Raw genomic sequence first — 60,254 nt, forward strand, 5'->3', positions numbered from 1 at the left:
TTATATAATATTAGATCTAAATATATATCTTATTTATCTTATTTAATTATTATCTAAACGAACAGATCTTTCTCTCTCGAAAAAAATTTAAAAAACACAATAATCATTGTTCCTTTGTTAAATAAATCGTAAGATACGTGGATGGATGAAATAAGTAAGTAAGTATATAGGGGAATTGATGAAATAATTATCAATAAGTAAGATGATTTTCTTAGAAAACATGTAGCCGTGTACAAAGTCCACCACCAACATGAAATGTCACGTGCTGTGCATTCAATCGACGAGATATCGATATTATCGAGTAAGAAAACGTCGTAATAGGCCAACAGCAACGCCGATCATGCATGTTTTATTTGCATATATATGTTGTTTTATTACTGTTAATTCTTTATCGTTTAATTACCGCATTCTCCCCCGTAAGTTCTGTCGCAAGAGGTCGTACGATATCCATGGAGCTTGAACGCGGATAAAATGAAAAGAAAATAATAAATATGCATATATATAGAATCATCATTTCTTTCTTTTCTTCTTTCTCTTCCTCTTTCTTTTCTATTTACTATTATCCGACGTAATTTATATTTTATTATATATATACATTTATTATTTATATTTATTATTATATATTTATTTATTTTATTACATTTATATTATTATTATATATTTATTTATTTATATATAGATTTAAATCTGTGTTATATAAAAAAAAATTAGAAAAAAATAAAAAAGAACAAATAGACGATACATAGTTTCGATATAATTTTTCCTCGTCTTACATTTAACAATATAGTTCTACACAATTATTTTCTTTTTTGTATATACTCTTAATATTTTATTAATTATATGAAAAGAAGACAAAATTATTTCCAAAAGAAAATACCAATAATTAATACGAATGCACAATGATAATTATAATAATAATAATTCCTAATAATATAGAGAGGAGACAAAAAATAATAAGATAATTGATATAAAAAAGTATAAACATAAAATACGAACAAATGACAAGAATTTGTTAAATTCGAGCCAGCTGTAATAACAGTGTATTAAAAAATGAATCCATCGAATAAATCGTTTTTTTTGAATAATAATGATTACCGAAACTCGATGGGTTGTCCCTTTTTTTTTTTTTTTCTTTTTTTCTTTTCTCTTTTAAAACTCAATGTGTAATCTTTTAGATCGAGTAATAATATTTGGGCCGTGGTTAAGAATTATTGAACAGTACGAGGTTGGGGTTGGTTGGTTGGTTGGTTGGTTGGTTGGGTCGATCGTTAAATGCATTAAAAGAGTTTCGACTTGCCTTCAGGTTATCGTCGTGCTAATAAAGCTGGCGTTACGAACACGGCACATCGATAAGAAGCTCGTTTTGCCTCTCCTCCTGGGGTTCTCCTCCTTGAATTCTCCTCCCGGTTTCTCCTCCTGGTTCTCCCGATCTTCATCGTAAACGTGCGTAACACGCGAGCGTATCGGTAGATCGAGATAAAAGGTGCGTTCGAGAATCGAAACACCTAAGGAACAACCGGGCACAGTGAAAAGATTTGCTCGACTAATGTGAAACAACCGATAAACTCCAATATCTTTTGTTTAAACTTAATCGAACATTGTAAGGTAACCTTATATAGTACACCTGTCAATAAATTTCTATTTTTTTATTTCTATTACCGAGTATTTTCAATTATTTACTTCATAATTATATTAAGGTAACTTATAGTAAGTAAATTATATATATTGTAAGTAAATTATATATAGTAGGTAAATTATAGTAAGGTAACTTTATATAGTACACCTGTCAATAAATTTCTATTTTTTATTTCTATTACCGAGTATTTTCAATTATTTACTTCATAATTATATTAAGGTAACTTATAGTAAGTAAATATTATATATATATATTAGTAAATTATATATAGTAAGTAAATTTTATATAGTAGGTAAATTATAGTAAGGTAACTTTATATAGTACACCTGTCAATAAATTTCTATTTTTTTATTCTATTACCGAGTATTTTCAATTATTTACTTCATAATTATATTTTAAATTACGATTATGTTTTTTTAGATAGATAAAATTTTCTTTTATTATCTTTCGATCTTTTCCAATCGAAATATAAACTGAGATAATTATTCTCAAAAATTATATTATCCAAAAAGGAAATATAAGAGACGAGTATTTGAAATAATTTACTTTATATATTTTAAATGACGTGTTTATAATCACTTTGTGATTATATTTTTATATCATTTCTAATGAAAATAATAGATTGAAAATTGATCTCTTGAAAATTAGTATTGTCTAAAGGCAAATAAAACGATTCGTTTTAATTTGTCCAACAAGACCTGAGACCACCTTTTTCTTCTTCCTTTCAAAATTTTCCAAGTGCACTTAACTCTGACGTGAACGTGCCACGTTCGTTAGTTTAATTTACATCGGACCTCGCTCGTTCTACGTAAGAAGAAAAAAAAATGTGAAAAAAAAAGAAAATGAAGAAGAAATAGAAAAAGAGAGAGAGAGAGAGAGAGAGAGAGAGAGAGAAAACAATTCGAAGCGGACCGGAGAAAATAAATTTGCTTAGTCTGTTCACGCGAGTCGCACGGTACCTTCGCAGCACACGCGCCTACGACAGTTTACACGCGTCATTATTGCACGATGGTAAAGTAAGTTTGTACTATAGTTAGTGCCTTGTGTTGGAAATAAAAGGATACGTCTTGTGGAATAACAAAAAAAATTTTCCCGAAAAAAAAAAAGAAAGAATCGTGATGATGACACTCTTCCATCCATGGAAAAAGAAAAATCTTGAAAATCATTATATAATAAAGAAATAAATTCGTATCTTTAACTCTTAAAATAATAATAATAATTATAATAATAATAATAATAATAATATAGAATATATATTGCATTAAAAAAATTAAATATCAACGCGTTATATGACGATGAATAAAAATAGAAAAAGAAAAAGAAAAAGAAAAAGAAAAAAAAAAGCCGAAAAAAAAATATGATTAAATTTATTCTCGAATAGAACACTCGCGTGACATCGTTCGAATATTCTCATTATCGGTCTATCTCGAATAGTACGATGAGTTACATAAAGAAGACTATAATGGAACATGATAGTTAATGAGAGTCCATCGTACTCCTCGTTAAATAAGCGATAAATGTACGGTAGAAAATGTTTCTCGCTCGTCGTTATCACCTACGCGCAAAGTTGTTTATAAAAAAAAAAAAAAGAGAGAAAAAAAAAAAACTACGACTAACGAGTATACCAATCTATTTTCACAGACGACTAATTGTTTTTAATAAAAAAAATAATAAGTGTGAATTATATCGATCCGACGTCTATATTAATACGAACATTTGGAAAACGATGCGACAAATAGTATAATCAAATTTATTTCATTTAATTTAACCTTGTTTCTCTAGTAAATTATTATGACAAGAAATAATTAATAAAATTTTTATAAATAATAATAAAAAAATAATAAAAAAATAATAAGTGTGAATTATATCGATCCGACGTTTATATTAATACGAACATTTGGAAAACGATGCGACAAATAGTATAATCAAATTTATTTCATTTAATTTAACCTTGTTTCTCTAGTAAATTATTATGACAAGAAATAATTAATAAAATTTTTATAAATAATAATAAAAAAATAATAAAAAAATAATAAGTGTGAATTATATCGATCCGACGTTTATATTAATACGAACATTTGGAAAACGATGCGACAAATAGTATAATCAAATTTATTTCATTTAATTTAACCTTGTTTCTATAGCAAATTATTATGACAAGAAATAATTAATAAAATTGTTATAAATAAAGTAAAATAAGATAATAATACAATTTATATAATCGTATAATATCGATATATATATTTATATATAATAACGATATATAATATAATAATCGAATAAATGATAGTACGTTTAAATGTAAAAAGATCGTGTAAAATCAATATTACATGCATTAATATAAAGAAGTTTGGCACGTATCATAGACGCATACACGTGTCGTGTAACGAGCGAGTCTTAATTACTAAATAATAAGTCTACGAGCGTATAATCGTAGAGATTGCATACGCATACATTCACACACACACACATAACACACACACACACATAACACACACAGACACACATAACACACAAAGACACACACGTATATATTTTCTAAGGAGACATTACTGTGAGCAGGTTGCTTTCATCTTCAATGATCGTATCCGGCAAGATTATCGCTAGAAGAAACTCTTCTCTATCCTGCAAAACCGTTTTCTTTATTACACCTTTGAAACACACACACGCACACAGATATATACACATATAAAATATAATATATAAACGTATATATATATATTCGTACCTATACATAGTTACAAAAATAACTAACCAAAGTTCAACTCGTTCAAATTTATTACGGCACTCCGAACGACACGTGTTCCGGATAATAATCATAAACATCAGTCTCTATTTCCCTTTGCTTAGAAATTCTCAGCCGTAACTGCATAAACGCTAATTAAATGTTCTTTCTTCTTCTTTTTCTTCTTCCTCTTCTTCTACTGATAATCGTTAAGATTCAACCCCGTACACACTTATAAACGATATTAATTTTGTACTTTCTACTTCCCTATCTTATACATTTAACATCCTAAACTTATACCATTATCATTATAAATATATTTAAGTAACAATATTAACATTTTCTTCTACACGTTTGTAATTCATATATTTTCTCTATATTATACTAACTTCAACATTTTCTCTCTCTCTCTCTCTCTTTTATCATTAGATAAATTTTTATAGACTCGATAAGAAGAAAGAAAAAAATAGAGAAATAAAAAAATGAATAATCCTTCTTCTGGCTACTTAATACGCGGCGTGCTTTATGGGATTCTCTCGCCCACAGCAGTAATTTACTCGAAGCCTCGGCATGCAGCACTTCTTCTTCTTCTTCTTTCTCACTCTCTCTGTACCGTCCATCTTCCTCTCTAACCCCTTCTTCTCACGTTCTTACCTTCTGTCTTCTCTTGGAGAAACTTTAATGACCAAAAGCAAGCAAGCAAGCAAGGAAGAACCCTGTACTGCGACTATCATCAGGCCGATACGTGAGAACACGACGATGGTGGATCATCGCACGGTGACTCGCTAAGAATTAGCCTTCACGCTCCATCTTCAAGGATAAAACGCGTCAAAAACTGACACCAATGGAATTTTCATAGCCATCGGATGTTATTAAAACTTCATTCGATCAAAATGTCACTCTCTCTTTCTCTTTCTCTTTTTCTAACGTTCATCAATTTTATCTCTCCCGTTTCTCGTGTAAAGGAAACAAATAAATAAACATTACGCGGATTCAAATTTGTTTTAATCTTCGAACAAAATTCTTCTTCTTCTTCTTCTTTGATTCTTTTTTTAGGAAAAATTCTTGTTAAGATCGTTCGTTTTAATTTTTACGAGGAAATATTATATCAGACAAATTGATTAAATTATATATTCTTTTCCAATAAAGAATTCCACACATACACATATATACAACGAGTGAGAATTTTTATGTTATTTTCTCGATCCTAGTCGTTATACGCGTATACGCATTAGTAGATACACGTGGAATCTAAAACTATTAACTTCTGGGTGGTATTAGAAACGCTGCATCTCAATACGGATATATTTTAAAACGTTCCCAAAAAATTTACGGGAGAATATTTTCTTTGGACCTTTTTCTTTTTTTCTTCGAATTCCATTTCGTGTCCATAAATTTTAATATCCAATTTCGACAAATTGACCAAATTATAGTCTATGAAAAAAGACCCTTCTTTTTTTTTCCCCCCCCTTTCATAAAATTTACATAACTTCAAACAAATCTACACGTCGCCGACGACAAACAATTCGTAATTAAAAATTAAATACCAAAAGAAAATCCGATATCAATTTCGAATAATCTATCCAGTCTATCTATTAAAAAATGAATCTCTCCCTTGATCACGCCATAACTTGAGAACGAATTTACCGATTTCATTTATATATTTTTTTTAAGTTTTTTAATACTTCAGAGAAGGTTCTTACGAAAAGAAAAATTCAGAAAATTACTCACAAAATTTACAGATTTGAGAAAGCTTAACCAAAGAAGTAAGTTTGTTTGCAGAAGTTGGTGGGGAAATTGCAGTGCTGCCAACGTATTTTGCGGTTTTTTCTCTATCGGGTCACCTAGTATTTTTATATTAATTAATTAAGATAATGCAATTACAGGTACAGTATTACATGTGTATAAAAGGAATAATCCATCTAATCAATAAAATTTAATATTATAACGCTCTCATTTTAATATTCTTTTAATTTGTATGTAATTGTTTAAACTAATGTACATTTTTTTAAACGTTCCTGTGCAGTGGTGACTTTGGTGGGGGAAATTTTAATCGAAAAGAATATAAAATTAAAATTGTTTAATATTCAAAAATATGTTAATAAGTATTTAATGCTTATATACTACTACATATATGCGTCTAAATAATCTGAAATATTAAGAGAGTGTATTTAAGTATTAAAATAATTGTTAATTAATCGATAGAAATGTCTATTGTTATTAAAAAGCTCGGATTATATGTTCTGTCAACCGTCTTCCTCGAAATTCACCGTTGAAATGAGACGTTGTCCTCTATGAAAGTACTTTTATTAAATGTTGTTTATAAGACCTTCCAAACGTTGCGCATGTGTATAAAAGAAAATAATCTACTTAATCAATAAAATTTAACATTATAACGCTCTCATTTTAATATTCTTTTATTTTTTGTATAATTGTTTAAACTAATGTACATTTGTTGTTACGTTCTTGCGCAGTGATGACTTCAAGGAGGTGAGGTAAAATTTTCATCTAATAAAATATCAGATCGAAATTATTTAATATTTAAAATATGTTAAAAAGTATGTCATGCTTATATTAATACATATATGTTTAAACAATCTGAAATATAAGTAGAGTGTATTAAAATATTAAAATAATTGTAAATTAATCGATAGAAATATCTATTGTTATTAAAAAGCTCGGATTATATGTTCTGTCAACCGTCTTCCTTGAAACTCACCTTGATACTGGCACTTTCTCTTTTATGAAAATTCTTTTATTAAAAGTTGTTTATATGACTCTTGGAACGTTACACATGTGTAAAAAGAGAATAATTCACCTAAACGATAAGATTTAAGATTATATCGTTCTGATTTTAGTATTTTTATCATTTTTATGTAATTCTTTCAATAAATGTATATTTGTTTTAATGTTCTTGCGCAGTGATGACTTCGAAGAGGTGGGGTAAAATTTTCATCTAATAAAACATCAGATCGAAGTTATTTAATATTCAAAGTACGTCAATAAATATATAATGTACTTATACTAGTACATATATATAAAAACTATCTGAAATATAAAAAGAACGTATTAGAGTATTAAAATAATTGTTAAATAATCGAAAAAAATGTGTATTGTAATTTAGAAGCACTGGGTATATGTTCGGAGATCCGTCTTCCTCAATGTTCACCTTCAGACTGGCACGTTGTCTTCTATGAAAATACTTTTATTGAAAGTTGTTTATATGACTTTCCTAACGTTACGCATGTGTATAAAAGGAATAATCCATCTAATCGATAAAATTTAAGATCATAACGTTTAGATTTTAGTATTTTTATCATTTTTATGTAATTATTTCAACGCTCTTGTGCAGTGATGACTTGCGAGGGTAAAATTTTCCCGAAACATACTCCACAAAACCGTGCCAGTATAAAATTTAAATTCACGATAAAAATAATAAAAAGTAAAAAGATCCCGACCAAAAACTGGTATACTCCTGAACACCGAGAGAAGAACAAGATCCTTATCGATCCTCGGAAACATAATCAAACTAAGGAGAGTAAATCTCAGTTGAAGTTAACACACGCGAAAGCGAAAACGACGAAATAAAAAAAGAAGTAGCAAGAAAACGATAAGAAGTCTGAACAAACGATATTGTTATAGGAGAACCTGGAGGGATAGGGTGAAGGGGTAAGGGAGGAACGGTTGTGTGGGGTTCACAGTGCTCGTTCAAGAAGAAACATAGTATCGAGGAATAACAGAAGCAAAAGGGAAAGGGGATGGGGGGAGGTGGAAGCAGCCACCGTACGCGTAACGATCACGAAACGTGGGTGGTAGAAAAAGGGTCTCTCGGTTGGGTGGATAAATTTACGCGATTTCTCGTAAAAGAAAAAAAAAACAGAGAGAAGAAAAAAAAATTTATTAGCGGGTAAGAAGAGAGGGGTGGGGGTGGATTGGTTTTTAGTAAACTTACAAGTTCCACGACGGTAAGACCAGCATGAAAACGTTGTCGTAGTTTTCTCTCTCTTTCTTTCTCATTCGCATCGTTGGTTGCTGCGACGAATACACACACACACACACACAAGTTGTAACATAAATCTTGGGTAATTGATAACCGTGAGCGTGCGCGCGTATGCACGCGTGCATTCGAGGAGGCTGGTAAAATAAATAATAGTCGGCAATCGGCATGAATTAGCAATTAACTCGCGGCGTGCGTTCTTCTCACGTGACGCCGGCGCATCGATAAAACCATTTCGAGTTTATTAATTTAGAAAGTTTTGCGTGTCATTAATTAATTCGACAATTAGGGTTTATTCGCGAAGAAGGAACGAAGAAATATGAAGAAAAATAAAGAGAGAGAGAGAGAGAGAGAAAGAGAGAGAGAGATAGGTATGGTCGTGCGCACGATATTATTTATTAATTATACGTCGAAAACCGATATTAATTCTTTTACGTGATCAAATATTGAAAATAATCATCCTGGAGGGTTGGATACTTGGAGGGGGATGAAGATCAAAGGGTTGGTTACGTGATACTCGTTAATATTGTACTAATAAATTATCATTTAATTGACCATCGGTGATCGTTTTGAGAAATATTCTCTTCGTTATATCTTTTATTATTTCAATAAGAACGAAATATTATCTAAGAAAAATTCGTTAGTGATATATGTGTTATCAGAATTTGTGAATGTTAACATTTACATGGTAGCCTTATGTATACCCGAAATATTTAATAGTATAAAAATATATATATAGTTATATATAATAAATTATATATAGTAAAAAATTAAAATATATATCAATTTATGTATTATATATTATTATATATATATATAGTAAAAATAAACCCAAAGATTCGATTTTTCACTGAAGTATTCGATACTTGTTGATCAATGTGAATTTAGAAATTCTTCAATTTCGATCTTTCCCGTTAACATACGATGACTCACGAAAGTATTTGATCACTCTTCCAATGAAAAATATTGTATTAATTATAAATATTATATATTATACAAGACTTATATCTTTATTTTCTTTTTTTTTATTTACTTTTCGCTATTATCTTATATGAAAAATATTTTATTAATTATAAATATATTATACAACACACACACTTATACCGAAATATTATTAAAATTATATAAATATATATCGAACAACTCCGAAGAGTATAAATATCTAAAACACTTTTAACTTGGCCGCATTTAATGACTTCATATCAAATGATTTCAAAGATAATATAAAAAAAATAAAAAAATAAAAATGAAAAACCCAACGTAGTCTTCCGTAACGATGGAAGAAAGTGTTAAGATGAAAAAGCCGAAGAGAAATCAGCGTCATGTATGTGTGTGTGTATGTGGTTGTTTAAGAAGGAAAGAAAAGATAAATAAAAGTAATCAAGTAAGAAAGAAAGAAAGAAATAAAGAAAGGGAAAGAGAAAGAGAGTGTCGTCCAAGCGAAGAACACTATCGTATTTCTACTGGAGACTTCAGTAATGAGCTCCCTTAACGTACTTGTAAGAATGCTACCAGACGCGTTTCGCGCATCGCCAAACGCGTTAAACACGCCAGCTGCTGTTGAGTACGCCATTGCTCTTTACTCACGTTCAAGATCTTCCCTTATTCTTTATTCTTCTTCTTATTCTTTTTTTTCTTCTTCTTCTTATTTCTCTTTGTCTTTTTTTGTTTCTGTTTCTTCTCATTTTTTATTTTTCTTTCCCTTTTCTCCCTTTTTTCTAACCTATTTCTTTCTTTCGTTAGTCCCCTCTATTTTTTCTCGCATATTTATTTTCCTATTTTATTGTCCAATCATTAATACGAAATGTAATGTTCAATTATTTAATATATGACAATTTAAAATAGCTGATTGTAAAATGTCGTCTAAGATTTAACACTATTTCAAATTTTAACTATAAAATTATCAATCTTATCTCTCAATTTTCCCCCTTTTTTAACCTGTTTTCTTCTTTCGTTCGTCCCCTCTATTTTTTCTCGTATATTTATTTTCCTATTTTACTGTCCAATCATTCCTACGAAATGTAATGTGTTCAATTATTTAATATATGACAATTTAAAATAGCTGATTGTGAGATGTCTAAGATTTAACACTATTTCAGATTTTAACTATAAAATTATCAACCCTATCTCTCAATTTTCCTCTTTTTTCTAACCTGTTTCTTTCTTTCGTTCGTCCCCTCTTTTTTCTCGTATATTTATTTTCCTATTTTACTGTCCAATCATTCCTACGAAATGTAATGTTCGATTATTTAATATATGACAATTTAAAATAGCTGATTGTAAAATGTCGTCTAAGATTTAACACTATTTCAAATTTTAACTATAAAATTATCAATCTTATCTCTCAATTTTCCCCTTTTTTCTAACCCGTTTCTTTCTTTCGTTCGTCCCCCTCTATTTTTTCTCGTATATTTATTTTCCTATTTTACTGTCCAATCATTCCTACGAAGTGTAATGTTCAATTATTTAATATATGATAATTTAAAATAGCTGATTGTAAAATGTCGTCTAAGATTTAACACTATTTCAAACTTTAACTATAAAATTATTAATCTTATCTCTCAATTTTCCCCCTTTCCGACCTGTTTTTTTCTTTCGTTCGTCCCCCTCTATTTTTTCTCGCATATTTATTTTCCTATTTTACTGTCCAATCATTCCTACGAAATGTAATGTACAATTATTTAATATATGATAATTTAAAATAGCTGATTGTGAGATGATTGTTACCAATTTAAGTACACTACACCTATATGTATACATATGATTACTATTACAAATAGAAAAAATGATAAATCTCCTAAGAAAAAATTTATCTTCCTAAGGGAGATAAAAATAGAAATGAAAAAAATGTATCTAAGATAAGGATAATTATTTTTATTTTAAATAATTCCAACTTTAATTATAGTAAAGAATTGTGCAATTATCTTCATGAAAAAATATTGTCACGTTCTATAAAGAAGATGAAAAAAATATGATTGCGAAGGAATAAAACGATAAGAAAGAAAGAAAGAAATAAAGAAAAAAGAGGAAGGAAAATGGTTGGAATCACGTCACGTGGCTCGGAGTCTAATAACTCGCGAAGGGATTTTCTCTCCCTCTCTCCCCCTCACTCCCTCTCTCTCTCTCTCTCTTGCACGCGGTATAAGTCGAGATAATATTAATCTCCAGTCTCGTGTCGTGCTTAGGTTCTTACAAGTACGCTTGGTTCTATCTCTTTCTATGCGGATGGTTGGTCGGTGGCTAAGAGATGTAAGCAGCAACGAAGGAAGGGTCTGCCGGCAGCGGAAAATAGTGCTTGCTTTTTAAGGTCGTAAGGTCACGTGCACGTTGCATGAAGAAGTATCGCGTGGCTTCGTGGGATCGTGCAATCCTCGATGTGCAACGGAGAGACTCCTCTCTTCTTTTATCTTATTTTCATCTTCTTTTAATCTTCTCTCTCTCTCTTTCTCTCTTACGCTTTCAATTTTTGAAACCCCAAGGTTTCATACATGGTTGGCAGGTGTTACGATTGTCATCGATCTGAACGTGATACTCTTGCGAATCGTGATCTTCATCGAGATTCATCGATTCGTCGAAGATGAAACGAAATCAGAATGAATATCAAAGTTTTATACATTTTTTTACTTCAAAATAAATATATATTCTGGTAAAAAGGTAACGAATAAATAAACAAAGAAAAAAATATATGTTGAAATATTATTTGGAAAATAAAATACGTAATAAATATTTATCGATTCGTTTAAAAGATTAAGCAAATCAGAATTAAAATCTAAACATCTCGGATAGAGATATTACCTAAAAAATAAATATATTCTGGTAAAAAGATAACGAATAAATAAACAAAGAACAAAATATATATATTAAAATATTATTTAGAAAATAAAATACGTAATAAATATATATCGATTCGTCTAAGAGATTAAGCAAATCAGAATTAAAAACTAAACATCTCGAATAGATTTTACCTTAAAAATAAATATATATTCTCGTAAAAAGATAACGAATAAATAAACAAAGAAAAAAATAAATATATATTGAAATATTATTTAGAAAATAAAATACGTAATAAATATATATCGATTCGTTTAAAAGATTAAGCAAATCAAAATTAAAAACTAAACATCTCGAATAGATTTACCATAAAAATAAATATATATTAAAATATTATTTAGAAAATAAAATACATAATAAATATATATCGATTCGTCTAAAAGATTAAGCAAATCAGAATTAAAAACTAAACATCTCGGATAGATTTGTTCTTAAAAATAAATACATACCCTCGTAAAAAGGTAACGAATAAATAAACAAATAACAAAATATATTGAGATATTATCTAAAAAATATGATAAGTTAACCCAAATTCTTGACTCTGAGATATCTCAAGAGTCGAATCATTTCCGAGTCACCCTTCGAGATCGCAATCGGAATGCATCTTATACGACGGAGTCCAGATCCGAAGAAGGACTCGTAACTTTAATCCTCCGACTCCGCAGGGTGGTTTTATAAAGGTATGTGTGTGCTGTTGGGTTACTCCAAAAGGGAGATTCGCCAATCCCGTTTTTTTCCGCTCCAGAACTTAACAGACCATCTTTGTCTTTCCTTTCTCGAGATTCGTTTCGGAGGACAAGAGTGAAGGAAGAGGAAGAAGAAGAAGAAGAAGAAGTAGAAGAAGAAGAAGAAGAAGAAGAAGTAGAAGAAGAAGAAGAAGAAGAAGAAGATGATGCTTAAGAAAGAAACAAGATGAAAAGAGAAAGAAGATGAAAGTAAGAAGAGGATGCTAAACACCACGTGGGCACGTACACGCTCGCGCCACGGGGTGGAACGTTCGATTGGTAAAAAGCGATCGCTTCGAGTTATTTATTGCGCCCTTTCGGCTGGGCTGAGCAGCCTCTCCAAGAAGAAAGATAGAGATAGATAGATAGAAAGTGAGAAAGAAAGAGAAAGAGAGAGAGAGAGAGAAAGTGTACAGGACGATTCAAATGGATAGGAGCAAGAGAGAGAAAGAAAATGGGAAGAGAAGGATCGGTGGTGCCGTTGCACGGACCAAAAGATATCTTATCTTCACGGACACACACCGTGAAACGCGTATACTTATCCTCTTGGCCTAAGGCACGATACCATGCGGTGATAACCGACGCCTAGTATCTGATGTTCTTGCAAAAACAAAAGGCAAACCTAACTCCTACCTTCTCGCTCCCACTCTTGCTTTCTTCTTTCTCTCTCTCTCTTTCTATCTTTCTATCTTTATCTATCATTCCCTTACATTATCATTTTATCCCTTACGGACACGCGTCACACTTTTTTCCTAAGCCAACTTAATATAATTACGAATATAAATTGTATTATAATATAACAATCGTATATAATCGAATATATATATATATATTGTTTTTTATTTTTTGAAAATAAACTTAGTACGTTGAAATATTTTTCTAATCGAAACGTAAATATATTTTCTAAATTAATTCATTTTTTCTTACGTATAGAATTTTTTTAATGCAATTTTATCGTAACGTTTTTCATATGGGGAACAATAAAACGTATTACGACGATATTCAAATTGAGTCGCGTATAAATTAAATTCTCTCACGTCATACACTTGGAGAGAACTTTAACACAAGTCTCTTAATCCTTAGGAAGAACCCTTTTATTACTTGTTACTCGTATCTCTGAAGGGACAATATTTTTCACGTCATTATCTTTAAGAAATCGAAAAGGAGTGGTACCCACCGCTTGAAGGGAAGACCGAAATAAAGACGAGCAGTTCGCGTACAACAGAGTCCAATAACCCCTCGAAGCAAAAGGGAAAAAAAAACAAGAAATAAGATAAGCGAAAGCTTGTACGAAGAGGGCTTATCGATGACGAGCGTTCAATGTTCCACCGAAATATTCACTGCCCGGAAGCTTTTCTCGTTCTTTCTCGATCGCAAATCCATCCTGCAAAAAGAGTTACTCCTTTTCCCCCTCCCCCCACCCTCCCCCGACCCACCACTTAGTTTCGTGTTGCTTCTTTCCTCGAAAGAGATGCAACTCGAACGAACGAAGCCAATTCGGAGGAAAGAAAAAGAGACGGAGAGATGCACACGCACTCTTTTCGTTCAACGTTGCTCGAGTTTTGTTATTCCCGAACATAATAATAAAAAAAAAGGGTTAAAAATAGAGAAAAGTAAAAGAAAGAAAGAAAATAAAACAACGACAACAACAACAACAACGGACATATTGGTTTTACGTTCGCTTATTTACGAGACCATAAACTCTCCTCCGGGCGAGCAACGATCCGCCAAGTGTAGTGCGTTACGTCTGAGAAGAAGAAGAAGAAGAAGAAGAAGAAGAAGAAAAGTATATAACGTTGGTATCCGAGAAGATGAAGATGAAGAAAAAAAGAGATAAACATAACAGAGAGATTAATAAATTTTGCTATAAGTTTGCCGACTGCTGCTGCTGCTGTTGCTTCTGCTGTTGCTGTTGGAAGTGCCGACGAGTGTCGACGAATGTTAGGATTCTGTGATTTAAAATTTATTCCAATTACAACTAGAAAATAAAAAAATATTAGGGTTCCAGGTTAGGAAACACTCATGAATTCCCCAACAAAATTAATAGCAAACATGTAGTATATATCCGTATCATTTAGACACAAGAACAGTGCCAATGTGTCGATGAATGTTAGGATTCTATGATCTAAAATTTATTTCAATTACAACTAAAAAATAAAAATAAAATTAATATCAAACTGTCTTCAACTGTTTTTACATTCATAGTAATACGTCATAAAAATTCTTCGAGTTCTCTAAATCGTTCCATTTAGGTGAAACACTCATGAAATACTCAACAAAGTTAATAGCAAACATGTATTATATATCTGTATCATTTAGACGCAAGAACAAAACCAATGTGTCGATGAATGTTAGGATTCTATGATCTAAAATTTATTTCAATTACAACTAGAAAATAAAAAAAAATTAATATCAAACCGTCTTCATATGTTTTAGTAGTAATACGTCATAAAAATTCTTCGAGTTCTCTAAATCGTTCCATTTAGGTGAAACACTCATGAATTACTCAACAAAGTTAATAGCAAACATGTATAATATTATAGGTATATCCGTATCATTTAGACGCAAGAACAGAACCAATGTGTCGATGAATGTTAGGATTCTATGATCTAAAATTTATTTCAATTACAACTAAAAAATAAAAAAATATTAATATCAAACCTCCTTCATCTCTTTTTACATTCATAGTAATACGTCATAAAAATTCTTCGTGTTCTCTAAATCGTTCCATTTAGGTGAAACACTCATGAATTACTCAACAAAATTAATGGCAAACATGTATTATATATCCGTATCATTTAGACACAAGAACAGAACCAATGATCTTTGTCTCTCTCTCTCTCTCTAACTCTAGACATCCTAATTACAGTAGGAAGAAGAAGAAGAAGAAGAAGAAGAAGAAGAAGAAGATGAAGAAGAAGAAGAAAATCTTCTTCCAAGCTCGATAATCATTCCACGGTAATAATCTCGGAAACGCGTCAATCGTAACCGAAACCTGCTTCCAGCACAGACCGAACTCCTCCTGAGACGTGCGACCAACCGGTGGCTGGGTTGCTTTATGCGAGCGCCGTCTATCTCGGTGCAGCCCGTAATTGCACTTAGCTTTCGAGAGAAACAGAGAGAGAGAGAGAGAGAAAGAAAGAGAGAAAGAAAAAGGGAGAAATAGCAAGCAGTCAGCAATAAACTGACTTCTGATTGCTATTGCTCAGTCTCGAAATGCGTGACCGAGTCGAAACTTCTTCGTTTCTACCTTTCTCCTTTTTTTTCCCTCCGAGCATTTGACCTCCCCCCTTTCCTACTCTTTACTCCCACCCTCACCCATACAACCCCCTTTCCTCCCTATCTCCCATTCTCCTTTTCCTACAGCCCTTTCATCCACCAATCATCTTTTCTACTTCCACGTTCGAAATATTATCACCACAATCACTCCTCATTTTCTTTTTTTTTTTCCTTCAAGCTTACCGATCTCCCTTTGTCTTTTTCCGACTGTCAAATTCCTCATAAAAAAATAAAAACGCACTATTCCTCTTCGACGACGTGAACAAACTAATTAATCTTCGTCTAATCGTCCCATCGTTTTGCTTTACACTCAACGTTTCTAATGGATCAAAAGGTTAGAGGGAGGGTGGAAGGAGGGGAGAGTGAGGGGCTGGGGTCGGGGAAAGAAAAAAGGAAAAGGTTGAGTAACGTGTTTCGTTTGAAACGTTGTTAGAAAGTTTTATCATTCACATACGCGTTCCTATTAAACATATATTATCTCTGACACATTAGTACAATGAAATTATTACCACTAACCCATGATTCTTCATTTTCTCTTAACATCCATTCGTATTGAACATTAAATCAACATAATACACCAACGTGTATATATGTTACTGTATTATTAAATAATTAATATTGAATGATGGCTTGTGTGTGATGAGACTAGAAAAAAAAAGGATAATTTTAAAAGAAAGGTCGAATAAAATGATATTTTCTTTTTCTCTAACTCACATCATTCATCATACGAATGATGATGATGATGATGAAGAAGAAGAAGAACAAGAAGAAGAAGAAAAAATAGACGAATAAGTCGAAAAGAGTATTGTGTGTGCAAGCAAGCAAGCAAGCAAGCAAGCAAGCAAGCAAGCAAGCAAGAGAGTGGCACTAAAAGTTTCGGGGCGTGGGTAATAATTTACGATGCCGCACGGTAACTATCCGTAAGTACCGACGCGGACACCACTAATGTTCGTCCTTATGCACCACCCTATATGTCTGAGATACGCGAACGTAGAAATAAAAAGAAGAAAGAAAAAAAATCAAAGAGAGAGATAGAAAGAAACGGGAATAGGGGGAGGAAAAGGGAAGGGAGGAAAAGGGAATAGGGGGAGGGAAGAAGGTAAGAGAGGGTTGAAATGGCCAAGAAGATGCCTCCGAGGTGTTCACCTTTACTACGCATAAATCTGCGGTCGAAACCACCACCACCACTACCACCACCTTCACCATACCCACCACCACTACCACCACCACAACCATAGTCGTTTCAACATTTTACTGCCTTTCCTCGAAAGCCCGAATGTTCAGCTTCGGATTCGTTCATGAGAACAGAAAAAAAAAATAAATACAAAAAAGAAAATGAACAACTTTTTAACCGACAGACACGCTCGAATAACGCCGTTCTTTTTCTTTCTCTCTCTTTCTCTCTCTCTCTCTCTCGATGTAGGTCTCCGTGTCTCACCGTTTTAACAAAAAAATAAAAAAACAAATCCACGTAATTTTATTCCAAAAGACGAAGAAAAATATAAAATACTTTACTTTCATTATCGAGTATGCATTATCGGTTTAATTTTTGTTATTAATGTTATTCGTTGATAACGGCTGATGATACCACTTTTTAATTATATTTAATATTTTTGTACAATTGTTAAAGAATTTGCGAAAGGATAACTTGTAATATTGCGATAAATAAAATTCAATCAAAGTGTTATTAAAAGCAAGTTCGTAGGTATCCTCAATAAACGTGATATATATTTTCCGAGCCAATATAAAACGTTAAAAAGAAAATAATTATCCTTAATCGATTTCCCATAGTTTAACCACTCTCGCCGGGTTGTTACATGCTTCGTAAATCATCGAACATAGGTAACTTCTCAAGGCCATGATTCTTCGAAAGTGAAAGAGGCGTACTACAAGGTTCGATTAATTAAAATCTTTGCTCTTAACGCGAACCTCGCATGGTGTATCATTTAAATTACTAAACTTAATTCAATTCAAAATTTTGCAAGTGCATTTAAATAACCTAAGGAAAAATAATAACGAAAGCAAATAAAAAGTTATTTTCTCGTTGGATACTCGAATATCGTTGTACGTATTCGAACATGTGTAAATACGAAATAGCCTATAATACAAGACCTTCGATTAAATATGTTGAATGTTGTGAATACAGTGACAGGAAAATAAATTAGGAGGCCCCCCTTCAACATCATGGAATTCGTTCTCGTTCCCAGAGTATCAGAGAAACACCGATTATGTATCATCCCGAGTAATAATATTTTTCACTGTTTGTAATAATAAATTTGTATAATTTATAGTATTTTTCGATCACATCGAGTAGTTTGAATTTTATAAACGCAGTAATAAATTTGATATAACATTAATGGAATCAGTGTTCAATGTCTACCTGAAAGGAAAATAAGGAAAATATTATTATATATTTTATAATTTTTTATTATTTATCTTATATTATAATAAATTAATTCAAATTTCCTCAATTTTTATTCGACAGATTTCTTTCAATTTCGTAATTCCATTTGCATTAGGTCATCCAATCTTATCCGCCTTGCATTTGTCTCAAACCAATCAAAACTAGTCGTGACTGCACGAATGGGTATTTGTAATACGGTTAGTAAAGAAACTAACTGGCGTCTAATAAAATGAATATTATTACAAAAAAATTATAAAAAATTAGAACTCTGACAGCAACTGATCCCAACCACATCAGGTCAATAATACAATACATTAAGTAAGAAGGAAAATAATATATCTTTGTCTTAATACCTCTACGTACAAGGAAAAAAAAATAAAAAAAAATAAGAAAAGAGAGAGAGAGATGTCTCGTGTGATTTTAATCAATATAAGATATTTCGTGAGGAAACAATTAATATAGTAATTAGTGTGCACGATACTTACATGCCACGAGACTCCTCCCACTTCTTTGAATTTCCACTCGTTTCGTTGTTACACGTATGTGTCATACATATATATATATATATATATATATATATATATATTAAAATAATTAATTAAAAAATAAATATATAATATATAATTATATTTATATATATAATTTATTTTATTTAAGATATATATTACATATTATATATAATATAATTATATACGTAAATAAATATAAATAATATATATATATACGTAAATAGATAAATACATGTATATACATAAGAAAAGAATGAAGAAAAACATATAATATATATTAAAATAATTAATTAAAAAATAAATATATAATATGTAATTATATTTATATATATAATTTATTTTTATATTATTTTTATTATATTTATTTTATTTAAGATATATATTACATATTATATATAATATAATTATATATGTAAATAAATATAAATAATATATATATATAAACGTAAATAGATAAATACATGTATATACATAAGAAAAGAATGAAGAAAAGTGCATATAGTCAGTGCACGTGGCGTTTACATATATGTGATACACACGATGCACGTAAAACGTAATAACAATGCGTTGGCGGCTGCCCTCTGATCGCGCACGTGTGTGCCACGAGCGTGTTCCATAAGTAAGAGAAAGATGGAATGAAAAAGAGAAGTCGAGAAAACGAGATTACGTAGGAGAAACTACCAAGAGAGAGAGAAAGAGAAAGAAATAGAGAGATAGGGATAGAGATAGAGAGAAAAAGGGAGAGGTAAGAATCTTTAGATCGGTTAGAAATAGACGTGAGAAGCTCCAAGTTCCCACAGACGATAAACGAAGAAATCAAATAATCCAGAGATCTCTTCTCTATCTTCTTAACCGAAGAAATCAAATGATCGAGAGATCATTCCGAATAAACTACGTCGAAGATAATCGATATTGATATTTTATTTTGAAAATACGATCTTAATATCATTAGGAAACAAATCTATTGTTATTCTATATCTTAATAATATTATAATCATTTTATAATAATAATATAATATAGTATCTTTAAATAATATACTTATATATAATAATAATAATATAATAATAATATAATAATAATATAATATAATATATTTAAAATAATAATATAAATAGTTTCTCGAATGTATCTACTAAAAACGTTCTTTACTTTAATTTTTTTTTCTTTTTAATAAGAATGAGTTTGATCGAAAGAAAAGTAATTGTTTTTATGTCAGGTCTCACAAATATTAAACCAACAATTCCTACAAACTTACGATCAATTATATTCATTTCTAAATCTTCGTAATAGTTTTAACAATGATACTTTTTCAATATATACAACCATGTTTCCCAGTTACTCACTCACACCCCCATACTTTAAGTCATTATTAATTATTTCATAAATTCATTAACAAAATGAAACAACGTAAAAGTAATCACTATTATTATTCGTATTATTAACAAACAAACAAAAAAAGAAAAAACCCCAAAAAAAACTTACGCGAAACATTATTGCACAATGTACAATGTACAATATAAAAATAAGAAAAATTAAAGGACAAACAAGCAAGAGAAAAAAAACAAACGGAGAGACAAACCAAACGAAGAGAAAAAGTATGTGAAAAGATCATTAACAAAATGAAACAACGTAAAAGTAATCACTATTATTATTCGTATTATTAACAAACAAACAAAAAAAGAAACAAACCAAAAAAATCTTACGCGAAACATTATTGCACAATATACAATATAAAAATAAGAAAAATTAAAGGACAAACAAGCAAGAGAAAAAAAAGCAAACGGAGGAGAAATACAAACGAAGAGAAAAAATATGTGAAAAGAGAAAGAGACACGTGGGATAAGCGGCGGATCGGTAAAGAAATATCGGACGTTGTATGCTTGCTGATTTGAGCCATGCGAATGCACCCGATCGTATCTGTAATGCGATCGCTTTGGCACTGTATGGCGATAGCATCATTAACCCTCCGCGTACTGAACACCGGCTGAGATCTTGTTACATGATATCCGAGCCTGGACCCGCGCTTCTGCTTCTTTCTCTCTCTTTCTCCCTCTCTCTCTTTCTCCGTCTATCTGTCCGTCTCTCTTTCTCTTTCTTTCTCACTCACAATACTCGCTAATTAAACGAACGGGTAGCTTGAACCTTAGCAAGAAGATAGAAGAAGGCGATTGCTTTGTTTTCGTACTTGGGGGAGGAAGGGGTGGGGAGGGGGAGGACCCAACCACGCCACGCTTCCACAGCCAAATTAATTGGAGACGAGAAATAAAATAGAGGAATCGTGTGCAGTGCTTTGGGATTTCTTTTTTCTTTTTCTTTTTTCTTTTTTGCCAAACCTGGACGAACTGGACGTCACGATTGAGGACGTTTTGAACATTTACACATTTGTATATGTACGTGTACGTAGAAGAAGAATGGTTTCGTTGCAACATAGTCGTCTTCGTGTTTAAATCCAAGGTTTTGTATATATGTATTTACATACATACTTATTGCATTATGTGTACACGTGCACCGAGAGATCGCGAATCTATGAGATCGAATATAAATCTTGGATACTATCGAGACGAGATCGATCGTGATTCCCCTTGGTCGTGTAGTTTTACGGTTTCCGAGATCCTTACTTTCTTTTCTTTTGTTTTATTTACTTTTCTTATTTTCTTGATCGTACTTTAAACACATGTGACTTTTATACAATTAATTAAAATTATTTATCGATATTGAGAACGATATTTCGTTTACTGATACGTAAACTAAACGTAAAACTAAAATTGATATTGAAATAAATCAAAATTCAATTTAGGGGTATCAAAATAAAAATTCAATTATCACGATTAATTTTTCGTCTGCATGGTGGATTTTACTAACGCTACGAGGGTTTTGGGTTATGGGTTTTGTCAATGTTATTCGTTATTTAATTAATCGGAAAAAATTCATTAATACTCTTTAGAATTGCAAGAATATTATCTAATAGTTTATTTCATTATTTATACATTTAATTTAAAATAATACAAATAGTTATTCAAGCATTAAGTAAGAACTAACAATGTTGCCGACTTATGATTAATTCGATTAAATTAAATCTTCGATCGAATACGACGATACTCTTAGAAATCTATTATCTATTAATTATATTTGTAATTAATTATTATAATAATTAAATATAGTTATTAAAACAATGTATAAAATTCGTCTTCGTTAAACGTGGGCTCAAATTATCAAAACATGAATTATTAAACAAAACTTATCAACTTTTTTTTATCTGATTTAAATGTTGATTACCACATCCACGATTGATCAGATTTTATTTATTTCTCCTTTTGTCGTAGGATATATTTTCTGATATTCGAGAATTGTTATCACATTGGAAACGATAACACGCATACCTGCATAATCTTTCGAACCTTGTAACTCTAAACCACGGATTCTTTTTAGTGCCACCGTACGACTTATATACGTCGTTATTTCTCTTAACGAGAATGAACGAGCGAAAGTTCGAATTGAAATGAATTGATTTTAGATAAAAAAAATTAGTTGTATTACGATTAAAAACGATTAGAACACTCAAAAAATGTAATCTTGAAAAATTAAAAAAACAAATGTATTTTGTATTATTAAATATTAATTATATTCCTATATAATTAAATAAATATAATTAATTATATTATTATAATTGCAACCGCAATTTGAAAACATTTCTCAAACAATCGGACAAATAATATTCATTCAAATAAATAATATTACGTTACTCATAAGAAACAATTTTGTTTTTCTAAACAATATGCTAAATCGAATTTTTGTAGAATATAATTTGGAGAGGAGAAAAGAAAAAAAGGGAAAAAAAAAATTAAAAGTAGACACACGTGACGCACACGCACGCACGCACACACATTTAAATTCTAATTTAACAGGTGTGGCTCTTTCTTTCTAAATATTTACGTAAGAATCCCCCTACCAGCGTGGACACGTTTGAAAACAGGTGTCCCAGATGTTGATACAAATGCCGAATCAACTTTAAGAATTTACCCCGTACTCTTTCGGTATTAAACGAGCCGTACTTATATCGTTTCTCACGATTATCCAATTTGGTTTCTACTTAGACGAGATAGGAAGAGAGAGAAGAAGAAAATGAGAAGAGGAATTTCTGGACTCGTTAAAGATCATCATCCGTTAATCTTCTTGACTTGTAACCAATCGCAAAGATTTTATCGTCATTTCAACATTTTTAATCTACATTATTTATATATCTTTATTAATAGACTGACCATAAATTAAATAAAAAAAATGTTAAAAAAACAAATTATTATTATAAATATTTAAAAATAACAAATTTTATTCGACCGAACGATAACCTAAATCAATAAAAAACATATTTTTATACTACCAGTGAATAAACGTTATCAAAAATAAATCCTATTAATCGATTAACGATAAATAATATGTTCAAAATATACACTCATTTATTTTACAAAATACATGCATGTCATGAAAAATTCTCAATCCTATATCCTGATAATAATTAATAAAATTCTTATCCCAGCACATCAATTTACAAATATCTCATTGATGTTTAACACGAAACCTATAAAAAATCAATACACCGTCAGTGTTTAAACATAAATACAATTGTTCTTCATTATATATATAAAACAAACTGAAGAAATAATTACTCAATTAAAACAAATTATTATTTTAAATATTTCAAAATAACAAATTTTATTCAACCGAACGATAACTTAAATCAATAAAAAGCATATTTTTATACTACCAGTGAATAAACGTTATCAAAAATAAATCCTATTAATCGATTAACGATAAATAATATATTCAAAATATATACTCATTTATTTTACAAAATACATGCATGTCATGAAAAATTCTCAATCTTATATTCGTGATAATAATTAATAAAATCCTTATCCCAGAACATCAATTTACAAATATCTCATTGATGTTTAACACGAAACCTATAAAAAATCAATACACCGTCAAAGTGTTTAAACATAAATACAATTGTTCTTCATTATATATATACAATATCAACTGAAGAAATAATTACTCAATTAACACAAATTATTATTATAAATATTTCAAAATAACAAATTTTATTCGATTGAACAATAACCTAAATCAATAAAAAGCATATTTTTATACTACCAGTGAATAAACGTTATCAAAAATAAATCCTATTAATCGATTAACGATAAATGATATATTCAAAATATATACTAATTTATTTTACAAAATACATGCATGTCATGAAAAATTCTCAATCCTATATTCCTGATAATAATTAATAAAATCCTTATCCCAGAACATCAATTTACGAATATCTCATTGATGTTTAACACGAAACCTATAAAAAATCAATACACCGTCAAAGTGTTTAAACATAAATACAATTATTCTACATTATATATATACAAAATCAACCGAAGAAATAATTACTCAATTAAACATGTTCACAAACAAGATAGTAATTTAAATCTGAAGTTCATAATAAGGAAGCTTTTTCAAGCTCATCTCTCTCTCTGGTTTTAATTCTTAGAAGTAGAAGAAGAATAAGAAGAAGAAGAAGAAGAAGAAGAAAAAAAAATATATTCAGAACTCGTTTCGAATACATCATGTCAGCACACGAATAATTATATTTTGTCAACCATCTTGGCACTCTCTTAGCGTGTTCGTTCGATTCATCGTCTAACGTTTCTCCCTCGACGAAAAAGAAAGAGAGTGAGAGAGAGAGAGAGAGAGAGAGAGAGAAGAAAGAGAGTAAGAGAGACAGAGAAAGAGGCTTTAATTGGGCGCTTCGTTCATGAATAGATCTCATCTGCATACCCTCGCTCTAACGAGGCCAAGAACATTGTCCGTTCGTAGAAGAGTGCTTGCTCATCTGCTAATTAATTAACCCCACATACATGCATATACATCCCGTTTAATAGTTTCTACCTATAGAAAAGGTGGACATTGACAGATAAGCAACATCTCCTACATCGTTTATTATTTAAGCACGTTCGAGATACTTAAGCATCGTTGATAATTAATATATATTCATTAAAACAATCATATTATTATAATTATTATTATCATTACCATTACCGGGCTGTTTCTCTACTCTCAAACACACACACACACACAGGAACACAAATTCGAATTATTATTTATTATTTTTACACAATTATTCTTTTATTTATATTTACAATTTATCTTATATTTTAATATTTATTTATTAACACCTAACCCTGTTACGAGGATAGAAAATAGAAAATAATTTATTAAGAATTAATCTTTATAAGATACGATGAAGATAGATGTTATTAATAATTATATAGGATAAATTGAATGTATCAATATTTTGTTGATAAAAATTAACATTAATGGTCATTATGTTCAATCAATTATAAATAAATATATAAATCATTAATCGTTTATATTCGTAATCCCTTTTAACTCTAATTACTAATCAAATTATTACACGTTAATCGATCTTTTTTCAAATTTGACATTTTAAGTCGTTTATAATTGTAACGTGTAGAATTAGTATTTTATAAAAAGATAAAAATTAAAAATTATGTTAGAGAAAATCGCCCGAAGGTCGTTGAGGATCTCTTAGGGTTGGTTGAAACAGCAATCATCGAAGATGGAGATCGCGATGAACGAGGAGACCGTATATCGATCTCGTAGCCTGTACTTTACCTCGCAACGACGACACGAACTCTCGAACGCACCCTCGAGAGGATTCCCTCTCGCCATTGTGATAGTAATTGTGAGCCTTCGAACTGAGAAGCAGAACCGGATCAAGCGGCCAATCCAGATCAGAGATCACGGCCGAAAGAGTCTTACCGAGACTCACTTCTGCTCGCGGGGTCACGATCTTGAATTTCACGAATGCCCCCCCTCCTCCACATTTGTTTCCTTTTTAAAATTATTCCCCTTCTTTTTATTTCTTTTCTTATGTTTAATCTAAAAAAGATTATTTTATTTTTATTTTATTTATTTCTTTTTTTTTCAAGATAAACGTACACCGAAAAAGAAACCGATAGTTTGAAATATTATTTTTAAAAAAAAAGAATAGTTGGTGATAGCGTTATAACGATTTTTTCATATAATCATAATTATAATAATAATAATAATAATAATAATAATAATAATGATAATCCTTTTGACGAAATATTATTTAAAAAAGAAAGAATAGCTGGTGATAGCGTTATAACGATTTTTCGTATAATCATAATTATAATAATAATAATAGTAATAATAATGATAATCCTTTTGACACGCCTATAAAACTAAAAATCCCGGCACAGCTATCTAAAGGTGGAATTTCTTTCGTATACCATAGATGCATCATCCATTAGTCTTTTTCGATAGGATACAACGTAAGTGCATTCTGCATCCTCCTGGTATAAGCAAAAAGACGAGATAGAAGAAATCTTGACACGCGAATCGACAGCCGATGTACGTACGTATCCGATGTAGTACCGCAGGCTCGTTAAATGTCGAGTAATCTACCTTGAACTTTGCTCGTTTCGTGAGCGTCTAGTATGGGATCATCGACTGCAGAAAACGCATTCCGTAGTATGATGATGCAGGTGGCCGGGAAACTTCTTATCTATTTTAAATATCTATTCGTTTTAAAAACTAAAATTTAAAATGTTAAATTCTATGGTACACGTATGTATGAGGAGCTTTAGAAAATGTATGTACATATAAATAGTATGCAATAGCAATTCTAAAGATAAACTTTGGTAACTTTGAAATTCATTGAGTGATACAAAACTCTCTCACTCTTTCCTCTTCCTATATCCATTTGCAATTTAAAAATTAAACTAAAAGAAAAATAAGAAGAAGAAGAAGAAGAAAAGAAAAGAAGAAACGCATGGGCATGCGCAAAGAAAAAATTAGATATTATATATTCAAGAGGAGAAGGAGGAGGAGGAGGAGGAGGAGGACATCTAGAGCAACCTTCTTCAATGGGGGAAAAAGATAAGAAAGAGAGATGCGGTTGCAGGTTGCAACGAAAGGTCGCCGAGAGTCTCGGGGATGAGTAGTTCCCACACTTGGAACGTACTCAGAACGCTAGGAGCTCGTGTGGGTCAGACCACTATGCGCCTCGTGATCGAAGTCGTGACCAAAGCGATGTTACACGAAACAAAATCAACCCTACTATTCTGATATTTGCAATCGAATACAACATCTTCGACTACAACGATGATAAACTTCAAAACTCCTAAACTCACAATTAATTTTACTTCCTAACTACACATTCTATTTAATTCGATTCTAAAATCTAATAAAATTCCTTTTCTTTTAATCAAAATAAAAATAAGTCTAAAAACAATGATTCATTGATTAAACCAATAATTAGATATACTCATTAATATTACAAATAAAAACAATGATAAGTTTCTCAAATTTAATATCATAATGTAATTGATAGAAAAAGGATTAGTTGGAAGATAAATTGAATAAAATATAATTCTAAATAAAAAATGAATGTAAATAAGATAAATGAATGCATCGTGTAACATTGTCTGCAAGTGACGACAGGCACGACACGTATAACCAAACTTAATTGCGTGCTAATGATTAATTAATTAATTAAACAAATAATACGAAAATATTCCCATTAAAATAAAATAGAAAAAAAAAAAGAAATAACGAAAAACGTTGATAAATTTTTCAAATTTTACTTACGATGCGATATTATTATAGATTTGAATTGTAATTGATAGAACTATGGATTAATTCGATGGAATAAAAATTGTAAATAAAATGTAGGGATGTGTGTAAATAAGAGATAAATGAAAATAGAAATGGATGCCTCCTCGTGTAACAGTGTCTGTAAGTGGCTCGGGGCACGGCGCGTGCAGGACGTGATTGCGTCCCGCGGTGCTCCCCCCTCTCCATTACTCGTCCACGCTTGCGACCACTTTCCTCCCCCTCACCACCCTTCCTTCACCTCTTTGGAAACCCCCTCTGAAACAGCTCCAGCACCAGCATCCCACCACCACCACCAGCATATCACCAGCATCACCACCACCACCATCACCAGCAGCATCAGCACCAGCACCAGCACCAGCACCGTCTGCCACCACCTCTCGCCACTTGCCCCTTTTCCAACTCCATTCCTACCTTCGATTCCTTTTACTTCCATTTGCTTCCATTTCCTCTCTGCCCCTCTGTTCACCAGGATGGAGAGAAAAGGAAGGGCTCACAACACCGCCTCCGCTTGAACACGACTGCCGTGGTCGAGGCTCGTGCTGTTTTTACTGTTCTTACCGTCCATCCATAAGCGTAGCTATTATAATTTTCCTCTAACGTCAAATATCTTAACATATCTCTATACATTTCTACATTTCAAATAAGATAATTTGAGATCGATGGATTTTCATATCTATGATTACTATTTTATTCGATCTATCTGTTGATACCATTGATTTTTGATTCTTTGTTTGTTTCTTTTGCGATTGATTACTTTTCGATATATTTTCTGCTTGCCAAGGTAAAACAATATTTAGAGTTGACTCGTAAGTAATCAATTATTTTTAAATCTACAACAAACTTTTATATAATAAATTGAAGTTTTTATCTTTTCATTCATTATTTAATTTATTCATCATTATCACAAGAACAGTTTGCTATCTTTTCTGTAAATTTTCCATCCCCTTTTCTTATAAAAATGCAGGGGGTTCGTGAAGCAAAGTATGACTCAATGTGTCTCCTTATAACAGGAAATGTTTGTCGGGAGCTTCAGTACGCGTTCAGAGAACGATAATGAAGAAATAAATGCAATCTCAATGTGTAAGACAGTCATACATGCAACAAAATTTTTCTCATGTATTAGAGACAATATTTCACAATTTTATCGTTAAAGGTTACTGGAAGATCAACATATTGCACATTATTGAATCCGGTTTTTTTATAAGCTACAAGAATATTCTAATATAAATATGGAGTCTCATGTAAAAAAAAAAGTACGATAACTTTTTGATATCTCGAAAAAAATGACCTTAAAAAAAAAAAGAAAAAACTCGGCCCATCACTTTATCGGCGCCTTCGAACAGAATATTTTTTTCCTCCGACATTTTTTTTCCATCGTACGTAATAAACGAGATATTTTAGGTTATCGAGTTAGCCGAAAATTGCCTAATCGAGTAGGACATTCTATAAATTGACCAGACAATCTGTAGAATGCCCAGAATATTTTTGTCAATCGATAAAATGTGTTTCATTAAATTGTGCTTAGAACACAAGAGTGAAAATCAAAATTTTCATAATGAACAATTCGTAAGATTTTGAACGATCGCGATAATAACTCGATCACGCACGAATCAATTACGAATTCAATTCAAAAAATATCTTTTAACCGTCTACGTATTGAGATATCAATTCAACCATTTTTTTCTTACGCAACTTCTGGACTATCACTTTTGCTTTGCTAAACTTTTATTCTCAATCGTCATTACGTATATTTCATTTTCAGAAAAAAGAATCATATTTTAAAATTCCAAAAGTCGAGCATTAAACATCGTCGTTTTTTTCCTAACTTAACGATATTCATTAATAAATGTTAATATCTAGTAAAGATCGTGTTATTTAAAAACCATAATTCTCATAAAAATATAGATTATACAATTTTAATGAGATTAAAATAGAATATATAACAATATCTCACAAAATATTATCGAATTTTCTAAATTTTGTAAAAAGGAATAATAAACAAAAGAAAAATACTTCATTAAAATAAGAAATAAAATTTCGTACGGGAATTATCGATAAACGTGAAAGAATATTTTAAAACCTCGTGGTATTTAACTAAAAAAAAAACAAACAAAAATATAAAATGAAGAAGAAAGAACGAGGGTGGGAAGAAAGGGAGGGGGTGAAAGAAAAGGAGAAATATGGGGAAAGAAAGGGGGAAGCGTTCGAGCTCGACACCCACTTCGTGGTAAACTCGAGCACGAATCATGATTTATACGTTGTCCGTTGAAAAAGATAAAGAGTTAAGAAAGAGTAAGAAAGCATATAGGACCGGGCTATATCATTGTTGCCATCACAATGGCACGAAACGCAATACCGCTCTTATATGCACTACTACTATCGGTTGCGCTTTCGCATAATGTGTCATAAATAGGCGGCGCATACAACGCTGCATCGCATACCGTGCGCGCTGAAACAATAACCATTGTGGTGGCTAAGTCTGTTTATAAATAAGCTCTTATAAGTACGAACGCGAGAGAGGTAGGAAAGGTATATTATAACCAACGGTGAGATTTCTATCTCGAAAACGGGGATGCCCTATTGGAGGAGAACGTGGGTTGGGGCTGAAAGATGCCTTCATTTTGTCCCAACTATTTTCTCTTCGTACTTTCATTTCCTACAATTACGATTATCTTTCTAACTAGAAATTAAAATACTTGTATTTTATTCTTATTCTCGTTGAGAGACTATGGGACAATTAAATTTGAAAATTTTATAGGTACGTTTTGTTAAAATAAATGATTATCGCACGATACTTCGAGATATTTAATCGATCGAATCTATTAGATATTTTTCTATAATTGAATGGGATGTTACAAACGATAGATGGATCGAAACACTAAGAAAGTTAGAATACGAAGATCGAAAATTGTTTTACTGTGACATGAAAGATGTTGTTTGGGATACTTTAAAACTTATTTCTTAGGTGTAAGATTATACGTCTTGAAAGATCCCATTGATACTCTTCCACAAGCTTGTAAAAAGTGGCGAAGGTATTTTCACATTTTTTTGTTTTTTAATTATTAATCTAAAGATTACAATTTCTTACAAATAATACTTAATTCAAAAATTATTCAGGCTTTACTGGATCCATCAAACATTTAAACTTTCTATTGCCGGAATATTTCTCAAGATCACATGGATTATGATTTCAAAACTATTTATCACGTTCGAATCTGCTTAAAAAAAAAAGTTCTCCTCAGGTAATTTAGACCCGAAATAAGAAGCGACATTCAAAGGTTATATTCGGCAAAGTTTTAATTAAGCAACTTCGTTTATAAGATAATTTTATTCTCTTTGATGTAACTGCACCATAACTACCATAAATATTATATTTCCTTACATTTTACGCTTCTATACGTGATTACGGACTTTATGTAAATGAAGCTAGAAAGACATCGAATATAAAAAATAATATGCGGAAATATATTATACACTGTGTAATTTATTTTAATTTTCAAGAATTTTGCTTCTCCTACTTTTAACCTTCTTCTTTAAATTAACATAAAAATTTCGTAACGTTAGTGCATCAATCGAAAAAATATTGACCACGTCTTGCAATAAATATTTTTCAAGAAAATCGTTTTTTTTTTTTTAATATCTTGCAAAGTTCAATGCATTAATTAATAAAAATACATCGTGTATAATTAGTAAAGAAGACTAATTTTATATGCAATATTCTAAAATAAATGGATAAAAAATCTAGCTTATAAATATTTAGCGCAAATGAAAGACTATTTAAGCCTAAGATTAACAAAGAATTACTAAATGATCGGTCAGTTCTTTGCTAGACGTCAACACTCACAGGTACAGAAGATAACACCATCAACTACTTGCTTAAAATCGAGAGTTACGATAATTCGTGTTTTATTTGTGTTTTGTATAAATTTATTTAAAATACTTCAATAATTATATATATATATTGTTTTTTCATAAAAAGATAGTGATCTTCTAAATTTTATGTGTATAATATAACATTTCCAGATATAAGTGAACAATAATGAAACCAAATAAAAACCCAATTTTAACTGGATAAGCAGAAAAAATAGAATAGATAAAAGATATAAAAAAAGACGGATAATAATTGATCATAGAAAAGGCTACTCAAAAACTCATAAATAATAACTATTAAAACCTAAGAAAATGCAATCATTAAATGAGAGTGGCAAGAAGCTTACACCTATTCAGGAATTCTATGATGGTGAAAATATATTCATAACTGGCGGGACTGGGTTTATGGAAAGTTATTAATCGAGAAATTGTTGAGAAGTTGCCCCGGTATCAAGTGCATTTATATTTTGATACGTCCAAAAAAAGGAAAAGATGTGATTCAACGTACAAACGAATTATTCGAAGATTTGGTAAGTTATTTACTTTTATTCAATTAATTATTTGTTATTTTATTGAACTACTCTGATTTGTTGAAAGAATTATTTTTTTTCACAAAATAGTACTCGTTTTATGTATTTAGTAAATCCCAAGCAAAGAAAAGAAAAAAAAAATATTTTCTAGCATGCGTTAAGCTTGGAAAAGTCTTAAAAAGTAGCATTTTTTTAAATAATACCATTATATAATTAGTAAATATATAAAAAAGAGAAATATATAACTTTATCGATAGCGACGTTTCAGGTATTTTCCAAACTAAGGACAGAACAACCAAAATTTCAAGATAAAATAGTTTGCATTTCGGGCGATTGTTCTTTGCCAAATCTAGGTATCACGACTCTAGATAGAACTATTCTTATAAAAGAGATTTCTATTGTTTTTCATTCTGCTGCAACAACTAGATTTAACGAGAACATAAAATTAGCGACAGCTACTAACGTACAAGGTTCGAAATATATGATAAGCCTATCAAAGGAAATGCAAAGGTTAAAGGTACGAATATTTTACGATATTAATATTTATTATTACATTTAAAAATCTTTCAATGAAAGAACGAAATTTCTTAAATAATAATTATTTTCAATTTATCAGAGTTTCGTTTATGTATCCACTATCTATTCCCAATGTATCCACAATCCAATCGAAGAGAAATTTTATTATCCGCCGATGGACGAGGATAAGTTGATCAATATAGTCGACAGTATGAATGAAAAGTTACTGGATGAAATTACACCACAGTATGTTCTTCCTTAATTGTTTATTTTGGGTTTTTTCTTTTTTAATTACGTATCAAAGATATATTTAATAAATGTGTGATACAATTATTTCAATTTAGATTAGTTGAACCATGGCCGAATACTTACGTTTACACAAAATCAGTCGCTGAAAATATAATTAAAAAACAAAATGGTTTGTTACCGATTGGAGTATTTCGTCCAGGAATTGGTTTGTATTTCAATAACCCTTATAGAAATGAAATTAATTTTAATTAAATAATATTTTTAGTGATATCTACGTATCAAGAACCGTTGCCAGGATGGGTTGATAATTTTAACGGTCCGATGGGAATTTTTGCCGGTGCGGAAAAAGGTTTAATAAGATCTCATCATTGCGATGGATCCATAAAAGTATGTTTAGTACCTGGAGATTTGACGACCAATGCGCTAATCGTTAGCTCCTGGGATATCGCAAACAATCGGAGGTAGCTTGTAATGATTCGAAATAAATATATGACTGGTAAAATTATTTGAAAATTTCAGAAAAATCTCAATTATATCAGACTTTCTCAAATACATTATGTTTTAGATACAGAGAAGATATTCCTATATACAATTATGTATCTAATGACAATCCTATTACTTACCAAGAATTTACAGAGATGTCGTTAAAGTACTTAAACTTAACACCAACTAAAGATGCAATCTGGTACTGCAGCTTTGGCATTACAAAATATCGACTGCTTCATCTGTTCTACGTATATCTTTTTCATTTACTACCAGCTTTCATAATCGATATTGGAATGTTTTTCTTTGCTAAAAAGCCAAAGTAAGTTTTTTTTATCTTTTTTTCTAGAAAAAAAAAATTTAAAGGAAAGTATGTATAATTCGAATAAACGATATTTTGTATTGTTTAAGGTTTCTAAAACTATATGATAGATTACACAAAATGCTGGACATGCTTAGCTATTTTTCTCTAAACGAATGGAAGTTCACGAATGGTAGATGGATTGAAGTGACAAGAAAGTTATCAACCGAAGATCGAGAATTGTTTTTCTGCGATATGAAAGACTTTGTTTGGGATAATTACTTTAAAACTTATTTATTAGGTATAAGGTTATACATCTTAAAAGATCCTATTGATACTCTTCCACAAGCTCGTAAAAAGTGGCGAAGGTATTTTTACTTTTTTTTGTTTTTTAATTATTAGTCTATAGTTTACAATTTCTTTCAAATAATACTTATTTCATACATTTTTAAGGCTTTACTGGATTCATCAAACATTTAAACTTGTTATTGCCGGTATTTTTTTCACCATCATATGGATTTTAATCTCAAAACTATTTATCTCGTTCGAATCTGCCTAAAAAAATAAGTTTTTCTCAGGTAATTTGGAAAAGAAATAAGAAGCAACATTTATAAATTGAATTAAGCAAAGTTTGCATTTGTTTTAAGCAACTTCGTCTATAAAATGAAACTTTATATTAAAGAATGCTGCAGTGCTAAGTATTACATAAAAGTGAAAACATTTTTTTATTTAAATGTCAAAACTTATGCACGTGAATGTATCAGACCTTTAATACACATTTTTTTAAAATAATTTGTGCTTTGCTTTAATCTTAAGTTTATGTTTTAATTTTACAATACAATTTATTCTTTTTGATCCGTCTGCATCATAAGTATCTTAATTCTTGTATTTCCTTACATTTTACGCTCCTATATGTGATTACGAACTTTATGTAATTGAAGCAAAAAATACATCGAATAAAAAAAATTATAATAAGTAGAAATAGATTATACACACTGACTTTTTTATATTTATTGTCAACAGGTTTTTCCTTTTCAAAATATAAGATTCATTTTAAAAACAACATTATATTTCCATGACGTTAGTGCATCAATCTAAATAAAATTGAACACGTCTTGCCATAAATATTGATTAATACAATCGTTTATTTCTTTTATATCTTCCCATGTTCAATACAATAATAATTAAAAAGATATCACGTATAATTATTAAAAGAAACTAATTTTATATGCATTATTCTAGAATAATAAATAAAAACATCTTGCTCATAAATATGCAGCGCAAATAGGAGACTATTTAAACTCGCAGATACACAAAGTATTAGTAAATGATCAGTCAGTTCTTTGCTGGACGACAAGACACTCACAGGTACAGAGGATAAAACCATCATCTACTTTGTTAAAATCGAAAGTTACGGTAATTCGTGTTGTATTCGTGTTTAGTATATAATTATTTAAGCTACTACAATAATTATATATATAAATATTGTTTTTTCATAAAAAGTTTGTGATTTTCTTACTAGTTTTATGTGTATAATATTATTTTCTAAATATTATTGAAAAATTATTAAACCAAGTAAATCCTCAATTCTTACTGGATAAGCAGAAAACGTCCAAAAAAAATAGATATTTTGACATTTATTGTTAGATATTACAATTTAAAAAAATAGAAAAAAAAAGATTAAGAAAAGAAGGATAATAGTTTATCATAGAAAAAGATTATTTAAAAACTAATAAAAAACTAAAATTAAAACATAAAAAAATGCAATTATCCAATAAGAACGACAATAAGCTTACACCCATTCAGGAGTTCTATGATAATCAAAATATATTCATAACGGGCGGTACGGGGTTTATGGGAAAGTTATTAATCGAGAAGTTATTAAGAAGTTGCCCAGGCATTAAGTGCATTTATATTTTGATACGTCCAAAAAAAGGAAAAGATGTGATTCAACGTACAAACGAATTATTCGAAGCTCCGGTAAGTTATTTAATTTTAATCAATTAATTATTTCTTATTTTATTCAACTACTCTGATTTGCTGAAAGAATTTTTATTTCACAAAATAGTACTCGTTTTATGCATTTATTAGATGTCAAGAAAAGGAAATTAAAATAAAAATATTTTCTAGCATGCGTTAAGCTTGGAAAAGTCTTAAAAAGTAGCATTTTTTTAAATAATACGTATATATTATTTATGAATATAGCAAATAGAAAAAAAATATAATTTTATCGATGGCAACGTTTCAGGTATTTTCCCAACTAAAGAAAGAACAACCAAAATTTCAAGAAAAAATAGTTTGTATTTCGGGCGATTGTTCTTTGCCCAATCTAGGAATCACGACTCTAGATAGAATTACTCTTATAAAAAATATTTCTATTGTTTTTCATGCTGCTGCAACAACTAAATTTAACGAGAAAATAAAATCAGCGACAGCTACTAACGTACGAAGTTTGAAATATATAATGAGTCTTTCAAAAGAAATGCAAAATTTAAAGGTGTGAATATTTTACAATATTAATATTTATTATTACATTTAAAATCTTTCAATGAAAGAATGAAATATCATAAATATTTATTATTTTCAATGTATCAGAGTTTCGTTTATGTATCCACTATCTATTCCCCATGTATCCACAATCCTATCGAAGAGAAATTTTATTATCCGCCGATGGACGAGGATAAGTTGATCAATTTAGTCGACAGTATGGATGAAAAGTTACTGGATGAAATTACACCACAGTATGTTTTTCTTCTATCGTTTATTTCAGGATTATCTTTGCCTAATTACTTATCAAAGATATATTTAATAAGTGTGTGATACGATTATTTCAATTTAGATTACTTGAATCATGGCCGAATACTTACGTTTACACAAAATCAGTCGCTGAAAATATAGTTAAAAAGCAATATGGTTTGTTACCGATTGGAGTATTTCGTCCAGGAATTGGTTTGTATCAACATAAATCTTGGTGAAAGCAATAAATTAAAGTAAGTTTATATCAGAGTAATATTTCTAGTAATTTCCACATATCGAGAACCGGTTCAAGGATGGACTGATACTCTTAACGGTCCCACTGGAGCTTTAGCTGGTATGGGAAAAGGTTTAATAAAATCTCATCATTGCGATGGATCCGTAAAAGTATGTTTAGTACCTGGAGATTTGACGACCAATGCGCTAATCGTTAGCGCCTGGGATATCGCAAACAATCGGAGGTAGCTTGTAATGATTCGAAATAAATATATGAATGGTAAAATTATTTAAAAATTTCAGAAAAATCTCAATTATATCAGACTTTCTCAAATACATTATGTTTTAGATACAGAGAAGATATTCCTATATACAATTATGTATCTAATGACAATCCTATTACTTACCAAGAATTTACAGAGATGTCGTTAAAGTACATAAACTTAACACCAACTAAAGATGCAATCTGGTACTGCAGCTTTGGCATTACAAAATATCGACTGCTTCATCTGTTCTACGTATATCTTTTTCATTTACTACCAGCTTTCATAATCGATATTGGAATGTTTTGCTTTGCTAAAAAGCCAAAGTAAGTTTCTTTTATCTTTTTTCCTAGAAAAAAAAAAATTTTAAGGAAAATATGCATAATTCGAATAAACGATATTTTGTTTCGTTTAAGGTTTCTAAAAATGTATGATAGAATACACAAAATGTTGGAGGTGCTTAGCTATTTTTCTCTAAACGAATGGAAGTACAAGAATGATAGATGGATCGAAGTACTAAGAAAGTTATCAACCGAAGATCGAGAATTGTTTTTCTGCGATATGAAAGACTTTGTTTGGGATAATTACTTTAAAACTTATTTCTTAGGTATAAGGTTATACATCTTAAAAGATCCTATTGATACTCTTCCACAAGCTCGTAAAAAGTGGCAAAGGTATTTTTACTTTTTTTTGTTTTTTAATTATTAGTCTGCAGTTTACAATCTCTTACAAATAATACTTATTTCATGCATTTTTAAGGCTTTACTGGATTCATCAAACATGTAAACTTGTTATTGCTGGTATTTCTCTCATGATCACATGGATCTTAATTTCTAAACTATTTGTAACTTTCGAGTATGTTTAGAAAAAATTTGATCTAAACAAATTAGTCACGGAAGAAGAAACACAAGCAGAATTAATGATTTTCATTGTACTAAATAAACACATTTATCTATTTAATGAATCTTTAATAATGAATGCAGTATATAAAAGATTGCCTATGGAATTTAATTTTAAAATTTTTACCTTTCATTAAACTTAAATGTACGTTGTATTTCTCTAATTTTATTTATTTTCTTTAATTCCTTTCCATCACAACTCTATTTTAAATATTATATAATCTTCTTTTATTTACCCTTTTTACGGATTCGAGTAATAACTCAACTAACATTTTCTTTCAATAATAAATTCTATCAATTTTATATATAATCCAGCTAATTATAAAAGAATCATTAATTTTAATAATTATCAATTTATTAATTCATAGCGTCATTATGTTCTTACGTTACTTCAAAATTATGTTATACATTCTAAAAAAATTAGCAAGATAATGATTACTAAACAAATTTTTCATAGTTCACACAAAAAGTGAAGAAATAAAAGCTTTGTAAAAAATCAAAATGAAGCAACCAAAACTTCGAACATAGATATGATCCGATATCTTTTTTCATCTACGCTGATCGTGCGAAAATAATTTTGAAAATGTTTCGTTCTCAGAACAAATATTACTCACTTATTTAAATGATAGTCGAAATATTAAATGTAACTGTCGTAATATTAGAAGTCGCGTTTACGCTTTTATATGTGATTGTGTGTGAACTTTATGTAAATGAAGCTAGAAAGATATTGAGTATAATGAATTAATATGCGAGTATAGAATGTACTGCGTAGAAGTGCGTTTCTTGTATTCATTTTAATCTCGTTTTGCCTCCTCTACTTTAACCTTTTTTTTTAACATCAACATCCTTCAACGATAATGCATCATTTGCAAACACATTCATACATAACTTTTTATACTACATTGTTTTCTTCTATCGTTAAAAATGTAAATTTTTTTATTAGTGCAATACACAAATGAGGTACTTAATTATCTTTATTTGTTAGTAGAAACTAGTTTCTGACATGCATTATATAATGAAGGTAATAAAATATTTGATCTATAGTTGTTAATTTTCAAAATGTTAGATCAATTTGACGTTTGAAATGACGTTTAGGTACGTACTTTTAACACCAATGAAAGATGCAATCTGGTACTGCAACTTTAGCCCTACAAAATATCGGCTGCTCCATTTTTTTTATGTATATCTTTTACAATTACTACCAGCTTTACTTATCGATATTATCATGTTGTGCTTTGCTAAAAAACCAAGGTAAATCTTTTTCATTTTTTTTTCTGGAGGAAAAATAATTAAAGATAAATAGAAATTGTTTGTATAATCAACATTTTTTTCGTTTTAGGTTTTTAAAAATGTATGTTAAATTAAAAAAAATGATGAACGTATATCCTTTTTTTCTTCTAATCGAATGGGAGGTTACGAATGAAAGATGGATCGAAGCACTAAAAAAGTTAGAATACGAAGATCGAGAATTATTCTACTGTGACATGAAAGATGTTATTTGGGATACTTACTCTAAAACTTATTTCTTAGGTATAAGGTTATACATCTTAAAAGATCCCATTGACACTCTCCCGGAAGATCGTAAAAAGTGGCAAAGGTATTTTTACTTTTTTTGTTTTTTAATTATTAGTCTACGGGTTACAATTTCTTTTACATAATACTTATTTCATACATTTTTAAGGGTTTACTGGATTCATCAAACATTTAAACTTGTTATTGCCGGTATTTCTCTCACGATCATATGGATTTTCATCTCAAAACTATTTATCTCGTTCGAATCTGCTTAAAAAAATAAGTTTTTCTCAGGTAATTTGGAAACGAAATAAGAAGCAACTTCGTCTATAAAATGAAACTTTATATTAAAGAATGCTGCAGTGCTAAGTATTACATAAAAGTGAAAACATTTTTTTATTTAAATGTCAAAACTTATGCACGTGAATGTATCAGACCTTTAATACACTTTTTTTAAAATAATTTGTGCTTTGCTTTAATCTTAAGTTTATGTTTTATTTTTACAATACAATTTATTCTTTTTATCCGTCTGCATCATAACTATCTTAATTCTTGTATTTCCTTACATTTTACGCTCCTATATGTGATTACGAACTTTATGTAATTGAAGCAAAAAATACATCGAATACAAAAAATTATAATAGGTAGAAATAGATTATACACACTGACTTTTTTATATTTATTGTCAACAGGTTTTTCCTTTTCAAAATATAAGATTCATTTTAAAAACAACATTATATTTCCATGACGTTAGTGCATCAATCTAAATAAAATTGAACACGTCTTGCCATAAATATTGTTTAATAGAATCATTTATTTCTTTTATATCTTACAATGTACAATACAATAATAATTAAAAAGATATCACGTATAATTATTAAAAAAAACTAATCTTATATGCATTATTCTAGAAAAACAAATTAAAACATCTAGCTTATAAATATCCAGCACAAATAGGAGACTATTTATACTCGCAGATTCACAAAGTATTAGTAAATGATCAGTCAGTTCTTTGCTGGACGACAAGACACTCACAGGTACAGAGGATAAAATCATCATCTACTTTGTTAAAATCGAAAGTTACGGTAATTCGTGTTGTATTCGTGTTTAGTATATAATTATTTAAGCTACTTCAATAATTATACATATAAATATTGTTTTTTCATAAAAAGTTTGTGATTTTCATACTAATTTTATGTGTATATTATTATTTTCTAAATATTATTGAAAAATTATTAAACCAAGTAAATCCTCAATTCTTACTGGATAAGCAGAAAACGTCCAAAAGAAATAGATATTTTGACATTTATTGTTAGATATTACAATCGAAAAAAATAGAAAAAAAAAAATTAAGAAAAGAAGGATAATAGTTTATATTAGAAAAAGATTGTTTAAAAACTAATAAAAACTAAAATTAAAACATACAAAAATGCAATTATCTAATAAAACGACAAGAAGCTTACACCCATTCAGGAGTTCTATGATAATCAAAATATATTCATAACTGGCGGTACGGGGTTTATGGGAAAGTTATTAATCGAGAAGTTATTAAGAAGTTGCCCAGGCATCAAGTGCATTTATATTTTGATACGTCCAAGAAAAGGAAAAGATGTGATTCAACGTACAAACGAATTATTCGAAGATCCGGTAAGTTATTTACTTTTATTCAATTAATTATTTGTTATTTTATTGAACTACTCTGATTTGTTGAAAGAATTTTTGTTTTACAAAATTGAAATCGTTCTATGTATTCAGTAGAGATGTACAAGAAAATAAAATTAAAAAAAGTATTTTCTAGCACGCGTTAAGCTTGAAAAAGTAATAAAAGTAGCTTCCTTTAAAACAATACGTTTATATTATTTATAAATATAGCCAATAGAAAAATTATATAATTTTATCGATGGCAACGTTTTAGGTATTTTCCAAACTTAAGAAAGAACAACCAAAATTTCAAGAAAAAATAGTTTGCATTTTGGGCGATTGTTCTTTGCCCAATCTAGGTATCACGACGCTAGATAGAACTATTCTTATAGAAGAGATTTCTATTGTTTTTCATTATGCTGCAACAACTAGATTTAACGAGAAGATAAAATCAGCGACAGCAACTAACGTACGAGGTGTGAAATATATGATAAGTCTTTCAAAAGAAATGCATATGTTAAAGGTGCGAATATTTTACGATATTAATATTTATTATTACATTTAAAATCTTTCAATGAAAGAATGAAATATCATAAATATTTATTATTTTCAATCTATCAGAGTTTCGTTTATGTATCCACTATCTATTCCCAATGTATCCACAATCCAATCGAAGAGAAATTTTATGATCCGCCAATTGACGACGATACGTTGATCAATTTAGTCGACAGTATGAATGAAAAGTTACTGGATGAAATTACACCACAGTATGTTTTTCTTCTATCGTTTATTTCAGGATTATCTTTGCCTAATTACTTATCAAAGATATATTTAATAAGTGTGTGATACGATTATTTCAATTTAGATTACTTGAATCATGGCCGAATACTTACGTTTACACAAAATCAGTCGCTGAAAATATAGTTAAAAAGCAAAGTGGTTTGTTACCGATTGGAGTATTTCGTCCAGGAATTGGTTTGTGTTTCAATAACCCTTATAGAAATTAAATTAATTTTAATTAAATAATATTTTTAGTGATATCAACGTATCAAGAACCGTTGCCAGGATGGGTTGATAATTTTAACGGTCCGATGGGAATGTCTGCCGGTGCGGTAAAAGGTTTAATAAGATCTCATCATTGCGATGGGTCCGTAAAAGCATGTTTAGTACCCGCAGATATGACGACCAATGCGCTAATCGTTAGCGCCTGGGATATCGCAAACAATCGGAGGTACCTTGTAATGATTCGAAATAAATATATGACTGGTAAAATTATTTGACAATTTCAGAAAAATCTCAATTATATCAGACTTTCTGAAATACATTATGTTTTAGATACAGAGAAGATATTCCTATATACAATTATGTATCTATTGACAATCCTATTACTAACCAAGAATTTACAGAAATGTCGTTAAAGTACTTACACTTAACACCGACTAAAGATGCAATCTGGTACTGCAGCTTTGGCCTTACAAAATATCGACTGCTTCATCTTTTCTACGTATATCTTTTTCACTTACTACCAGCTTTCATAATCGATATTGGAATGTTTTGCTTTGCTAAAAAGCCAAAGTAAGTTTCTTTTATCTTTTTTCCTAGAAAAAAAAAATTTAAAGGAAAATATGCATAATTCGAATAAACGATGTTTTGTTTCGTTTAAGGTTTCTAAAACTGTATAATAGATTACACAAAATGCTGGACATGATTGGCTATTTTTCTATAAACGAATGGAAGTACAAGGATGATAGATGGATCGAAGTACAAAGAAAGTTAGAAAAAGAAGATCGAGAATTGTTCTACTGCGACATAAACGACGTTGATTGGGATAATTACTGTAAAACTTTTCTCTTAGGTATAAGATTATATGTCTTGAAAGATCCCATTGAGACTCTCCCACAAGCTCGTAAGAAGTGGCGAAGGTATTTTCATTATTTTTTGTTTTTTAATTATTAGTCTGTAGTTTACAATCTCTTTCAAGTAATACTTATTTCATACATTTTTAAGGCTTTACTGGATTCATCAAACATGTAAACTTGTTATTGCAAGTATTTTTCTCTCGATCATATGGATTTTGATCTCAAAACTATTTATCACGTTGTAATCTGCTTGAAAAAATAAGTTTTCCGCGAGTAATTTAGACGCGAAATAAGAAGCAACTTCGTCTATAAAATGAAACTTTCTATTAAAGAATGCTGCAGTTCTAAGTATTACATAAAAGTGAAAACATTTTTTTATTTAAATGTCAAAACTTATGCAGCTGAATGTATCAGACCTTTAATACACATTTTTTTAAAATAATTTGTGCTATGCTTTAATCTTAAGTTTATGTTTTATTTTTACAATACAATTTATTCTTTTTGATCCATCTGCATCATAAGTATCTTAATTCTTGTATTTCCTTACATTTTACGCTCCTATATTGATTACGAACTTTATGTAATTGAAGCTAAAGATACATCGAATAAAAAAAATTATAATAAGTAGAAATAGATTATACACACTGACTTTTTATATTTATTGTCAACAGGTTTTTCCTTTTCAACATATAAGATTCATTTTAAAAACAACATTATATTTCCGTGACGTTAGTGCATCAATCTAAATAAAATTGTACACGTCTTGCCATAAATATTGTTTAATAGAATCGTTTATTTCTTTTCTTCTTCTTCTTCTTCATTCTTTAATTTAGGCAAGTTGCCTTTTTCGTAACGACGTTTTTCTGCCTATTGCACTGTTAAATTGTCGCACCATCGTTTTCGTGGGCGCCCCGTACTTCTGCGGCCAATCGGTGATTTATCCCATGCAATTCTGCCGATTCTTGTTGTCCATTCTGCTAATAGACAGAGTGTCGTTTCTATGAGCCGCAAATTTTTTTACGTAGGGTAGAGGGCTAACCTGATAAAACAACCTTCCTCCTTTTCCCGGGCTTAGGACCGGAAACATGATCGCTGACTTTGATCCGTCCAGAGATCATGCAGGCGGAGTTGTTTATTTCTTTTATATCTTACAATGTACAATACAATAATAATTAAAAAGATATCACGTATAATTATTAAAAAAAACTAATCTTATATGCATTATTCTAGAAAAACAAATTAAAACATCTAGCTCATAAATATCCAGCACAAATAGGAGACTATTTATACTCGCAGATTCACAAAGTATTAGTAAATGATCAGTCAGTTCTTTGCTGGACGACAAGACACTCACAGGTACAGAGGATAAAATCATCATCTACTTTGTTAAAATCGAAAGTTACGGTAATTCGTGTTGTATTCGTGTTTAGTATATAATTATTTAAGCTACTTCAATAATTATACATATAAATATTGTTTTTTCATAAAAAGTTTGTGATTTTCATACTAATTTTATGTGTATAATATTATTTTCTAAATATCATTGAAAAATTATTAAACCTAGTAAGTCCTCAATTCTTACTGGATAAGCAGAAAACGTCCAAAAAAAATAGATATTTTGACATTTATTGTTAGATATTACAATTTAAAAAATAGAAAAAAAAAGATTAAGAAAAGAAGGATAATAGTTTATATTAGAAAAAGATTGTTTAAAAACTAATAAAAAACGAAAATTAAAACATAACAAAATGAAATTATCCAATAAAAACGACAAGAAGCTTACACCCATTCAGGAGTTCTATGATAATCAAAATATATTCATAACGGGCGGTACGGGGTTTATGGGAAAGTTATTAATCGAGAAGTTATTAAGAAGTTGCCCAGGCATCAAGTGCATTTATATTTTGATACGTCCAAGAAAAGGAAAAGATGTGATTCAACGTTCAAACGAATTATTCGAAGATGTGGTAAGTTATTTACTTTTATTCAATTAATTATTTGTTATTTTATTGAACTACTCTGATTTGTTGAAAGAATTTTTGTTTTACAAAATTGAAATCGTTCTATGTATTCAGTAGAGATGTACAAGAAAATAAAATTAAAAAAAGTATTTTCTAGCACGCGTTAAGCTTGAAAAAGTAATAAAAGTAGCTTCCTTTTAAACAATACGTTTATATTATTTATAAATATAGCCAATAGAAAAATTATATAATTTTATCGATGGCAACGTTTTAGGTATTTTCCAAACTAAAGAAAGAACAACCAAAATTTCAAGAAAAAATAGTTTGCATTTCGGGCGATTGTTCTTTGCCAAATCTAGGTATCACGACTCTAGATAGAACTATTCTTATAAAAGAGATTACTATTGTTTTTCATTATGCTGCAACAACTAGATTTAACGAGAAGATAAAATCAGCGACAGCAACTAACGTACGAGGTGTGAAATATATGATAAGTCTTTCGAAAGAAATGCAGAAATTAAAGGTGCGAATATTTTACGATATTAATATTTATTCTTACATTTAAAATCTTTCAATGAAAGAATGAAATATCATAAATATTTATTATTTTCAATCTATCAGAGTTTCGTTTATGTATCAACTATCTATTCCCAATGTATCCACAATCCAATCGAAGAGAAATTTTATGATCCGCCAATTGACGACGATACGTTGATCAATTTAGTCGAAAGTATGAATGAAAAGTTACTGGATGAAATTACACCACAGTATGTTTTTCTTCTATCGTTTATTTCAGGATTATCTTTGCCTAATTACTTATCAAAGATATATTTAATAAGTGTGTGATACGATTATTTCAATTTAGATTACTTGAATCATGGCCGAATACTTACGTTTACACAAAATCAGTCGCTGAAAATATAGTTAAAAAGCAAAGTGGTTTGTTACCGATTGGAGTATTTCGTCCAGGAATTGGTTTGTGTTTCAATAACCCTTATAGAAATTAAATTAATTTTAATTAAATAATATTTTTAGTGATATCTACGTATCAAGAACCGTTACCAGGATGGGTTGATAATTTTAACGGTCCGATGGGAATTACTGCCGGTGCGGAAAAAGGTTTAATAAAATCTCATCATTGCGATGGATCCGTAAAAGTATGTTTAGTACCTGGAGATTTGACGACAAATGCGCTAATCGTTAGCGCCTGGGATATCGCAAACAATCGGAGGTAACTTGTAATGATTCGAAATAAATATATGACTGGTAAAATTATTTGAAAATTTCAGAAAAATCTCAATTATATCAGACTTTCTGAAATACATTATGTTTTAGATACAGAGAAGATATTCCTATATACAATTATGTATCTAATGACAATCCTATTACTAACCAAGAATTTACGGAAATGTCGGGAAAGTACTTACACTTAACACCGACTAAAGATGCAATCTGGTACTGCAGCTTTGGCCTTACAAAATATCGACTGCTTCATCTGTTCTACGTATATCTTTTTCACTTACTACCAGCTTTAATAATCGATATTGGAATGTTTTGCTTTGCTAAAAAGCCAAAGTAAGTTTCTTTTATCATTTTTCCTAGAAAAAAAAAAATTTAAAGGAAAATATGCATAATTCGAATAAACGATGTTTTGTTTCGTTTAAGGTTTCTAAAACTGTATGATAGATTACACAAAATGCTGGACATGATTGGCTATTTTTCTCTAAACGAATGGAAGTTCACGAATGATAGATGGATCGAAGTGAAAAAAAAGTTATCAATCGAAGATCGAGAGTTGTTTTTCTGCGATATGAAAGATTTTGTTTGGGATAATTACTTTAAAACTTTTCTCTTAGGTATAAGATTATATATCTTGAAAGATCCCATTGAGACTCTCCCACAAGCTCGTAAGAAGTGGCGAAGGTATTTTCAATTCTTTTTGTTTTTTAATTATTAGTCTACAGTTAACAATTTCTTTCAAATAATACTTATTTCATACATTTTTAAGGCTTTACTGGATTCATCAAACATGTAAACTTGTTATTGCAAGTATTTTTCTCACGATCATATGGATTTTGATCTCAAAACTATTTATCACGTTGTAATCTGCTTAAAAAAATAAGTTTTCCGCGAGTAATTTAGACGGGAAATAAGAAGCGACATTTATAAATTGAATTCAGCAAAATTTGCATTTGTATTAAGCAACTTCGTCTATAAGATGAATCTTTATAATAAAGAATGCTGCAGTGCTAAGTATTACATAAAAGTGAAAAAATTTTTTTATTTAAATGTTAAAACTTATGCACTTGCATTAATAAGAGCTAAAATATAAATTATAATAAAACAATAAGTGCTTTGCCTTAAACTTAAGTTTTCGTAGTATTTTTACAATATAATTTATTCTAATTGATCCGTTTTAATCATAATTATCATTATTATTATTATATCTCCTTTAGTTTTACGCATCGGTATGTAAATAAAAAAAGAACGTACTTTATGTAATTGAAACTAGAAAGACATCGAATAAAAATAATTATAATAAACAGAAATAAACTATACACTGAATTTTTTATATTTAATGTCAACAGGTATTGCCTCCCGTACCTCTACCCGTTTTCTTTAAAACATTAAAGTTTCGTGACGTTGTTACATAAATCGAAATAACATTGAACACGCAATGCAATAAATATTATTCAAAAAAATCTTGTATCCTTTCAAAATCTTACATTGCGCAATGCAACAACTAATTAAAAGATATCGTGTATTATTATAAACAAAAAATTAATTTTACACACATTATTATAAAATAAATAGATGAAACATGAAGCTTATAAATATTAAGAGCAAGTGAAAGGCTATATATCCTCGAAGGATAGCACAGAACTTCTTAATCATCAGTTAGTACTGTACGAGACGTCAACCAAATACGATCGAGTACTTGGTTAAAATCGAGAGTTTCGATAATTCGTGTTTAATTCGTGTTTTGTATAAATTTATTTAAATTACTTCAATAATTATATATATTGTTTTTTATAAAAAGTTAATGATCTTCATAAATTTTGTGTGTATAATATTATTTTCTAGTTATAAGTGAAAAATAATTAAACCAAGTAAATCCTCAATTATTACTTGATTAGTAAGAAAACGTCACTCCAAAATTAATTATTTGAATCAATTTTAAATCTGCTTATTTTTTAATATATTAAAGATAAGGTATATAAGATCCTTTCTACAGGATATTATTTCTATTATTTAATAAAAAACAAATTTTTGTCAATAAAACTCGTTTGTATTATTTAAAAAAGTTTCAAAAATGTTATAAAAGAAATAGATCATATTTTATAATAATATAAACTACCCTGAATAGATAATAGAATTGCATAGACTGCACATACATTTATTTAAAAAATAAAAAATAAGGACGATTCTAATTAACAAATTTACTTAAAAAATAAAAAATCAGGACGATTCTAACCAACAAGTTTACTGAAGAAATAAAAAAGATTAATTAACATTTAAATTTCGTTATCACAACAAAGTCTAAAATAATGCAATCGTCCAATAAAAGCGAAAAAAAGCTTACACCCATTCAGGAATTCTATGATGGTCAGAATATATTCATAACTGGCGGGACTGGGTTTATGGGAAAGTTATTAATCGAGAAGTTATTAAGAAGTTGCCCAGGCATTAAGTGCATTTATATTTTGATACGTCCAAAAAAAGGAAAAGATGCATATCAACGTACGAACGAATTATTCGAAGATTCGGTAAGTTATTTACTTTTATTCAATTAATTATTTGTTATTTTATTAAACTACTCTGATTTACTGAAAGAATTTTTTTTTCACAAAATAGTACTCGTTTTATGTATTTAGTAAATCCCAAGAAAAAAAAAGAAAAAAAAAATATTTTCTAGCACGCGTTAAGATTGGAAAAGTCATAAAAAGCATTTTTTTTTTAATAATACGATTATATAATTAGTGAATATATCAAAAAGAAAAAATACATAACTTTATCGATGGCGACGTTTCAGGTATTTTCCAAACTACGGACAGAACAACCAAAATTTCAAGATAAAATAGTTTGCATTTCGGGCGATTGTTCTTTGCCAAATCTCGGTATCACGACTTTAGATAGAACTATTCTTATAAAAGAGATTTCTATTGTTTTTCATGCTGCAGCAACAATTAGATTCAACGAGAAAATAAAATCAGCGACAGCTGTTAACGTACGAGGTGTGAAATATATGATAAGTCTTTCAAAAGAAATGCAGAAATTAAAGGTGCGAATATTCTACGATATATACTCTTGTTTCTCACTTTAAAAATTATTCAATGAAAAAACGAAATTTTGTAAATATTTGTTATTTTCAATCTATCAGAGTTTCGTTTATGTATCCACGATCTATTCCCAATGTATCCACAATCCAATCGAAGAGAAATTTTATGATCCACCAATGGACGAGGATAAGTTGATCAATTTAGTCGACAGTATGGATGAAAAGTTACTGGATGAAATTACACCACTGTATGTTCTTCTTCTATCGTTTATTTCAGGACTGTCTTTGCTTAATAACTTATCAAAGATATATTTAATAAGTGTGTGATACGATTATTTCAATTTAGATTAGTTGAACCATGGCCGAATACTTACGTTTACACGAAATCAGTCGCTGAAAATATAGTTAAAAAGCAAAGTGGTTTGTTACCGATTGGAGTATTTCGTCCAGGAATTGGTTTGTATCAACATAAATATTGGTGAAAGCAATAATTTATGGTAAGCTTATATCAGAGTAATATTTCCAGTAATTTCCACATATCGAGAACCGGTTCGAGCATGGACTGATAATCTTAACGGTCCCACTGGAATTTTTGCCGGTATTGGAAAAGGTTTAATAAGATCTCATCATTGCGATGGGTCCGTAAAAGCATGTTTAGTACCCGCAGATATGACTACAAATGCGTTAATCGTTAGTGCCTGGGACATCGCAAACAATAAGAGGTATTATACAGATTATAGATGAGGAATTATATGATTATAGGTGATTATACTGATTCAGTAAGAATAGATCCTTGATAAAATTGTTTGGAAATTTAAAAAAAATTTGAAGTTGACCTGTCTTTCTCAAATACATTGTTTTTTTAGATCCACAGAAGATATTCCTATTTACAATTATGTACCTAATGGAAATCCTATTACTTACCAAGAATTTACAGAATTTACGCTCAGGTACGGAAACTTAACACCGACTAAAGATGCAATCTGGTATTACAGCTTTCACTTTACAAAATATCGGCTGCTTCATCTGTTCTTCATATATCTTTTTCATTTACTACCAGCACTCATAATCGATATTGGAATATTGTTCTTTGCTGAAAAGCCTAGGTAAATTTATTTTATCTTTTCTTCTAGAAGAGAAAAAAATGAAAAAAAAATAAGTATAGGTCGTATAAATGATATTATGTTTCGTTTAAGGTTTCTAAAAATGTATGATAGAATACACAAAATGTTGGAGGTGCTTAGCTATTTTTCTCTAAACGAATGGGAGATTACAAATGAAAGATGGATCGAAGCACTAAAAAAGTTAAAATGCGAAGATCGAGAATTATTCTACTGCGACATGAAAGATGTTGTTTGGGATACTTACTTTAAATCTTATTTCTTAGGTATAAGGTTATACATCTTAAAAGATCCCATTGATACTCTTCCACAAGCTCGTAAAAATTGGCGCAGGTATTTTTACTTTTTTTTGTTTTTTAATTATTAGTCTATAGTTTACAATTTCTTTCAAATAATACTTATTTTATACACTTTTAAGGCTTTATTGGATTCATCAAACATTCAAACTTATTATTGCCGGTATTTTTCTCACGATCACATGGATTTTTATTTCTAAGTTACTTGTAACGTTCGAGTTTGCCAAAAAAAAAAAATCATATTCTTGAGCAAGTTTGACACAAAAGAATTAACGACAGTCATAAATTATATTAATCAATGTTTTAATTGAACATTTTTATCCATGTAATGAATCTTTAATAATCGTAGTAGTCTTAAGTAATTGATTTTTAAAAATACATGTCTTAAACTACATGTCACAACTTAAACACTTGTGTGACGGGATTAAATATTATATCAATTTTTATGTAAGAGTATGAACTTTGAGTAAAATATGAATGTACGCGCGTTTTATTTCTAAATTTATTTTCTTTAATCCTTCTGCATCATAACTATTATAATTATTCTATCTCCTCCTTTTACTTTCCTCATTTTATGGGGTCGATTAATAATTCTACTAATACCTACTCACAGTATTCAATTCAACAAAAAAAAGTTCGGTATTGTTATTATAATATCATCAAACAACAATTGTCCTAATGATACGAAATTATTTATATCTTTATTTGAGCTACTTCGAATTATCATTATTATTTTCTTAAATGTTCTGAAAATCTTGGAAACAAAATTTTTCTTAATACTGACCGAAATAATTAGAACAAAATCTCAGTATAAATTATTATCGGACGACCAAAATTCAATTATAATCATCCGATCTCTTATTCCGTCTTCGCTGATCGTATGGAAGTAGTTTCGACAATTTTTATCACGACTTTTATAACGCTTTTGCTTGAGTGAAAGTCAAAAAAGATAAATAATTTTTCGCGGAAGTGATTTGCGCTCCTATAAGCTCCCATACTTACCATATGTCAATTAAACTAGAAAAATATCAATTAAAACAAATAAATATGCGCGAATAGAAGCAAGACTAGTTTTTTCTTTATTCGTTTTTTACTCATTTTGCCTCGCCTACTCTTACATTCCTTGCTTACATTGACTTACACTTCTTTCCTCATTTATAGTATTCGCGAACACACTTTTAACTACTTTATATAATACATTTTTTTCACAAATCATCATTGATAGTATAATTTTCTTGCAAAGTGTTATGTATATTGTTAACAAAGAATTTCTTTTTCTTGGTTCGTGGAAAATTTTTCTAACATGCATCGTTGTTTCATAAGATAAAAAAAAGCCTAACTATAACTAATTAACAGCAACATATACTGAAGAAAATACAATCATTTATTTAATATCGACAGTTTCGTTTGATCGTGTTTTATTAGAGTAATTCATTAATTTATTTAAAATACACGTCAATGGTAATATACACTTTTTTTCATAAAATGTGGTTTTCTATACTTATAATATAATATATAAAAAACTATTTTTAATTTAAAATACTAATTGTGTGTGTGTGTGTGTGTGTGCTAAACAATTATTCATCATTCAGTGCTTTTTTTTTCTTATGATGACAGAATGCGAAATTCATCACTGTTATCATGTGTTTACGACCCGTTCAATGTTCACGTCCCTTCAGGTAAATTGCAAAGTTTAAGGCGCAAAGCAGATAATTTGTTATCTCTTAGCATTAAAGAAAACAGTTTTTACCTTATGTCATTCTTGCATAAGTAGCCACAAAATTTTGTTCATAAAAATTAAGTGCAAACGCAATATTACTTTAGCCACGAACATTAAAAAGTTTTGCAAATGTTATTACAGATCAGTTGTATGTCAGACGTCAACAGCCACCGTTACTGAGAATAAAACGATCGCTTACCTGGTAAAAATCGAGAGTTTTGTTTAATCGTGCTATATTCGTGTTTATCATAAATTTATTTAAATTACCTTAATAATTATACATATTATTATTTTATTATATATAATTTATTCTAATAGAAAAAATAAGTGAGCTTTTCATACTTCATGTGTATAATATTCTCGATACAAATAAAAAAGAAAAATCAAGTAAACCAACAATTTTTATTGAACTTGCAAAAGAACGTGACGCTCCAATTATATTTTCAAATTATTTAAAATAAGGTAAGAAATATACTGACAACGAGAGAGAGAGATTATAATAACTACATTTGACTAAATAACTACAATTAAAACATACAAAAATGCAATCATCATATGAGAGCGACAAGAAGCTTACACCAATTCAGGAGTTCTATGATGGTCAAAATATATTCATAACTGGCGGAACTGGGTTTATGGGAAAGTTATTAATCGAGAAATTGTTAAGAAGTTGCCCAGGCATCAAGTGCATTTATATTTTGATACGTCCAAGAAAAGGAAAAGATGTGATTCAACGTACAAACGAATTATTCGAAGATTTGGTAAGTTATTTACTTTTATTCAATTAATTATTTCTTATTTTATTCAACTACTCTGATTTGTTGAAAGAATTATTTTTTTTCACAAAATAGTACTCGTTTTATGTATTTAGTAAATCCCAAGAAAAGAAAAGAGAAAAAAAATATTTTCTAGCACGTGTTAAGATTGGAAAAGTCATAAAAAAGCATTTTTTTTTTTAATAATACGATTATATAATTAGTGAATATATCAAAAAGAAAAAAAATATATAACTTTATCGATGGCGACGTTTCAGGTATTTTCCAAACTACGGACAGAACAACCAAAATTTCAAGATAAAATAGTTTGCATTTCGGGCGATTGTTCTTTGCCAAATCTAGGTATCACGACTTTAGATAGAACTACTCTTATAAAAGAGATTTCTATTGTTTTTCATTCTGCTGCAACAACTAGATTTAACGAGAACATAAAATTAGCGACAGCTACTAACGTACGAGGTGTGAAATATATGATAAGCCTATCAAAAGAAATGCAAAAGTTAAAGGTGCGAATATTTTACGATATTAATATTTGTTATTACATTTAAAATCTTTCAATGAAAGAATGAAATATCATAAATATTTATTATTTTCAATCTATCAGTGTTTCGTTTATGTATCCTCGACCTATTCACAATGTATCCACAATCCAATCGAAGAGAAATTTTATGATCCACCGATGGACGACGACAAGTTGATCAATTTAGTCGACAGTATGAATGAAAAGTTACTGGATGATATTACACCAAAGTATATTTTTCTTAAATCATCTATTTTTCAGACTATTTTTATATAATTTCTTTTCAAACGTATGTTAAAAAAATATATATGAAACGATTATTCGAATTTAGGTTACTTGAATCATGGCCAAATACGTACATCTACACAAAATCAGTGGCTGAAAATGTAATAAAGAAGCAGGCTGGTTTATTACCGATTGGAATGTTTCGTCCAGGAATTGGTTTGTATCAACATAATTCTCAAAAAAAACAACTATTTATAGTAAGTTGTTATCAAAGTAATATTTGCAGTGATATCCACGTATCAAGAACCGATCAGAGCATGGACTGATAATTATAACGGTCCAGTGGGATTCGTCGTCAGCGCAGGAAAAGGTTTAATCAGATCTCATCATTGCGATGGATCCGTAAAAGTATGTTTAGTACCCGGAGATTTGACGAACAATGCGCTAATCGTTAGCGCATGGGATATCGCAAACAATCGAAGGTAACTTATAACGATTCGGAAATAATATTCCTGCAATAAAATAAATTACTATAATAAAATAAATTACTAAATTAATTAATTATTAAATTAAATTTTATAAAAATCTCAATTATATCAGTCTTTCTTAAATATATTTCGTTTTAGATCCAAAGATGATATTCCCATATACAATTATGTATCAAAAGATAATCCAATAACGTACGATGAATTAAAGGAAATGATATTTAAGTACGGACTCTTAACACCGATTAAAGATGCAACTTGGTACTACAGCTTTAAGTTTATTAAATATCGGTCGCTTCATCTTTTCTACGTATATTTTCTACATTTACTACCTGCATTCTTACTCGACACTATGTTGTTTTGTGTGGCTAAAAAGCCAAGGTGATACACTATTATCTTCTTTTTTAGAAGAAAAATAATTGGAAACAAATAAAAATAGTTCATACGATCGATATTTATTTTTCTTAAAGGTTTCTAAAACTATATGATAGAATACACAAAATGTTGGACTTTCTAACCGATTTTTGTCTAAACGAATTGAAGTACACAAATGATAGATGGATCGAAGTGACAAGAAAGTTATCAACCGAAGATCGAGAATTATTCTTCTGCGACATGAAAGACTTTGTTTGGGATAATTACTTTAAAACTTATTTCTTAGGTATAAGATTATACGTCTTGAAAGATCCCATTGATACTATCCCACAAGCTCGTAAAAATTGGCGAAGGTACTTTCAATTCTTTTTGTTTTTTTCTAATTATTAGCCTACGGCTTACAGTTTCTTTCAAATAATACTTATTTCATACATTTTTAAGGCTTTACTGGATTCATCAAACATTTAAACTTGTTATGGTCGGTATTTTTCTCACGATCACATGGATTATGATTTCTAAACTATTTACCTTATTTGAATCTGCTTAAAAAAAACAAGTTTTCCTCCTGCAATTTAGGCACGAAATAAGAAGCGACATTCACAATTTATATTTTTTAAAGTGCTAATAAAACATCTTTATCTATTTAATGAATCCTTACTAATGAATGCAGTAGTTTCAATTATTTTATCGTAATAGAAGCACGTTGTAAATTTTATGATTAAGATATATTTTATGATTATTTATAGTCTAAGTACGAAATACAATAATACAGTTTGTGCTTTGCGTTGAACATAGATATACATTTTATTGCAAGAAGTTCATTTTGAAACGTTAATGTTACTCATCTATATCACCTCCAATTTTTTTTTATATTTATACAAGCAATAAGGTACATGGGAAATAAATAAAATAAATATTTTATAATTGAAATAACTTCTTAGTACATGACCATGCGTTTTAATAATAATAAAAAAAAAGAAAAAAGAAAAAAAAAAAATATTTAACTACTCCTTCAACAATTTGAGTGAAAAATGAAAAGTGTTATAATCGTAATGAGATCCCGGTCGTGCTTGAAACATAATTGGTAGCGGCATTTTCAACCACGATAAAGCGAAATAAAGGCGAATCTATAGGAGAAACGCGACGAAACTTTCTCAGGGATCCTGGAAACGCCTCGAGCGAAAACTCCACCGAGGAACAACTTGGCAAAAAAGGGGCGGCGGCGGCGCTTTTACACCACCGACACCGCTAACGTTACCAAAGAGAAACGAAAAAGAAATAGTATAACACTTGGATACCTCAAAACGATTATGAAACGAATCTCGCGTATGGCGAAGAAGGACAAAGTGGAAAGAAAAAAATGTAAAAGAAGAAAAAGTAATAGAAGAAAAAGAAGAAGACAGGAGACAGCTCGTAAAAGATCGTCCCAACACACACACACACACACCACCTGTTTGTGATTTTACACCGCGAAACTTATGTTAGATGAACCGACGACGACGACGAAGACGACAAATGCTATAAGAAGTACAGTCCTTTCCACCTGTTTACGTAAGAACACAAATGATACGCTCTCGACGACAAATACCAAATTTATCAAACGCATCCGAATACCATCCATCAACTACCACATACATAAACTCTTCTAAAGAAAACACTTTCTATTTAAAAATAAATCGACATTTTTGTGAGATTATTTAATTTTGTAATTTTGTTAATACGAAATTTCGTAATAAGTAAGTGCATTATTAATTATAGTGGTTTTTTGAAAAATGCAACGATCTAATTTATTTCACAATCGACGAGATTTCGATGATCATTTATTGCTATTATTATTTTTCGAATGAAAATTGAAAAAAATAAAAAACGTATAAAAGATGATATTAAAAGGAAGAGAATTCTCTGGATATTCTCGTGGGATACTTTTTTTTAATAAAATGAGCAACGGTTTCCCCTAATTTTGCAGGAACCAAGAAAACATTCTAGCGCGACCAAGCGGAGAAAACGAATTTGAAAGTGTTGGAATTGAGAGACTGGTGTGTAGTATCCAGGTACAGAAGGTTGACGAACCAACGATGAAAACGTTCTCTTAGTTGAGTCCGACCTTGCTGAAAGTTTTATTTAACGGTAGCTCGCACTTCAATCGTTTCTTTATTCCTTTCTCCAGGGAACGGTGTCTGCCGCTCGGTAAAGTTATCCGCAGTTACATTTTTTTGTTAAACATCTGACCACGACCTCGATCTTCTTCATCTCCGTCTTTTTCTACTTGCGGAAACGTTGATTGGTTCGTATAATACGATCTGTTACAACAACTGTATAATAAAACAAAAAAAAAAAGTAAAATCTTTAACGATCTATAATAATCGATGAACATATTTTTTATCCTATCGGAAACAAATCACCAAAATTTAATACAAACTGTCATGTTGACGTATTATTTAAAAAACAGATAATTTAAATTCCAATAAAAATGATCCCGTCAAATGAATGTCAATGATCAAACGATTATATCGAGATAAAAATCAATGTAATATGATAATTAATAAATATTTAGATAATATTTATATAAGACTAATCATAGATATCATTTAAATATTTATAGATATCTCGAAGCCGGTTTCTAATGAGATTTCAATCGATAGTAAAAACTTGGTTCGCATATGTATTCTCAATCTATATTTTCTCTTCTAACATTCTCCTTAGCATACGTCCTTTGTCGTCCTTTGTCGTCCTGACCGTGATCTTTGCAACCTCATTCCTTCTTTCCAATCTCGACACGAAGGATGTGGGAGCGGTGGTTTAGTCGTTGACTTGGCGACTTTAAACCGTGGGAGTTAATATCCTTTCACGGATCTTAAGGATGCTTTACGATCCTAAGAGGTCCTTAACCTTGTTCCATTACGAATTAAATACGAAAACTAATCTAATAAGAATTTACAAATTATTCAATATTATATTTAATTGTCTATAATTTACCGTACTATTAGAAAAAAGTATATTATTTGATAAAAAAATTCAAACATTCCTTAATTCAACTACGAGTAAGTGTACAAAGCAATCATGTTTGAAAAACAATAATACCCAAATATCGAAACGTGTCACTTTACTTATTTTTAACGTCATTAGAATTATTTTAAATAATTGCAAATATTCTATTAAAATATTCGGAATAATCTGTCTGGAAAATGAATTTGTTAGAATTCTCATGAAAATGATAAGTAACGAAGTTCGAAATAAACTATAATTAAACGATCAAAACTAAGTTATCCGATTTTTTGTTCCGTCATCGTTACTCGTATGAACGTAGTCTCGAAAATGTCGTCTAAAGGTCGTCTATGACGCACTCACCTGAATGAAATTCGAGGTGAATGGTTGTCCACTGAAGTCACTTACGCTCCTCTGACTCACTTTACGTCAATGAAGGTAGAGAGAATCCGAGTAGCACGAATTAATATCCGCGAACATGACCAAGACTGAGTTTCTTTTTTGCTTCACCCACTCATTCTGCCTCTCCCGCTTTTACACTCTTCTCTTTTTCATAGTCATCCTTTAAAATTAGACGTCATTCGCGATGTTTGTATTCGTGACGCATCAATGATCACGGGTCAGAAGTTCATTCGTTGCATATAATCTGTTACCTTTTTTTATTTACCATTTCTTATAACCATTTTGTTGTTGTCACGAATCGTTAATCGTCTAATTATCTTTGCAAAGGGTAATGCATAAATCATATAATTTGTAATCTTTTCCGCTTCGTAGAGAAAAATTTCTTAAGATTGAAACACCGTTACATAAGGTGCGATAAAACAATATAGTTTGAGAAATATTCTTAACGAAATCTAATCGATATTTTAAACTACGTAAACACTTTATACTCGAACTTGTCCTGCGAACTTTTTATGAAAAAAAAAAGAAAAAGAACAAATAAAATAAATAAATTTCAATTATATAACAAAATGTTTGTAAAATCTTTTTTTCTTTTCAATAAGCCTTTTATAAATATGAAAGAAGGAAAAAAAAAAACGTTCGAGCAAATAGAAGGAAGATAATCGAGCGATGTGCATCAACACCGGTTCGAATAATCATTAACGTCCTCGCTAATGACCGTCGAGAGATAAATTACTCTGTAATAATAATCCGAAGGAACTCGGGACAGCTTCGTTACGAGGCCGAAACCAATTTACAATTTTGTTTCGACGCGATCAATTAGTTAAATGCTTATGAGAAAGTATAAGTGTTCTACGAACGATCATTCTCATATAGTTCGAGAACGTACAGAAAACGTGTCTGTTGCTTCGATATAAAAATGTCCATTAAATCCAAACGAAATTAACAAATAATAAATAATAAAATGGGTTGATATAAAAAAGAAAAAATTTAAATAATTAAATTAATGAACAACGCGATAAATATTAATCCTTTGTACTCCGTAGGCAACGTTGCAGTGACAGCAATAATTATTTGCAATACTACTTTCTAATATTTATCCGAGATACCACAAAAATGTCATGGAATTGCTGATAGGTCATATTATGAAATTGACTGGAGTGCGAAAGGTTAATGATAGGTTGTTAAAAAAGAATTCAAATTAAAAATTTAACGAATGAAACAATAAGCGTTGAAAATATTATTTTCAATTAAAACGAAAATTCAAAATTTACGTTTGACAAAATTTCGATTTAACGAGAAGCGAGTGTGTGTGTGTGTGTGTGTCGTAAAAAAAGAACTGAAATAAGTATGAAAGATAAAAAGATGGAAGTTTCATGACAGAAATGAGAGTCGAGGAACGTAACAGCACAAATAGTTGTCAAACGTGACGATAATCGCAAACGACTAATGAAAGAAGAAAAATATTTCTGTATAGATATATATACATATATATATATCTTTCTTTCTTTCTCTCTCTGTCTTTCTTTCAACCCTTTGATCATTGGTTCGTTTTGGCGTCATCCTATAACCGCAGTCGGCACGCATTGACTCACGTGCGTGGGCAAAGGTATGCGAGGCGCATACGATGCACGACGTGAAATGCGATACGTGCGCTCGCGTGCACACGCGCGTGCGAGCTTTGTGGGCCAGCATTAAATCCGCTTATGTGCTAACTCGACTCGATGACGCCACCCACTTCTATTAACAACGATGTCGAGGACATACGAATAAACAAAATCACGACATTCCTTAAAAAAAAAAGAAAAGAAAAGAAAAGCCGAAAAAATCAGAAGAAATTAGAAAGTTTTATGAATCATTCTTTATTTCTATGGCTAAATTCTTTCCCAATTTTTTTACTATAATTATAGAAATTATATCCGTTCGGTTCAAGTTAATTTCGATGATTCAAATAGAGAGAAATTTGTATAATTATTATTAATACAATATTCACATCAGATCGTAATCAAATTATTTATGACAAATTAGTATAAATGACACGTAATATATTTAAAAATAAAAAAGAAAAACTACGAGAGAACCGTAGGGAAAAGCGAGTCCCAGATCTTAAAGTAATATTTATCGTTAATTTTTGATGTAATAAAGTGTTACGCCGTTACTATTAATATTCGATGGATGTAGAAGCTAATGGAAG

General features: G+C 29.9%; 5 protein-coding genes across 5 annotated transcripts; all 5 read left to right on the forward strand.

Moving 5' to 3' along the window:
- The first annotated feature begins 32,004 nt into the window (after positions 1 to 32,004).
- On the forward strand, positions 32,005 to 33,452 carry LOC122514301 (fatty acyl-CoA reductase wat-like). The gene is given in 6 exon segments (XM_043631032.1): positions 32,005 to 32,095; positions 32,098 to 32,222; positions 32,491 to 32,739; positions 32,839 to 32,984; positions 33,083 to 33,192; positions 33,253 to 33,452. Coding segments are annotated over 6 exon segments (921 nt in total).
- A 2,032-nt stretch (positions 33,453 to 35,484) lies between these two features.
- On the forward strand, positions 35,485 to 43,323 carry LOC122514302. The gene is made up of 17 exons (XM_043631033.1): positions 35,485 to 35,751; positions 36,020 to 36,268; positions 36,367 to 36,512; positions 36,611 to 36,720; positions 36,791 to 36,986; positions 37,091 to 37,330; positions 37,421 to 37,678; positions 37,764 to 37,866; positions 40,327 to 40,500; positions 40,889 to 41,062; positions 41,331 to 41,579; positions 41,678 to 41,823; positions 41,922 to 42,031; positions 42,092 to 42,287; positions 42,392 to 42,631; positions 42,721 to 42,978; positions 43,064 to 43,323. Exons 1-17 carry the CDS (start codon positions 35,533 to 35,535, stop codon positions 43,158 to 43,160), a joined length of 3,165 nt encoding a protein of 1,054 aa, XP_043486968.1. The 5' UTR covers positions 35,485 to 35,532; the 3' UTR covers positions 43,161 to 43,323.
- A 1,340-nt stretch (positions 43,324 to 44,663) lies between these two features.
- On the forward strand, positions 44,664 to 47,192 carry LOC122514303 (fatty acyl-CoA reductase wat-like). Its single transcript, XM_043631035.1, has 8 exons — positions 44,664 to 44,882; positions 45,151 to 45,399; positions 45,498 to 45,643; positions 45,742 to 45,851; positions 45,912 to 46,107; positions 46,212 to 46,451; positions 46,542 to 46,799; positions 46,885 to 47,192. Exons 1-8 carry the CDS (start codon positions 44,664 to 44,666, stop codon positions 46,979 to 46,981), a joined length of 1,515 nt encoding a protein of 504 aa, XP_043486970.1. The 3' UTR covers positions 46,982 to 47,192.
- Positions 47,193 to 48,502: 1,310 nt separating this feature from the next.
- On the forward strand, positions 48,503 to 52,498 carry LOC122514304 (fatty acyl-CoA reductase wat-like). Its single transcript, XM_043631036.1, has 9 exons — positions 48,503 to 48,643; positions 48,910 to 49,158; positions 49,258 to 49,403; positions 49,502 to 49,611; positions 49,682 to 49,877; positions 50,022 to 50,141; positions 50,352 to 50,609; positions 50,695 to 50,735; positions 52,434 to 52,498. The coding sequence occupies exons 1-9, from the start codon at positions 48,518 to 48,520 to the stop codon at positions 52,496 to 52,498; spliced, it is 1,311 nt and encodes a 436-aa protein (XP_043486971.1). The 5' UTR covers positions 48,503 to 48,517.
- A 336-nt stretch (positions 52,499 to 52,834) lies between these two features.
- LOC122514305 (fatty acyl-CoA reductase wat-like) lies at positions 52,835 to 55,220 on the forward strand. The gene is made up of 8 exons (XM_043631037.1): positions 52,835 to 53,053; positions 53,326 to 53,574; positions 53,673 to 53,818; positions 53,920 to 54,029; positions 54,100 to 54,295; positions 54,440 to 54,679; positions 54,769 to 55,026; positions 55,115 to 55,220. The coding sequence occupies exons 1-8, from the start codon at positions 52,835 to 52,837 to the stop codon at positions 55,218 to 55,220; spliced, it is 1,524 nt and encodes a 507-aa protein (XP_043486972.1).
- Positions 55,221 to 60,254: the final 5,034 nt, after the last annotated feature.

This window comes from Polistes fuscatus, unplaced genomic scaffold, assembly GCF_010416935.1.
Source record: "Polistes fuscatus isolate 324 unplaced genomic scaffold, CU_Pfus_HIC Scaffold14, whole genome shotgun sequence".
Lineage (NCBI taxonomy): Eukaryota > Metazoa > Arthropoda > Insecta > Hymenoptera > Vespidae > Polistes > Polistes fuscatus.

Bases quoted from the DNA above. Each gene is read 5' to 3' on its own strand.
- LOC122514302 (XM_043631033.1), top strand. From the start codon at position 35,533: ATGCAATTATCCAATAAGAACGACAATAAGCTTACACCCATTCAGGAG. The intron at 37,679-37,763 runs GTATTTTTACTT...TGCATTTTTAAG, and splicing joins GCTCGTAAAAAGTGGCAAAG to GCTTTACTGGATTCATCAAA. The intron at 42,979-43,063 runs GTATTTTCATTA...TACATTTTTAAG, and splicing joins GCTCGTAAGAAGTGGCGAAG to GCTTTACTGGATTCATCAAA.
- LOC122514303 (XM_043631035.1), top strand. From the start codon at position 44,664: ATGAAATTATCCAATAAAAACGACAAGAAGCTTACACCCATTCAGGAG. The intron at 46,108-46,211 runs GTAACTTGTAAT...ATTATGTTTTAG, and splicing joins GATATCGCAAACAATCGGAG to ATACAGAGAAGATATTCCTA. The intron at 46,800-46,884 runs GTATTTTCAATT...TACATTTTTAAG, and splicing joins GCTCGTAAGAAGTGGCGAAG to GCTTTACTGGATTCATCAAA.
- LOC122514304 (XM_043631036.1), top strand. From the start codon at position 48,518: ATGGGAAAGTTATTAATCGAGAAGTTATTAAGAAGTTGCCCAGGCATT. The intron at 49,878-50,021 runs GTATTATACAGA...TTGTTTTTTTAG, and splicing joins GACATCGCAAACAATAAGAG to ATCCACAGAAGATATTCCTA. The intron at 50,142-50,351 runs GTATTACAGCTT...GTTTCGTTTAAG, and splicing joins CCGACTAAAGATGCAATCTG to GTTTCTAAAAATGTATGATA.
- LOC122514305 (XM_043631037.1), top strand. From the start codon at position 52,835: ATGCAATCATCATATGAGAGCGACAAGAAGCTTACACCAATTCAGGAG. The intron at 53,819-53,919 runs GTATATTTTTCT...ATTCGAATTTAG, and splicing joins CTGGATGATATTACACCAAA to GTTACTTGAATCATGGCCAA. The intron at 54,680-54,768 runs GTGATACACTAT...TTTTTCTTAAAG, and splicing joins TGTGTGGCTAAAAAGCCAAG to GTTTCTAAAACTATATGATA.